The sequence below is a fragment of the Maylandia zebra genome, linkage group LG8, assembly GCF_041146795.1.
Source record: "Maylandia zebra isolate NMK-2024a linkage group LG8, Mzebra_GT3a, whole genome shotgun sequence".
Lineage (NCBI taxonomy): Eukaryota > Metazoa > Chordata > Actinopteri > Cichliformes > Cichlidae > Maylandia > Maylandia zebra.
The window spans coordinates 6663743-6735831 of NC_135174.1; the positions used below are offsets into that span (position 1 = coordinate 6663743).

General features: G+C 41.7%; 1 protein-coding gene and 1 long non-coding RNA gene across 2 annotated transcripts; one reads left to right on the forward strand and one right to left on the reverse strand.

The window, feature by feature from the left end:
• Positions 1-32038: 32038 nt before the first annotated feature.
• LOC143419947 (uncharacterized) lies at positions 32039-53408 on the reverse strand. The gene is made up of 3 exons (XR_013099973.1): positions 53290-53408; positions 36771-36949; positions 32039-32243 (listed from the first exon to the last, which is right to left on the reverse strand). It is a non-coding gene; the product is annotated as an uncharacterized LOC143419947 (long non-coding RNA).
• LOC106675534 (zinc finger MYM-type protein 1) lies at positions 50072-53109 on the forward strand. The gene is made up of 3 exons (XM_024803550.2): positions 50072-51970; positions 52395-52509; positions 52717-53109. Exons 1-3 carry the CDS (start codon positions 50442-50444, stop codon positions 53107-53109), a joined length of 2037 nt encoding a protein of 678 aa, XP_024659318.2. The 5' UTR covers positions 50072-50441.
• Positions 53409-72089: the final 18681 nt, after the last annotated feature.

Here is a 72089-nt window from a genome sequence, read left to right on the forward strand (position 1 = left end):
TGTATAATTACATGTATATTATGACCAGTCGCCGGTCAGTCCTCGCCCAAGCATTGCTGCATATTCCACCTCCACGCCTTCTGCCTTTATCCTTTGTGGGCAAACATGCAGAAATCAGAACATGACATTTACACAGCCCTCGGTCTCTAGCCATTATAAATAAAATTATGTCACGGTTAAGTGTGCGATATCTGATTCTGAGTAATGGTAAAAAATCCCCTCCTACGTATGCTAATGCTGTTTTTGCAGCCCCTGTTGGGGGAGACACTGCAGGCATGCCAAGACGTTCAGAGCTTGAGAAAGGGAGTGGGCGAGGTGAGCGGTTGATGCTTTCCCAGTAAAATATTGGCAAATTAGCTGGGATGACACTTAAAATGCATGCAGACAATATATTTTAACGTTACTGTTCTGCTGAAGTTTGGTTCCTCGCTGTATTTTCATCCAAAGGGAACAGTTTCTGTCTACAAGTGCAAGGCTCTAACACCACTAGATAGATGAAACATCCAGTTCAGTATCTGGGTCTCTCTGGATGAAAATCAGTGATTCAAAGACCCTGCCAGGGTTTACTGATAGTGTCGGTTTGGTCATGTGCATCACTACAACAAAGTAAATACAAGTTAAATGGCCTAAAATGTATTTCTGGGGGTCTTATGCTACTTAAGAACTGCTAATGACAACATTTCAATTTCAGTTCAGTTATTAGTTCAAGTTGTTATTATGGTAAGACCCTACATTACAATACCCTACCCTATATTAGCAAGCTCCTTGTCATATTGGGAAGGAAAACTCCCTTTCATCAGGAAGAAACTTCCAGCAGAAACAGGACCTAACCATGAAAACTTGTAAAATGCCTACAGTTCAGATCCACTAGAGCAAGCTTGGCCAACTTCCAGGCCTCGAGGGAGATCTCACCCTGGATCAACACACCTGAATCAAATGATTAGTTCATTACCAGGCCTCTGGAGAACTTCACGACATGTTGAGGAGGTCATTTAGCCATTTGAATCAGCTGTGTTGGATCAAGGACACATTTCAAACCTGCAGGACACCGGCCCTCGAGGCCTGGGTTTGGACACCACCTCTCTAAAGTAAAAAGTAGGATAGTAGTAGGATAAGTTGGTGGCTGTATTGAATTTTTTGCATTTGGTGAATAAAGTAGCTTCACCAACCAGCTCCAAAAATTCTCCGTCAGACTCAGTCTGCAACCACTCTCAGACAGATTAATGGAAGTTTGCAAATAACTTCTTTCTAAATGCAGACACAGTCGTTGCCAGTAAGCACAACTCTTCTGTTAGTCACATCTTTGCTACAGGGGACTCAACTCAGCTGGTTGCTAACTGGTTGTATTGTGGTTATAGTCTGGTTGCTGAGCACCTGTCTCCTTTTGCAGAAACTACAGTACATCAATATTTGTTGAGGAATTTCTGGAATTCTGTTTCAAATCTATAATATTCGGACTGGACTGATAGCAGGCTGACTGTCTTATTGTGGTTTGAATGCCGTCTTCACACAGCAAAGTTACTTTGAAGATGGCAACTGACCACAGGTTTTTGCAGCTCTGGTCCCTGCTTTCGAGGTAGATATCTCAGTGGCAACAAGAACGTACATTTACTACACAGGCACAGTACTTTTTGTCATGCTGCACTCTCCAACTAATGTTTTTCCTAATGTGAAAGTAGCATTAGACAGAATATGTGAGTGCCTGAAGTGGTGCCCTAAGTATATGGAATTTCACATCATTCGGCAGCTCTTATAGGGATTTCCTTTAAATTGAGTAAAGGTATGAACAGATAGGCTCACCTAAGAACATTCTGACTTCTTTTTAACTGATAAATGTTACTAACATGGAACTAAGATGAAGGACACACTAAGCAGTGCCATGTAAGCATGCTAATGTTAACACTTAATTAAAAGCAAGACCTCTTGAATACAGTCTTACAGAGTGACTGTGTCCCTTCCTTTCTGTGGGGGAATTCATCCCCTACATCTGAAGCCAGTGGTTTGCTAATGTGCAACAGCAGGAGTACTGTAAAGCATTAGCCACACCAAAATTTAAATGAACTTACTTTTCCACCCCTGAAGCTAACTAGCATCACATTGTGCTCTTTTTCTTACTCTCACCATATCCTTTGCTTTTGTCAGCTTCACATTAAAGTTCATACTTCATTTCTGGGGTCTGTGAGAGATTGTAGGGGACGAGATGAAAGTAAATCAAAACTCTGTATGAAAAATACCCCTGTCTAATAGTGTAAAAGGATCCGAGGGGGAGTTTTTCACTGAGAGCAGGACCGAAGCAAAGGATCACATGAGGACAGAGGCTAGACAGAATGTTGAGGTTGATGATGCAACGGCATCTTGGTTTTTAAACCTTGAAGTCAGACACTTGGCCTCGGCCACTATTAACATTTGAAAGGTACCGCAAGAGATTCAGACAGTCTGTTCTGAACAAATAGGCCTGGAAGATGACATTATTTTGTCTTCTAGCTGCAGTATCAATAAAATAACAGAGTCAACATCCCTCTGGCTTCGGCACTGGCCAGCGGATGGCTCATTGTGGTGTACGCACACATTCATGCAGGCACACGTACGTAGGTGAACACTGCACACACACACACAACAAAAACAGGACAACAGAGAATATGAGTAGTCTTTCAAGACAGAGACAGATGTTCCTGGGTTTCGAGTTTGCTCTGGGAGGTGATGAATTAAAGGGAGTAAATGGGACTATAAATCTAAAATATATCTCATCTTCTATTTTAGGCCAGCAAAACTGAACGGTCTAACCACAGGAGATGAAAATATTTCACTAAATGTGGCACACATCCTGAGCAGGAAAGAGGCAAGACATCCCAAGTCAAGCCAGTTTCAAGAAATCAGTCCAAATATTCAGCTTCAATACTGTCCTCTTATTGCACACAAAGGCCATGACTGAAAAAGCAAAATGTTTATATGTGGTTCCCAACCACTGTGCCGTGGCACATAGGTGTGCCGTGGAAGATTATCTGGTTTCACCTGATTAGTACTTTAAGTGACCGGCGTGAGTAACAAGCAGAACAATTACATTCTCTTCCACTAGAGGACAGTACGACTACCTGCTCTAATTAAATGGGTTGCCAACTGCAGGTAAAACAGAAGAAGAAGAAGAAATACATAATAGTCATGCTGTGAGTGAGATGATGCAGGGCGTAATAGCAATAGATAAATATTTGAAAAGTAGTCAGTCTGACCTGGGTCTTGGAGAAAATTCCCACCCAGATGAAGGCCGTAGGATGAGTAGTGGTCAGGAAAAAGCAAAAAAAGGTACAAAAGGGGGCAAACCAAGCCAATTTCACTATGCCTGGTGTGCGGGGAAAAATCTCAATATGCTTTTTGTGGCATTTCTGTTTGGTGGTGTGCCGTGTGATTTTTCTAATGTGAAATATGTGCCGTGGCACCGAAAGGATGGGAAACACTGTGGTAACATATAACATGGTTATATTTACTAGTCTGCCTTCAAAGGGTCATCTTCATTTTAATTCTTTTTTTCTCAATAAGCTACATGCCCATGAAAGCAATGAACAAATTACAGAGAAAAAGCCAAATTCAAAGATCTCTGAATGTGGACATTTAGTTCTCACTGTTCTCGAGCAACAAATCATTGGGTTTGTTAATACAAGTAGGTGTGCGTCAAAGGTTTCAGAGTGTATATTTAACTTACTTTAGCATAATATAGATAGTGTTCCAGATGCAGGCAAATGCGTCTTAACTATAAACTTAATAAACTCAACTCAATCACTTGATACAACCGAGGCATTCAGAAGAGCATCTCTGATTGCACAACATGTCAAACCTTGCAGATGAGCTACAACAGCAGAAGACCACAACATGTGACACTCCTGTAAGCTAAAAGCAAGAAACTGAGGCTACAGTTCACATGGATGGAGCAAAATATGACAGTAAGAGATTGAAAAAGCATTTTCTGGACTAATGAGTCTCAATATGGGCTGCAAATTTTGGATGGTGGGGTCAGAATTTGGTGTAATCAATTTGAAATTGAAGTAAACTCCAAGCTAACAAAATTTGTCAAACCATGTGAGAATGTTCAGTTCACTTATTGACCAGATGTGTCTGGGGCGGAAGTGAAAAAGAAGTAATTTCAGGAAGAATTTGTAGTGTTGAGAATTTAAGCTCATTTCATGGCCAGTTGCTAGCCTGTGCAGACTTTTGCATGTGTATAGTACTTTGCTGTATCCCAGAATGCAAAGCAAATGTGGCTATGGGAAGTTTTTTAGCTCAGACTTGCAATGTACCCCGGCAGTTTGTTTGAATTGAGGTTGGATCTCATTCACGCCAAAAACCAATTGTTCTGGAGTTCATTTCTAACAGCACTTAGACTACTTCCTCCAAAGGGTCTCGATGCAGTTGTTTTAGTCCACAGGGGATTGCGATTGCTGTGTCCACACTTGCACAAACAAACCCCACTAAGTGGGAAAAAGAACCAGAGTTTGATTTAAATGCACTTATTACCTCAGGTGTGAAAACACCCTGAGGGTCCTGCATGTGGGTCCTTCACCTGTAACCTTTATAAATTCTAGGTTACAGGCAATGTAAGCAATTAGTTGGCAAAGACAATCGAACGTTTAGCAGCCAAAATACTGTTTAGTTTCTTCAGGACTTGGTGGAGACCAGCAAAAAAAGAAAGAAAAATAGAATACTTGACTTTTATTTTTGAGACACGACTCAACAGTCCAACCATTGCACCCTCTCTACTGAATTATCTTCTGTTGGTAGTTTTAATTCGCCAATATTATATCTACAGCTTGTTGAGCTATTGGTTGAGTTCAGTTAGTTTCCCCCAGAATCGAGCTGTGGCAGAGATATTTTTTGAGGACAGCATGTCAGAAAGGTTTACGTCTTTCATAAATGTTCCTACTTTTGTACTTTGGCCTTTTTTTCCCGCACAGAAGAAGCCAACAAGGCAGCAAAAAAACATGATGTCTGTTTTATGTTTTACACCTCATCATGTCAGTAATTCAATGTGAGTTTCACTTAAAAAAAAGTGACACACAGCTTTACTTGAAACTCATTTTTCACCACAAAAAAAGGTTACAATTGCAATGCTGATTCCATAATATTTAAAGGAAGATTTATTAAATGACATAAAATGCTTAATCAATGACAAAGTAGTGAAAACTGACAAAGAGCATACGTGAAATACTCAACAGTGTACCGGTTTTTTATATTCTATTTCCCAGGGTTAAATGTTTTCTCGAGCACAGACCTCATCAGTCATTGATCATTTTCTCTTGTTAAAGTGACTCATTTAACCTCATCCAACAGTATCGTCATCCATGTTGGCGATATGAATGATGTAATGAGTGAATACTGACGTACCGGGAACATATCATTGCCCCCCAAAATCTCAAAATCTAAATGACTCAATTAAAACTGATGTATTTGTTACATGTTTTATGTTCTACTCACAGTTTCTTCATAATAGTCTCAGAATATTTGAACATATTTTACTGGGGCTGACTCTTGTGTCACCCGGCCACTTGGTCACTTCTGATTGGTGTTGGGGCTGACTGTAGCCTTGGCACAGGTATGTCATTATTTCTGATTGGCAGACAGAACTGTGAGCTCAGGCCATTGCAGAGAAACAATTAAACGTTTGAAAAAGCACAGAAGTAGAGAAGAATTTTCTTTGGGTAGGACTTTTGTGCTGTAGACAGTCACAGACGTTTCACCAAGAAAAATAATTGTTTTACTGGTATTTCCTTTCATGATTTTCCATGGCCTTGATAGTGACAAAGTGATTAATGATTAAAGTAGGCATAAAATGACTTCATAACATAGCTCAGTTTTGAGTGAAACTAATAATAAAACAGCGGCATTTTAAAAGGCTGAAATCTGCTTTTTGTCAGTTTTAAGCACCCAAAATGGACAAAGAAGTATAGCTTAGTAACTGTAATATGGAGATCTGAAAAATAACTCTGATTTCATTAATCACAGTGTCTCCATAAAAAAGTGAAACTAAAAATCATGATGCTGCTTGATCAAGATGGCTGTATTTTCCGAATTCAACATGTTACCCTCACTAACAGAGCTTGCATTAGCAGTTAGCAGTTGCTGAGTCAAGCTAATTGCCTCTTACTTTGTTCATATAATGTACAACAACGGGATTATGTACAGTGTAAGATTTTAAAAAAAGTTCTCCTATTATTTTGTTGTCAAACAACAGGCTGCACAAGCAACCGCCTTCCTAACATCGCGCTAGCTGCAGCGATGCTAACTAAACGGAGCTTAAACTTTTCTCAGCTGTTTTCTAAGCATGTGATCCGCAGTCAAGTTCAGGAATGTCATCCCTTTCATGGTGAATGATAAGAAAGAGCGGTGCTTGAGGTGCCTATGTGTGAATGTAGTCTAACTATGGAATGAGTAGGCTAGGCTTTAGCGTTTATTTTGAGATCGGTTACTTTTTGAGGAAATGTGCAATCTTTGATGCTACCTTTGAGTAAACGCAAATAGGCTTTTCAACCTTTAGATTTCACTACTAATTTTCTTTACTAATGAGTCACCCATGGGTGTTCTAGGCCCAACCCTTCTTCCAAGTCTCAGAAGTGCTGCCAGTCACCTAAAATTGTCTCCGTAGGGGGAAAAAAAAAGCAAAGAAAAATCAGGTCTTTAACTTACTGAGCTCTATTTTCTTTCAGGCCAAGCATGTTTTACAATTCTGACATGAGTTTTCTTGTATCCTGCGTCTTTGAAGATGCTGGTTGCTACATAATCAAAAGTAGCAAGCTTGCTTGAAAGGTTGACAGTTAAGTGGGAGGGCAGAGTGTGAAATGGCAGGTTATGAACTTGATTTCAGCACATTGTGGGAAGTTGGTTTGGACATAAAAGTGGAGCAAAAGATGCAGTGGAAAATGAAGCAAAACAAATGTAGGGATTGTTTTTTTTTTTGTTTATGTGCCCTCTGACTCTATAATTCAACATCTACAGGGATTCATACACGCTGAATCTGTAAATCCCCCGTGAGTCTGATACGGTGATGTAAATTAGAGTTCAAAGTGGAAAAAAACAGAAGCACTTGCACCCCTGAAGCACAAGGGCTACATGGCTCGCATTAAATTCACGCAGGATTTGCATTTCCCTAAAGCTGAATCTGAGTTTGGGTTCATACATGTTTGTCGTTAGCGGAAAGACAAACAGTAATGCTAGGGTATCTGCTCGTCCTTAAGGGAGGTGTGTGCGTGTGTGTTCCTGCCTAATGCCCTGGTTAATGAAGACCCAATGTGGTAGAGGAACCATGACGGGACCCTTGGAGTAGAGCGAGTCCCAGCAGAACTCTGTTGGCTGTGATCCAACACTTTTATAAAGCACCGCAGAGACCCGATTACTGAGCACGAACACAGACCCTGTGTTATGGTTCGTAGTCTGAACCTCGTGGAGAGGGAGAAAACAAATGTAGTGACAATAAGTGAAATTAAAAAGTTTTAGCCTTGAGAACTTTGAAAGTTTCAGAGAAAAATACTAAATGGAAACAAATACTAAATGTATTTGCAAAAGTTGTCAAGCTTTCTTGGAAAAATTCTTTAGTTTCAGAACATGATTGGAGAAATTTCCAGATCAACTCTGTAGCAGTCAAAGAAAGCATTACCCAATTATCTCCACGGTGTTTTGATGTCATGTAGAATGAATAAAACTGATTTTAAAAAAGCTGCACCAGGAAATAATGTTGCATTTTGCCATAGATCAAATGATTACATTGTGTCAAACCCATGTAGAACTGTTACTTGTATCTGTAGAGTTTGTTCATTTTAGTATTTTTAGCTCCTTTATCAGCTATTCTGTTAAAGATTTTGTGTTGTGCTAGGGATCATTGTGCTGTTGCATGACCCAGTTTGAGCTTTAGATGTAGAAGAGATGGCTTCACATTTGATTCTAGAATACTTTGTTATATAGAGGAGTATATAGTTGAGTACATTTTTACACAGGATATCTACTGTGGTCTCCTGTTTAGGTATAATTATTGTGTTTTTAGCACCTCACTTGAGATGCTAGTCTGAACCACTGACACATGCTGGTCAGGTATATTTCTACAGATTTGTATAGAGTGCAATAGCAGACCCAAGCAGCAAACAGTATGCCAGGATTGTAGAGTTCATTTCTTGATAACAGATGGTTTTGAGTTGCAAAACAGAAGATCACAAAAGTTGCCGCTTAACTTCCATTTAAAAAATAGGATTTATCAAAAAAATAAACTGAAAGAAAAAATATCATATGTGACTGTATAAACAGTCCACATATACTTTGTAGGTCTGGCTCAGAGGTCTCTAGAGAAGAGTTATCTTTTTATAGCAACATGTTTGTGCTTTGGTCTGGCGGCGTATGAGCTCATCAGCAGATCTGCAGATCAGAGCGCCGTGAGAGAGATGGCCTGGCCGCACAAAGAATGTGCTTAAACGGGGTAAATGAGAAGCCACGACAGGACTGATGTGCATGTGTGTGGCCCTGTCTTCGTTCTGCCGCACACACACTGTCTGAACAGGGGTTCGTGTCTTTACAGAAGCTGAGTATCTGAGAAGCAAAAACAAGTTTATTGGCGTGTAAAGCAAAAACAGTCCCATGAAACAATGACCAGCAGAGCCACGATGGGGATGATTGTCCTCTCGCCACCCCATGAGACTGCCAATGCTACATATAATCAGGTGTGGAAAGGTGACTAATATTCTGGATTTCTGTGTTGTAATCTATCAAAGAAGCTGACGCTCCAGTTTTGGTAAGTGATTTTTTTTTTTACCTGATACTTTGCCCTGATTAGGTCACCACAGCCCATCTCACCCTATCCCAACCATTCTCTTCTGTCAAACCAATGCGTGTACTCTGCTGCTCAACACTGCCTTGTGGCCCCCCAGTACAGTTTAATAGTAACAGTTTTGCAAAGAAATGGTTAAATATGAGTCAACAATCTGAGAATAATCCAGTTAAAGCTTGCCAATTTTGTGTGAGGTTCTTGTATTGTGATGTAGAGAGGCACCTATCTGTGAGTGTATATTTGATGTTTTTGTGAGTTTGTTCAAAACATATGTTTGCAAAATCATTGTCAACCGTTCATTGTCAAGATCAGGTTGTGGAGTTCGGTTGCAAGTCAGACAGAGAAAGTAGTACTATAAATAATCCTTAAAACAACAAAGTGACATAGTACAAAAATGTTATTTCTGTAGATTTCAGGGAGGTGCAATTAGGAAGCTGCTTCAGGAGATGATTGCTGTTTATGCTAAAGTACACGTAAGTTTCTTCTGTTTGCAAAAATCCCAGAAAGATTCACAATTAATGCATAGACTGTGGCTTTTACGATGGTTACTACAGTGTGTGTGTGTGTCTGTGTGTGTGTGTCTGTTTGTCTGTGTGCGTGTCTGTGTGTGTGTGGTGTAGATGTGGTTTAAGAAAGACAGATATATATCCCTGGCAAGCCCACTGCTTCCTCTTAATGCCAAGTCCTTACAAGCACATAAAACAAAAGCTTCCTTGCTTGGCCTCCACACACTGGGTCAGCAGGGGAATATCACAGAGCAGCAGGGCTTTTTAATTATTTCCTTGGGAATAGAAGGGAGGCGGAGATGGAAAGTGGATCGGGGGAGGAAGCATAGTTATTTAGTGAGGATGTATGCGCTCTTCGTGTCTGAATGTAAAAGTAATGAAATACATCAGAAAGGACACAGCAGGAGGGCTCAATGACAAGGCGAAGATGGAAGCCATGTTGGAAAAAGAGATAATGGTGGATCAAGATAGTGTATTTGCACTGTGTCTGTGCAGTTTTTCAGTTGACATGTGTTTGCTATAGAATTATTTCTACCAGCATCGGGTCAGGGATCACATTTAAACAATAAACAGAAAACTGCAGAGTCAGCATTTGAGTGGTAACAACATATGAGAATGACGTATGAATTGGTTGTCAAGTTAGTTTAGTGGGTGGCTGTTCCTCTCTCAGCTGTAACACATGAATCAATAATTTTTATTTAATGTTACACAATCTGACCATGAAACACAGCATAATCTACACAGTTTTAACACTGCAACCTGGTAAGGAACAAGTAGATTAACATTAAATGTTTTCCCCCCAACTAGTTGTAAGTTGTTGTTGCAGGTTGCTGGCAACTGCAGGGAAATTGATCACTAAAGTTCCATTCTTGCAGGCCTAGAGGCAACCACAGTTTGCTGGAGTTTGCTGATAGTCTCTAGCATGAAAGGTATACAGTGCCTCAAACAAATTCAATGAACTTCCAGCAACCAAAGCAACTGCAAAGAGGATTTTGGTGCAGCGCCCTTGCGATTGCTTGCAACAACTCACCAGTTAGTCAACGAATGGGTGTGACTGAGACCTAAAGTTCTTTGTGTGTAGCATGCAGACAAGCCAATTGGTCACATTCTTAGCTGTTGCTGATGCTTCACCCTTCATCTCTTCTGCAGAGACAAAGTAAGAAGTAAGGCTCTAAAACACACCAAAATCATTAATGGTGAGTAGAAGCATATTTGTAAATTTCTAGATGCATGTGTGAGTAGTTGCAGGCTTCGGTAGATTTTCCAGTTCCAGATTACGGTTTTGAGCTTCCCAAATCAATAACTCATAAGTGTAACACTGCAACATGTCTTTCTAGTTATATTAAACTAAAATCAGAGATCCTCCATGCTGAACCACAGTCACTGCCTCTCTGTAGCTCTGCCTATCTACCACCCTTTTCAAGAAGACTTGTGGATTTAAAAACTTACACGTGCTATAAAGTTCATAGTTAGTTTATTTTGCTGAAAAGAGCTGCCCTGTACTGCTAAAGCTGAGGGTCGTGAGGAGTACTGCTAGTAAAGTTGCGGTCTCAAAAGCACTGTCCTAATATTTCTGTATTCATAACTTCATTTTTTATGTGGTTGAAGGTAACTGAAACACAGTAGATGCTAACCTTTTAACCTTGCAATATGTATTCGGATCTGTTTATTGTGAACACAGCTGATTTACTGTTCATGCAAATGAGACGTTTCTAAAATTAAACTGAGAAGGCCCAGCCTGGAAAATACATTTTCAAGCCTGACAGCTTGTGAAATGATGTCTTTCCTTGTTTATTAGTAACTGCCCAAAACTGTAAGTTGTTTACCCACTAGTTAAAGTGTGTTTACACTTGCAAATTTATGCATGTGTATATGTGTGGGTGCATATGAATGTGATTTGTGCCCACTGAGATTGTGTTTCCTCCTCTGAGACTCCCAGGGCTTCAACAGTGCCCCGGTAACGGGCGATAGTGCCGGTTACATCACACGCAGTCAATACATCGAGCTCTGGAGAGGGTGAGGACAGGAAGAACGCGTGAGGTCAGGTGATGTTATTTGCATGAAACAGAACTGGAAGAAATTTAGAGGGAAGGAGAAAAAGCTGTGCAGGTGGAGGGAAACAAAATAAAACTTAGGAAGATGAAAATGTGTGTGTATTCAGATGCACATGTGCGATCGGTTGTAAACCCCTCACTCATGTTTATGCAATCTGGCATTTAGACTGTAACAGATGTAGGGAGATGTAGTCCTGGTTCTTGCAGTATCTATCCTGAATACAGCTTTTTTCTCTTGACTTTCATATTTCTGGTGAAACACGGAAGTCAGACTTATTCGTATCAGTGAATTTTTAAAATAAATGTGCGTACAGCAACGCATCTCTGTGCTACCGCTGTACGCCCATGTACTCGTAATCTCGCATACAAAAACCATTAATTTGTATCCACAATTTAAACCAAGTTCCACAAAAGGTCAAGCAAAAAGAAAAAAAAGAGAGAGAGAGAGGTTTGAAAGCCCCTCAGGGATTTGCACTCAATTGCAGGTTCACGAGTTGTGCGTGACCGATAAGTCCAGAACCACACACAAACACTAAAACACATTAAAACTTTGAGAGATTAGCCATTTTTAGTCCAGCGACAGTCACAGAGGTGCAAGCCTATTTGGGGTCATTTGTCACTGCAGTTGCTCCCCAAAGACACCTCACATTGTTCTCAGACGTGTTGGGGCCCACGTAAAGTTTGAATTAGACCAGACGCCCGACTTAAACCACTGGGGTAAAATTAGGCATGAGGGCCGGCTTTCACTCACAGTCTCTTTTTAGGGGATTAGATGACGTTTAAAGTTATTGGAGGGCTAATATGCCTGATTAAAACGGCTGATTATTGTTCAAAATAGAGGTGCGTTTTATTGGCCTCACCTCAAGGGGCTGGGCTTTGGGGGGGAGGGGTCATCAGTAGGTTTGTAGGGGGAGTTTACAGGCTCACTCAAGGCCCACGGTGGGATTATAATGCCTTATTTAACACTTGATGTGTGTATAGTGAGCAGTGAACTGCTAGTGAACCTTCAGGGGCCTGCACTGGAACAGTGGCTGGCCATTTAGTTACTTTTTGTAGTTTCAGAGTTTCAGTGTGTTTTTTTTTGTGTGTGTAACCTCCAAGGCTGTAAAGGAAAGTTCACTTAGCAATGGTATCAAATGACACCCACGGACACCCACATGAGATGGGGACACTTCCAGACTTCAAGCCAGACTTTACTGAGGTCAGCAGGGGTTCCTTTACAAAGATGATAGCATTGACGTTTTCCTTCCTCTTGCGCAAGTTCCCAAGATATGTTTCTATGTCAGTGTGATTGAAAGCAGCGTTAGCGACTAAAACGAGCCAGAAAGAGAGATGGATCGTGCTCTGTGCTCCTGTTAGCCATCAAAAACAACTGCTGAAGAAAAATACAGCAGCAGCCACAAAGTCTTGTTGGTGGCCCCCAATAAAAAACAGACTAGGAAAACACTTCTGTTTACTAACTGGAGTGGTAGCCGTGGTAACAGAGTTACATCATGTCATCGTTAACAGGTGCCTTCTCTGGTCGGGTGTTCATGGGAAAGTTTTAATTAAATCCTCGCCATCAACCATCTGTACTGCAATAGGGCCGCAATTAGTTGGCGGTTAAAGGCTGTTGTCAATGTTTACGATGTGTCAGAGGGACGGGAGGCAGGCATGGGGTCAAAGTCAGAGGTCAGAGAGGCTGACCAGAGTGGAACCCAATTACCTAGAGGAAGTGATGCTGACTATTGTATTCGCTGCCACTGTTTGTTAACTCCAGCAGGCAGGTCATGTTTTCTGTGCTGCTGGTGACCAGATCCCAACCAGCTAAATGTGGACCAGTCACTCTGTGTGTGTTAGACAAAGTGGGCCATGCTAGCAATGTGGAGAGCTAGCCTTGAATTTACATATATAACATAAAAATAAAGCACAAAAAACTGTGTGTGATACTGGACTGTCATTTAGAAGGTATAGGGCACAAATACGGTGTCATTTCACATTACATTTGCATTTTCTTTATGGTAATTTCTGGCATATTCACCAAAATTTACACTTTGCAGATTTTGGCACAGCTTGTGACCATATGTGATTAGACAGGCTAACCCCTTCTTCTGAGTATAAAAAAGCCTCACCTTCATATACATACAGAAAAAAAAATTGCATGTCCTGCTAAAAATATCAAAATATGTCACACTGTTTATGATGTGGGACAGAGGGACATATATTACCCTGTAGTATCTGTTAGTTATAAGGATATCTCATATCAATCTCATCATTCAGATTTTATTGAAACATGGAAAGACCTCGCACTGGAACGGTTCGCAGCCGAGTGTGAAGCAGCGGGAATGAGGATCAGCACCTCCAAATCTGAGGCCATGGTTCTCAGCCGGAAAAGGGTGGAGTGCCCACTCCGGGTCGGGGATGAGTTCCTGCCCCAAGTGGAGGAGTTCAAGTATCTCGGGGTCTTGTTCTCGAGTGATGGGAGAAGGGAGCCGGAGATCGACAGACAGATTGGGGCTGCAGCTGCAGTAATGCGGACGCTGCACCGGTCCGTCGTGGTGAAGAGGGAGCTGAGTGTAAAAGCGAAGCTCTCAATTTACCGGTCGATCTACGTCCCTACCCTCACCTATGGCCACGAGCTGTGGGTAGTGACCGAAAGAACGAGATCGCGGATACAAGCGGCAGAAATGAGCTTCCTCCGAAGGGTGGCTGGCCTCTCCCTTAGAGATAGGGTGAGAAGTTCGGCCATCCGGGAGGGGCTCAGAGTAGAGCAGCTGCTGCTCCACATCGAAAGGAGCCAGCTGAGGTGGTTCGGGCATCTGACAAGGATGCCCCCTGGGCGCCTCCTGGGTGAGGTGTTCCAGGCATGTCCCACCGGGAGGAGGCCCCGGGGCAGACCCAGGACACGCTGGAGAGATTATATCTCTCGGCTGGCCTGGGAAGGCCTTGGTATTCCCCCGGATAAGCTGGAGGAGGTGGCTGGGGAGAGGGAGGTCTGGGCCTCTTTGCTTAGGCTGCTGCCCCCGCGACCCGGCCCCGGATAAAGCGGATGAAGATGGATGGATGGATGGAAAGACCTTTGGTCACAACACTAACTGTATATAAAAGATGGAAACTGCCACTTTGACTGGATTCGCAGCCATGTTGGTTTTATAGAGACAAACTAAGCGATCGTCCTGCATGTGGGCAAACACGTAGCATGCAAGTCAAAAAGCTAGCAACCTATGCGAGTACAATAAAGAAATCAAATATAACTCAATAACACTGGGGCACAGACTCATAGGAAAATTACTTACACAGGAACACTATTATTTGTCATTTACTGCATTAAAGCACTCCACCATTAACACAATCAGAGCCGTGCTCATTATCTTGAACAAATGCTGTGAAAGCCTAGGGCTCAGCAGGTAGAGCTGCCTATATCGGTCAAAGCAGCCCGTCTAACACATGCAATGGCTTAAAAATGAAAAAAAAAAGAAATGTTAAAATCAATTTGAAAACTGTCTACCAGCCAATGTACGCTAGTATTGGAGATATGTGGTTTTGCTTGCAGCTAGTAACCGTGCTGCACGCTTTAAAAAAAATAAAATCATCCACAGGAAACAATTTAACATGATCTATACCATTTTCATACCATAAAACATGCTTTTAAGTTATGCACATGGGATTCTGGGGTAATTAGGTGACCTCAAGTGGCCAAACAGAGGAATTTAAGCTTTTGCCATAAGCTAGGAAGTAAGTAATCAGTTTTTGGTAATTTTACAACCTGGTCTTTTAATCATTGCTATTCTTATATTATTTTTTAAAGCAGAGAAGCAAATTTCTTAGATTACTTGACCATATTTATCATGCTATAGGTTCCTTCAGGGTTATATTATCAAAGATGGCAGAATTTCATCAGAAGAAACAAGACAGAATATATGAATCTGAATAAGATGAAGGCAAGCAGAAGGCTGAAGATGCAAGGAGCAGAAGTAGTCAAGATAGATTATTATGGTCAATCATCCAAAGCAATGAAAAGTGCACAAGAGAAGTGAAGAATCAGAGAGGAGTGGGTGAAGACATGTCAGGGGTGATTTTTGACAGAAGGAAAGATGAGACCTGGTGTAATGTTTGGACTTGTGCAGAGGAGGGATAGTAGATATAGAAAAATGAAGACAACAGAAAAGGTTGGTGGAGCTGCAGAGGTTTGGTGTGAGATGGTGAGTTTGAGGCAAATGATCCCCTAAAGGGAGTGGTTGAAAGAAGAAGACCTGAGTGCATTCACTTGTGCCCAAAGAGCTAATGTGTGGCTGTACAGTCAGCCTTGTGTCAGTGGGATCACAAACAACTTTAAATGGCAGATGGTCATTACAATCTAAATGAAGAAGGTATTTTTTTCCTGCACAGAAATAATGGGATAAGTGCACAAACTTGCAGCCTGATTCTGAAAATTCTTTTACAGCTCTGTTGCCAACGAACAACCATTCCTGTTACCGAGTTTATTTGTGTGCAGTTTAGCATTAATTGTTCTTAGTCAACTGCTGTCATAGACAAATCTCTTTTTTTCAAACACTGGCAATGGAGTTCAAAGCTCTGGACACTGCAGTGTACATCTTATTTAGAGTGCACTTCTGCTCAAATGTTGCACAAGATAAAAACTTCCTGCATCTAGTAATTCAGGACAGATGCAGAGGAGATGCTTTCAGACACGTAGCCATCACTGCACATTTACTGTTTTTCATACATGGCGGGCCTAGCTGACATATCTCTCTAACCTAGATCCACCTATCTCTTGTATTTGTGGTTTGCGTATTCACACAGAACAAATACTTATCTGAGACTTTGATACATTTTTTGAATGTTGGCTTTAATCAAGACGTATTTGTTTCCCTCACATCATAGCTGTGGCACAGCATCAATATAAGCAAATACAAATGTGGCTTGTATTCATCAAGGGGACAGATATTTGTACCTCCTCTGTATTGGTACGGAGGTGAAATTAGACAGCAGGATCAGCCCAGGATTCTACAGAGAAGCAGCGAGCAGCATGAACGTTCCTCCTCCTCTCTCAGAGGAGGTCCCATTTATCAGGGTCAGAGGAGGAGAGGCGGCATTTATCATGGCCATACTCTGGCTCGGTGATCTGTTTGCGGGGCTGCTGGAGACGCTGTAAACCCCTCCCGCCTGGCTCACATGCAAGCCGGCCAACAGAAGAAATAGAGGAATCCTGTGGCTAATAAAGAATACAAAGATGATAGTCTGTCACCACTTACTGTGTGTGCCCCACTAATCTCTGTTGCATCACTATAATTCATTCCATATTTGATTGCAGTTTGAAAGTTTAGCTGAAACACTTCTTCATGTGAGACCGTTGGTCTGCCTCATGAATTCACGAGATGTTCAGGTCATTGGAATGAACTTTGGGCTTTCTTTTAAAGTTTGCTTTGTCTTGATTAAGAAAGTTCGTTAGCCATTTCTGAAACAAAGCATTGTCCTAAGTTGTTATGGTAGATGGACTGTCTCTTATACACAGCTTAACTTTTAAACAGCATGTCCCATTCAATTACACAATGTTCTTCTAACATTCACACTACTACATTGAACCACCAACTTTCTGATAAGGAGATGATCTGCTCTACTTTTCTAGCTACACTGCCACAGCTGTAGTAGTAGCAGCAACTGAAATGACAACTTCAATTCAGTTCAATTCAGTTTTATTTATATAGCATCAAATCACAACAACAGTCGCCTCAAGGTGCTTTATATTGTAAGGTAGACCCTACAATAACACATACAGAGAAAACCCCAACATTCATCTGACTCCTTATGAGCAAACACTTTGGCGACAGTAGGAAGGAAAAACCCTTTAAACAGGAAGAAACCTCCAGCAGAACCAGGCTCAGGGAGGGGCGGCTATCTGCTGCGACCGGTTGGGTTGAGAGAAGGAAGACAGGATAAAAAAACATGCTGTGGAAGAGGCAAGTCCCGATCACTATCCTGATGATCATCCAGGCAAACATTTTCTCCTGCTTACCCAATTCAGGGTCGCAGGGGGGCTGGAGACTAGCCCAGGTTGGCAGGTTACAGAGTCGCCCGTCTATCACAGGAACCTGATAAGCAGTGGTCAAGCTAGCAATTACATTTATTGGTGATAATGTGTTAATTAACTGCGATAAGTCAAAAAATTCTAATATGTTGCTCTCTATATACACAGAACATTAACCGATTACCAGCAGTTTTACTCAAAAACATGCATGTGCTCAGGAACATTGCTTTTATATAAGAATATAATCAGAATACAACCATTTGGCAAACAGCTGAGTGGAATTAATCAACTAAAAGAAGACACTCACTACTGAATCTGTATTTACCGTGTTCATCTCGTCTCTTGATGTCTTTAGATGACTCACCTGGTTGTAACACATGGCTGCCTCTCCCTGGACCTGCTGGAGGTCTCTTCCTGTAAAAAGGAAGAGACCCTCCTCCCCACCATTGCTAAGTCCTTGCTTGTCTGGTCCTTTTGGTTTCTTTCTATAATACTTTATGCTATTTCTCTTACAATATCGTGTCTTTGTTCTGTTTTCTACCCCTCATGCTCAACCTCTCAGCAGATGGTCGCCCCTCCCTGAGCCTGGTTCTGCTGGAAGTTTCTTCCTGTTAAAAGGGAGTTTCATCTTCCCACTGTCACCAAAGCACTTGCTCATAGGGGGTCAGATGAATGTTGGGGTTTTCTCCGTATTATTTCAGGGTCTTTACCTTAAAATATAAAGCGTCTAGAGGCAACTGCTGTTGTGATTTGGCAGTATATAAATAAATTTAATTGAAGTGAAGTGAATTTAATTAAACAATAGAATAGTTATCTTGAAATGACTGTTGTAATGAAATGGTTCTTTATAAATACATTTGAAAGTAACTTTAACCTTCAATATTGCATATTTATTTTGGTTGCTTTACAAATTTTCTTGCAGTCTGTGACTAATCAGATCTATTTGTCTTTATTCCTCTTTTCCTGCTTTTTTGTGTTGAGTTTTAATTAATTATTAATTTGAGCATGCAAAAGATTTTTTTGCACACAGGACGAGACCCTGATTGCTGTGGAGTTGCATGCATTTGAATAGACATCCTGTTAACAGACAGAAGCAGCTAGAGGTTTGGTGTTTTTAACAGACCCTCTTTAGCAGACTATAAGACTGTTGGGGAATACAGCAGGCTCCAATGCAAAATCAGCAAACCGTAATATGCTGAAAGGCTTTAAAGCACCTCAGCGAGTAGCACACCAGTTTAAACAATCTGGAGAGAATGGAGCATCCACTGGGATCCATCTGGCAACAGGTCCGACCATAACAAGGCTGAGCAGAAGGCATATATTCTCTTCTCTGGAGTTTCTTCTTTTTCTCTCCACCTTTCTTTCATTCGGCAGCTCGGCTTACCTCTTGCTTTCTTTGCTAGAGTCTAGACAGAGGAGCAGAGAAGGAAGAGACGCTGATGCCAAGTCATGGTCTGTCGAAAGCATAGATGACACACGCCCACACACATACACACACATGCGCACTTATAGCTGGTGAGGTCTGGTCAAGCAGTAGAAATAAATAAATGTGGATTATGACAATTAGTGGCCTGGTCCAAACCCCGCTGTTTCCAGGGCTTAGTGGATAGGACCAATTAATCAGAGCTCACTCTGACACACACACACACACACACACACACACACACACACACACACACACACACACACACACACACACACACACACACACACACACAGAGTTAATGAACAGAGTAATATTCAAACATGTGGGAACCATTTCACTCTCCTGCTCTCTATGACAACAAAAAGGAACACAGAAACGTTTGGAAAAAGAAAACACGCCACTGAACCGTCAATGATTAGCAAGCAACGCGTGGTAGTAATAGACCGGGTGTAATATTGATAGGGTTAGCAGCGTCAGTCCCATGTTACAAAGTAGCTATTCATCTCTCAGAATCCTACAGAACTAGACGTTTAGTTAGAAATGTTTGCTTGAATTTTACAATTTATTTTTACTAACCACATAAATATCGAGACTGTGCTACTGTGTATTTTGGTGGAATTTGGTTATGAAGGATGGTTCATAAATATACTATGTATGATCATCTAACTTCTCTGTGACTGTTATTTATGAATCAAGATGAAATTGTATTTTGGAAACCGTTAGTTTGCTTTTCTGTTTCTGGTTTTTGACCCTTGAATATTAAATTTATTCCCCTTCTTAACTCAAAACATGCAAATGTTCCAGGAAAACCCAGACAGCAGACACAACTTGGCTACTTATGGCACTGATGACTTAGTTGTGGTGCAAGCAAATGTGCCATGAGATCGGTCTAATATGGCTAACATCAAGTAAAATATGGGCTAAGTTAAAAAAATCCAAGTTGGTTTATTCAAAGTTAAGAGCCTTGCTTGACACATAACATTTACCCCGTTCAACCCCCCCAAAAAAGGAAATGCGTCTGAAACGAGGCAGTAAGACTCAAAGTGCTTGCACACAGCGGTCTGTATTATTTTAGGGTCTTCACCTTAAAAAGCATCTTTAGCTTGAGACTTTATCTTGTTTTTGTGATTTGGCGCTGTATAAATGAAATTAAGATCGTTTCTCCTTCCAGTCTTTGTATGTAAAGCGAATGTGTTACCCCACATTGCAAGTCCAAAACCAAAAATAAATCTGTCTTAGGAACCGCTAAGAAAACTGGAGCTTTGCTTTCAACAGAATACTCATCATGAGAAATGTCGTTTTTTCCTTGCAGACCCTCATTCGCCACAATCTCTCTATCATTTCTTCTTTGCACACAAATGCTGACTGAGCAGAAGGTGATCTACTGCCCCACATGTAACTGCACAGAGATGACTGGTCAAACTGAGCACGCTATAATTCAGGTTTCACGTGCTTCCTTCCTTTGTTTATTTCCAGTGAAACCTAGAGACAAAACTTTAAAATGATTCATGTTAAAATCATGTTTATTTGGAAATTTGTTGGCTGGTGATGCTGCCAGAACCTGTACAATGGGGATGATCAGAACTAATGTAGTGGAACCTACAGAGCTGCAAAAAAAAAATCACATGTGTAAGCTGGAATTATCCTCGAAATTAGTCCAAAGTCTCTCCAGTTGTCTTCACTGGCACCACTTACTGACTCCACCTCAGCATCCGTTTCGCAGTGCAACTGCACAAAATAAACAGCCACACTGCTGAACTGTCTGTTTTATTGTTTCTAATTTAGCAGAAACTAGAAACCAGGAACGGCCAATAGCCCAAAATTTGACTGCCAAAGCCACGAAGGGTGACGTTGAGCAACACACAATCGGGTTTGATAAATGAAAGACACGAGGAGGATGAAAGACGGGGATTATTATTTGGCTCGTCTGCTTCCATAGCTGATTAGAAGAGAAAGCTAATGAGCCCTGCTTGCTAATTTGCTTTCATTTCTTTTAAACGCTTTAATTCAAATCTGCGCTGACACGCTGAACCTTAAAATTGCACAGAGCACGCTCAGCCCAACTTCATAATCGTTCGCCTTACTAATATGTTAATCCATAATTCAAAAGCCGGGGGGAAATGATTGCTACAGATGCATATTCAAGAAAACACAGAGGCACGCAGACACGCACACATGAATGCACATGATTGATTTGTTCTGCTGCAGATAAAGCCTGCCGGGGTGGGGCGGTGGCCCCTGTGATTGCACATACATGAACACAGGAGTATGTTGGTTATGTAAACACTGGTAGCTGAGGAAACAGAAGGTCAGCTGGTTTGTCTAACCTTTCCTTCCACATGCTAGGAAACTCCCAACTCCTTTTTATGAAGCACGAGTCAGAGAATAGGTTATTCATATGAGCACCTGTGTGTTTGTGGGGTTCGAGATGTGGCCTTGAAATAAACCTCACCCGGAACAACCTTTGTCCTTGTCTGACTTTAGCGTGGCAAATGTGCAGTGGTAATTAAATTAGAGGATTAAGAAAGTGAAGCAGCATCATCAGCTTTCATAAAATGTGAACTGAGTTTTAAAAAGAAAACAGATTACAGCAGGATTTTTCAAATGTTACTGAAATGAAAATCAGTTGTCTTCTTAGAAATATTAGTAACATTCATTCCTGCAGTCAATCCAACCATCTCACTCGAGCTATATATCTCTTCTGCACCACACTGTTTTTGGGGGGACCCCATCATGAATATCACTAATCACTTTTTTTTGAATTGCAGAGGCCATGAGATATCCTCCACTCTTGGACCCATGCGTGCACCAATATGAGTTACAGGTGCACAAATTTGTGCACAGAGTCCGTAGCGTGTTGAAACTGAGTAATGACATCTTGGGATGACAAAAACAGGCAGAGGAGTAATAGAGATCGCACAGGAGGGTGATTGAAAACAGCCTTGCCCGTCCCTCCGTCTCTCTGGTTTGTATCTGCACCCTGGTTGGCCCCCTGCTCGCTGGTCTCAGAGCTGCGCAGGTGGATGTGCCAGAGTCACCAGGCGTATAGTATCACAATAGTTAATACAAGAGTAGAAGAAGTTATGTGTACATATTTGTACAACAAATATGCTAAAACAAATGACACGTCATTGTCAGAACCCCTTAGTATTTTGGGAATTGGATTTTTCCTTTGTCTTAAGAGCAATAAAAGGTGAATGATAACAATGTCATATTTGTTAATTATAAAACGGAAGGCAGTTAGCATAGCATTTCACAAAGAAAGGGAAAAAGTAGCTCTAAAACCGCTGTCCTTTATGCTGCCCTGATGCTTTGGCTAGCTTCTGTCTTTTTGAGCACTTATTCCTCTGATTGCGCCATTCCTAACTTGAAGCTCGCTACTTTTTTAAGTACACATAGCTAATATTGGGTGTGACCGTCTTTTGCCTTCAGAACTCCTTTACTATTCTTATTGGTAAAGATTCAATAATATGCTGGAAACATTCCAGCATTCTCTACCCTACAACATTACACCAACACCAATGGCCTAACTCAGCAGTCCCCAACCTTTTTTGCGCCACGGACCGGTTTATGTCCAACAATATTTTCACGGACTGGCCTTTAAGGTGTCACGGACAAATATAACAAAATAAAACCAGTACCGGTACCAAAAAAAAGAAGATTTATTCATAACACATGGGATATGACCCAGGGAAACAGAGTTAACGATAAAATCGATTAAAAAATAACGCTAAAAACCGATAAAAGCTCTGAAAACCTTGAATTTCCACACCCAAGCCTCAACTTTTGCAGTCCAAATGACTCATGGACCAGGGTTTGGGGACCGCTGGCCTAAACTACTGATAATAGACAGTATGGATCCGTGCTTTCTAATCCTACTCTGCAAGTTTTAAAGCAGAAGCTTGGACTCATTTAAAAGATTCAACATTTTTCCAATCATCTATTGTCCAATTTTTAGAGCTTGTGTGAATTGTAGTTTCAGTTTCCTGTTTTCAGCTGACAGGAAGTGTGAGGTGATCTTCTGCTGCTGTAGCCCATCTGCTTTCAGGTTTGATGTGCATTCAGAGATGCACATTTATGCTCTTCTGCATAATTTAGCCGAAACACGTGGTTATCTGAGATAACTTTCTATTAGAGCAGCCTAGCCATTGTTTTCTGACTGCTGCCATCATCAAGGCATTTTTGCCCAGAGAACAACAGCCAACTCAAAGTTTTCTCTTTTCTGGGCCTTTCGCTGTAAACCCTAGAGATGGCTGTGGGAAAAGTCCAGTAGCGCAGCAGTTTCTGAAATACTCAGGCAAGCCCATCTAGTAGCAGCTGGATAGTGTTGTGGTAGGACTACACACCTTTGGACACACCTACACACCTTTGGCGTGGGAGTCGCAAGTTCGATTCCCACCCATTATCCAGTAAGGGTCTTGAATAGACCCCCCCATGCTAAAACCCAAGCCCTGGAATGGCGCGGCTACGGCCGCAGCTTGGACACTAAACATTTCACTGCATGTTGCACTCTGTATGATCGTGTATGTGACGAATAAAGCTTGCTTCATCTGGCACCAACAACCATGCCACATTCAGAGTTGCATATATTACCTTTCCTCCTCATGCTGATGCTCAGTTTGAACTTCAACAGGTTGTCTTGACCTCATCTACAAACTTAAATGCATTGAGTTGCAGTCATGTGACCAAAAAACCTCAACAACAAAATCACTTTGTTAGGGAAAACAATTAAAATGATGTAGTGACAAACCAGGAGATGGATGAATGGATAGGCTTTTGACTTGCAGAGGGAATCTTTACATACGTTCACCTCAAGTTTTACATGTTTAGGCACTTAAAACTCAGACAGCACAACGATATGTAAACATCAGGAAACTGTGAAACAGTGTTCACTTGTCATTTCTGAAATGTCTTCCTAATTGTAGTGATGTTTTTGAACTTTCACAGGGGAGTGGTTTACACCTGCTTGCAGTCTTTATGCTAAACTAATCTAGTCTATCCCAGCTGCAGAGCAGAACTTACTATATAAGAGAACAGCAGTTCTAGTTATGTAAGAATGAAAGCAATTAATGCAAATGTTCCAGATTGGTTAACTATTCCTGTAAAACAGAGTCACTATGTACCATTGCACAATACAGCTGTAATACAGATCCAACACTTCTGCAAGAACATGAATGCATTTGCTGCTGTTGCACATTTAGAGCTCTGTCATCATGTCATAGAGTGGAGGAATCCAGAATTTTATTGCCTCTACAAAGTGATGCTTGATACAGGGAAAGCTATGAAAGTCCAAGTGTGATAATAAATACAGAAATGTTGAAGAAAATCTGAAAACATAGTGCCAGCCACAGTTCAAATCAAAGCCAGTGGTCAGCATGTATCGGCACGTGTTGCTGGATCTTAAAGCTCGCCCAGTCCTCCTCTTTCATTCAGCCAAACAGCGGATCACTGATATAGAAACCATGTGTGATAAAATGTCCTAACCCACCAGCATGACATCACCACACTCTAGCCCCATCCTGTCTTCTTCCTCCTCCTCCTCTTCCATTCCCCTGCTGTTGTTGTTCTTAACCTGTATTTTCAGGAGTACAAAGAATCAGCCCACATGTTGGTTCTTAGCATCGTCCTGCTGTACAGTTAAACAGTTTCACACCTGGTAACAGGCCAGCCCATCTAAATGCGTCAATGCGAACAGAAATGTCCTCTTTGCACACAAATGCTAAATCGCCTCCAGTTGATTGAGGAAAAAACATTGCTCACCAACTTCCCTAGGAGCGAACTTAAAACTTTTCTGTTCCAAGAACAAGTTGGCTTCGTTGCAGTCTAACACTCCTGCACGGCCAAACCGAGGTAACTGGTAACTGTCATGCTCTGAGGTCCACCACAGCAACACCATGAGCCAGGCATGTTTCTTATGAGCATAGCTGATACTAAATGGGAAATGTGCCATGTTTAGTGCATACTGAATAGCAAGTCCAAAGAAATTATAGATGCTGTATCATAGAAACAGTAGGTTTAAATATGTTGAAAGATGAAGCATGCAAAACAAGGTGTACTCCCTTATTTTGTTAATGGGACCATTTGATCGTTTTACAAGCCAAACTGGAATCATTACAGTTGTGGTGCCCTCCAGAAGAAGGTTATGGAAAAGACACGCTATCCTATTGCAGCCTTAAACAATGCAAAACAGGTTAACAAGATGGTAACTCATACTGAGACGGTAAATTCTTCGTGCTTTAGACTTGTGACAGTCATGGTGATAATGTAAATGAGTAAGGAAAGGTTTAGAGAAAGGTTTGCAACCACCTGGCAACCATAAGGAGAAAAATCTGTATTTCCCAATCGGTTGGTGAGAATCCACCTGACTACAAGCACTACATGCACAAATACAACCCTACTAACTGTTAAATTGAACAGTTTCTTTATATCAAGCATATTTATTGTATACTGACTGCTCTTCACTAGCTACCTGAAGCAAAATTAACCCTATAATGCCCTTTGTATGATATTTGATACGTGAGTTTTTGATACATCTATCTCATCAATATCATCATTACTTGCCATAATTTCAAAATATTATGGACCAAACTCTTTTTTTGTCTAAAATTAACTTTGCTGTCAACAAAAAGTTGCCAAAAACACCCAGTGTATTAAATGTGATACAAAAATATATAAAAAAAAAAAATGTCATACACAACATGATATAGCAAAAAAAAAAGTTGGTTTTGTTATAAGGGTCAATAAACATCTCAGTTGCTATTTTATGATGGGTTGGTTCTTACAGGGTTAAAATCCTTCTCCTCACATGTTGTCCTAAAGAAGCCATAATACCATATTATCCCAATGGAGCATTTTGCTCTCGAACTGTGGGCTTACTTCTGGTTTCCAGGATATTTAAAAGTAGAAATTGGAGGCCCCACCTCCCAGATTGGATTCAAGGGACAGACACCCTCTTTACTTTTAAGATTAGGCTTAAAACTGCCTTTTTTGATAAACCATTTCGTTTGGGCTGATCAGGTCACCCTGAATCCTGTCTTAGTTACGCTGCAGTAGGTGTAGGCTGTTGGGGACTTCCTATGATGCACTGAGTGTTTCTTCTTCACTCACTTTTTTTCATTCACTGTTTGTTTATACTCCACTCTATATTTCATCTTTAGTTATTATTCATCTCTGGCTCTCTTCCACAGTGTGTCTTTTGTCCTGTCTCCCTCCCCTCAACCCCAACTAGTCGAGGCAGATGGCTGCCCCTCCCTGAGCCTGACTCTGTCGGCAGTTTCTTCCCGGTAAACGGAAGTGTTTCCTTTTTCCCTTCATTTCCTTAGAAAAAAGAGTTGTCAGGTAATAGTAGCTCTAGCTAGCAGGATTAGCAAGGCACATCTGTCTTTAACCTCTTAGGACCTGGTGTCCACATATGGGGACATCACATTTTGGGTTGTCTAGACCACAAACCTAAATTTTGCGCTTTCAAATGAGCCATATTGCTCAAAGGGGCACAATTGTTGTTTCTCATTTTGTTTTTGTAACCAGGAAAAATGCTGCTGTGTTCAGGCACCAATTTTAGAGTTTTGCACATCATTACTCAATTGTGACTTTATAGTGTTCTCTCAAACACTATAAAGCCAAATAGCAAAGGGAAATTAAAAATGCCTGCCATGAAAGAGTTCGTGTCTTAGGAGGTGTGAAAATAAATGGGATGCAACATTTTGGCTAGTGACTAAACAAAAAAAGGAACAGACTTAAACCAGAAAAGACTTACCAGACAAAATGAATAATAACTTGCCAAGAGACTGCAGATGCTGTGGTGTAACGCATCAAATGGCAACATTTTTGTTAATATTGTACACGGTCTCTCTTTTCAAATCAAATCATTAAAATTAATAATTGAAGTTGAAACTCACACATCAGCTGCTCGGTGAAGACTAGGTGAATAAGGTCTTCATGTAAACTGTTACAAAGAAACCAATTTTGAGAGAGACCACACAAAAATCTACTTGGGCCAAGAAACACAAGAGATGGAAATGAGGCCAGTCTGGGCTTTGTTCTCATCTACAAATTTGAGAATTTCGGCCCATTTTCATGAGATTCCAGTCATCTATTTATAATGTTTTGTTAAATGCTACTATAAGCAAATTCTACACAGAACTGAGAACCCCAATAAGTCTTCCTCAGTCTATGTTACATCACCTGAAAAGCCTTACTAGTTGGTACAGTTTCAATCGCTTTATTGCAAAGTTTGGCAGTGGGCACTCTGTGGCCTCCCCGAAATGTCAGGCAGTCAGCACAATGGTAGTGCTCCACACGGAGGCCGACTTCAGACTTTATTGGAAACTTTTCAAGACCAAGGGTTGAACTAGTAAGCTAAACAGATGTTCTCATAAAGAAAATACAATAGTGAGATGTACAACCGCTGTGTCAGGGAGGAGGTGGAGATAGATTGATGGATAGAGGAAAGGAAGGAAAAAGATCAGAGGGTGGGGGCGTTGTACGCAGCGTGCCAGAGATGTGGATCGATGGGCAGATTGGTGATGGGAACAGCCCATTCTGAAAATGCTCTGCAGATTATCACAGACGAGGAGAAGAACAGGAGCAGAGCCAGGAGATAACAGTCAGCGCAGACATTGTCCAACACACCTACACTTTTCTCTGCCCCTTCTCCTCTGGCGTTCTCTTTGGGATCTTTATTTCCCAAGGCTCTCCTCTCCTACCAACACACACACACACACACACACACACACACACACACACGCACGCACGCACACACACACACACACACACACACACACACACACACACACACACACACACACACACACACACACATACATACACACACACACACACACACACACACACACACACACACACACACACACAAACACACACTCTCAGAGCTGCAGTCACTGTTGAACTTTCTCCCCCAGGTCAAGCGGTAAAAGAGGACAAAGTGGTATCTATGTTCTGCAGTTCATATTTGTGTTGGAGGCGCCACGCGGCCTGAGCTCCATGTTAGCTCGAGGTAATTACACCTATATACCACCAATATCCCCTCCCATTACGGCACACTAATGGGCCTTACTGCTTATACACACACACACATACAATCACAGTCACACGCAGCACTTTGTCCAGGCAGGAGAGGCCGGTGACAACATCAGTTAGCTTCGATATGTCACATCAACGTTTCTCATGTTTTTCTGTGGTCGCGCTCAAATCCTTCCCTAGATTTACTCAAGTGTGTGTGTGTGTGTGTGTGGCATGTGAAACAGTTAAATGGGAGAATTCTGGTTATCAGAATGGTCATAAAAGTCGATTATTATGTATTTCTAAAATAATTTTACCTGCAAGGCAAGAGAAAACATTTGGGAAGGGATATTAAAGCCACTCATAGAATTTTCCCTTTGATTTCACACAAAAGAAACTGAAAAGAGGAAAATTAAAGGAAAAGTGAAATCTGATTTATCCTAACTTTTAGGGTTAAAAAATATATATTATTGCAAATGCATTTATTTTCAAAAGAGCCAAAAATGTAAAAACAAACACCCCCCCCCCCCCCCCCCCCACATACACACACACACACACACACACACACACACACACGCACACACAAACAGGATGTGTTGTTGTTAATCTGTTATTAGTGGTGAAATATCGATTCCTTCGATACCAGTAATTTATGTTCTAGAATTGATTCTCATATTAAAATATTTTAGTAATCTGGGGTAAATTTGTAGTTTATCATTAACAGGAACAGAGTGGAAAGAAGCTATATCATTTGGATTGTCTAGCTTGGAAGGAACTGCTTCCTCTTCCGCCTTTCATAGTCATGTGCGAAATACGGCTGTATAAATGTGTCGCAGTGCTGCAGGTGGTAGTGTGTTGAAATAGTGCACAACTTCAGTTTTTTTTATTTCTATATGATAATTCTGCATTTTTAAGCAATAAGAACAAGTAGTCTGATGTCCTGTAATCATTATGAAGCTATAATTTGAAATACAGATTACATTTTGTTCAAAATATCGGTATCGGATCAGTATCGTCGATACCACCCCGAATTTTACTTGATATCGTATCGGAATTGAAGTCAATGATATCGCACATCACTATCTGCTATCTTACAGTCTTGAGGGTTTTTTCTGTCTTATTAATTCCAAAAAGTGAAAAATACCAACATGGAGTAAGCTCCTCAGGCCTCCTGCTTAACACTCTGCGTTTTTTGTGTTTGAGCACAATTTTTGCACCAAAAGAAGGATAACATCAGAAACATTAAGGAGTTTTTTTCTATAACTCTAACCCTGTTCATATTACTATAAAATATAACACAAACACAAACTATACATCTCTATAAATAGGATTTTTTTTTTTACAGGGAGAACAGTAGCGCAGCAGAAGTAACTGAGAATGTATGAGTCATACATTTAGGTAACAGAGCAATAAATTTTTCTTTTAATGTATTCGTCGCTGGGGAAAACCAACTAGAACAAAGCGTGCAAGTGAATCTTGTGTCATTTGTATTTGCCAGCATCTGATTCTTGGATTCCTCCAAATATAAACTCATTTGATGACTTTATGAACTTTCTGCTCTGTGCTTTACGACTGGGAAAGGTCTGATAAGGCAGTAAATAAAGGATGATATATGCAGCCAGATTCCATGCCTGCACCGCTGCGTCTCCTCCAGAGGTGAGGATCAAAGCCAGGTATGTGCCGAGGTTTGCCGGCGCCTGTCCCCAAACGCACACATTCTGATATTTGTATATCCCAGTCTCTAGGAACCAGGCTGATTTGTCCTGTTTAAGCCATTGCAATATTTCATAACTAGATGATAGTCCCTCAGCAAATACTGTCTGTGCAACTGCTCCAATAATATTTGAGATTCTCAAAACACGGTTAAAGTTAATACAGCATATCTGAGAAGCTGATGGTGGCCAACGCAGCCTAGGCTCTTTCTTTTTTACTCTGTGTCAAATTGAGACATGTTCCTCATCATGTCTTCAAATTCTTACACATCCTCACCTCCTCTGTTTAATGAGGAGGTGAGGATGAAGATCATACTCGCAGACACGCAATTGGAAGTGGAGCTCTCAGGCTGTTAGACGTGAAAACAGGTTGGAGACAGCAGGGTCAGATTTTACATGCTGTCTAATAGCAAATCCAGCTGACTGCGTAACTGAGCCACTCCACATAAACCATAAAAATGCACCACACACACACGTTATGAACCCGTGCACATGCACGCACAGTGCTGACTGTTAATATGTATAGCTGACGGCACAGCAACTAACATGTAGAAAATGCCATGTAGATACAGTGCACGCAGACTTAATGGGGTGATTGGGGAGTGGGAATGTGACGGCGTTTCAACACTTCTTGCTTGGCAACCTTGTGATATGCAGGAATATTGAAAGAGTGCACTCATGTACACAAACAGGCACTGATGGTGTCTGTAACCAAACATTAGGGTGTAAATGGGGACTGGTCTGCAGCCAGCTCTGCACACTAAATATAACAAAGCGGTGGTCCATGTACTGAAAGATCTGAGCCAGGACGACCTTAACGCTAACATGAGCGAGCACGAGAGCAGCCCGGCAAACACAATTGGATCCTTGACTGCAGACTCATGTAAATAAATCTCATACATTAGCAACAAACTTGCTGGGGTTTTTAACTCTCTTCTGTTTAGTTCTGCGCATTTTGCTGGGAGCTCTGGTTAAAGTCAAGGAGGAGATGGCAAGATTGCAGCAATAGCAATAAAAATGGGAAAACCAAAGGGAAAATATTTGTTTCTGCACATGCAAGAGTCGCTCAGAGCCTAAACAAGAGGCGTTAGCACAAGGCAAGAAGCCAGCAATCACAGTAACAAAGGAGAATATCCACTGAGGTCTTGTATCAATTGCTCATTCAGAAGGTGTCATTAGCTTAATTTCCCTTACATTTATTAGCATTCATTGAGAACCTTTCACTCTTTTTTTTCACTCTAAAATTATATGATTTTACTAAATCATGGCAAATCTGATTATAATGCTATATTGGTGTCATATATAAGATATAGATATGACCTTATTACTGTACAGCATATGAGTGATCTCCTTTGGAACTAGTAGCCCACAAATCCGTGTTGCTCCTTTAACAATTTCCCTTTGTTACATGATTACTTTAAAATTCTGGTAGTGACACATTATCATACGATGGTGAATGTACAATGTGCATTATTGTTTTAGGCACTAGTCGAAGATTTACTGTAAAGTAAGCAAAGTTTAGAGCGACAGCCTTTTCCCTTCTAAGTGTAGCAATTCCTGTAGGTATATTTGTGCAGGTTGTTCCAAGCATGTCAGTGTTTTCCACACGCCTTCTGCTGCTTTACGTAATCCCAGACAGACTCTTTGACGTTGACATCGTGGCTCTGTGGGGACCTGCCATCTGTTGCAGACCTCTTTCTTTGTCGCTGAAGATATACCCCGATGGTATAGGGTAATGGTTAAAAATCTGTCCATATTGTTTAAACAAACCCAGTTCCTGTGTTGTTGCGAGCCTTTTGGTTTTGTCATCGCAGGGGAATAATGGATTTTTAGGCAGCAGATCTTTAACTAAAAAATACTTCCTTTCTGGACTGCGGATGAGGTATTGTGGTCCCAGTGGTTTCTGACACTTCTGAGCTGATGGCGCTGCTGGACATCTGATTTTAGCAGCTCAAAGCTCAATATGTCTTTGATCTGCTGCATGAGATTCTGGTTCTCAGCCATGGACATTTCTTTGTGCTAATGTAACACAGCATGGGGACCTTACTGTTCTAGCCCTCACCCTTGTGAGCTTTTAATAAGTATAAAACTGTCTCTTCTTCAGCAACCTCAAATTTTAGTACATTTCAGTTGATGAGCTGGGTTTAGCTCACTGTGCAGTATGTTGTCCGGCACCAGATTGGTATAAGTGTTCATGCAGTGGATTATACAACTTCTATACATCTGTGTGGTTTTGTGTATGTATCACTGGAATATTTCACGTTTTTTTCACTGCTTGAAAACCTAATAATACACTAATAATATACAGATACCCCTGATCAGGCCCTATAAGGAAGGAAATGGTGGTGAGAGTATTGTGTTTCTCTTAGCACAACAAAGAACATAGTGAAGCTGATGAGACTTGAGCTTGATCAAACTAAACAGCATGGACACAAACATTTTGAGACTCCTCCTGCAGAAGGTTGTGGTCCACATCAAACATACCTTCCCTGCACAAGAACAGTTTCCATCTGTCTTTATTACAGTTTCATTAAAATGAGTCACTTAAGTCGGTTCAGGCATCTGACTAGGATAAAACCTATGTGCTCCATAGCACACCCTACATGGGGGGAGGATGCCCTCTCAGGACACACTGGAAAGATTGTATCTCCTAGCTGGTTTTGCCTCGGAAGAGCTGGAGGGACAGGGGAAGAGGGGCATCTCTACTTAGACTGCTGCCTCTGCAACTCAGACATAAATATACGTCAGATAAATGGATGCATGGCAAGAATGCAATCATAACACCTATCTCTATGGGTTAGATAATGGCACATTTTTCTGACCCTCTGCACATATGTTAAGACTGAATACTGTGGACATTTTTACACTCTGTAAAACAGATATCTATATATGTTATACACATATTGACATATTCTGTTTGTTTGCAGTACTTGCAGTATTATATAATTTTTGCATACGTTATGGAGCATCATTAAGCACCAAAATACCAAGACAAATCTCCTGTATGTCTTAACCTGTTTAGCAGTAATGCTGATCTGGATTCTGATGTGATCTTAGATGTCGTTCCTATTTTAGACTCTCAGATGTGTTCATCTGAAAGCGTATCCAGCATTTCGGAAACTCTCTCAGGATCTCTTCCCCCCTTTCTCCCTAGCATCCCACGCAACTCATAACCAAAATGAGAAGCAGATGTTATATATCTGTGTAGTGTCTCATGTATTTACGCATGGTTGTGTCTGAGTGTTAGCAAGAAACACGCAGACAGGTCTGAGGGCCATAATCTTGTCCCCAAAATGATTTGCCTGATGTTTTTTTTATGAATCGAATCTGCCGCCAGGAAGACTTACTGGCTAGCTCTGCCACCTCACAGTCACTAAGTCCTGGGTTCTATTTTGGATCTGCTGGCTTTTCTTTGTGGATTTCAGTGTTGCTGGAACACACAACCAAGCCGGAGGTACTGCTGGTATAAGGTCATGCAACATCCAAAAATAATAATACTTAATAGGCTAGGACTTTAGTGAGAAAATAAAACAGAGCAGCACTTTTTTCCCCTTTTTTTCTGTTCATGTCCTCCTTTTTTTATCCTAGCTTCTTTGTCTTATTAATGCCTTCCTACTAGTGTTTTGGGAGAATCCCCTTTAGCCATTACACAAGAGATTTATTCTTTTAATCTCTCAACTGAGGTAGCTTGTGTTACATGAGGAAGTTAATAAATTAAACTCTGCATGGTGATAAAGTTCACCTACTTTTATTAATCTCATTGTAAAAATGTGGTGCCTGAATACAATAATGTTCATCATCGATGTGTTTTCATTTACCATTATTATGTACTGTTTTATTTTTCAAAGCTGCCTGATACAGGTTACATTATTCATTACACAGACATTAAAATCATTATTAAAATAATAAATTTGGGGCACTTTGAACTCTTCCAGTAAATTGATTGGTTTTGTAATGCCTTCTCAGGTGACAGCAGCAAGACCGAATATCTCTGATGGATATCAAAGCGGATTTTTGATGCCCTGAGGCCTCTGGGGGAGCTGTGCTGAACTAGCATACAGCATTTAGCAACATAGCTTTTTGCAAAAGTATGTGTGCCAGGGGAAGGTACTGGCCCTCCATAGAGCAATCAGAATTTTCTAGAATATTTCCTCTTCTTGTTGTACTCCTGGCTTCCAATACTCTTTATTTACTCTTTATTTTATTGCAGGTGGTTCCTGCCAAGAATTTTAATGTTTAGCAGACAAAAACTCTCAGATGTGATTCAAACTCTCAGCTGTATCCAGTGGCTACTTCATCAGCTATGCAGCCACTTCTACCCTTTCTGTTCCACAAGTGGGTCACTGATCACCTGCAGCCTGTTCTTCACTTCTTTCCACCGTCACCCTCTTAGTTCCAAAGCCCTTAAACCCTAAAGGGCTGTGACAGTGTTTCTTCAGATCATCCATTTAACTTCCCCTTTGATTTCCGCTTTCCTGCTCCTGGAATTTGATAGCCATCAAACCTTCATCTCGGGATTTCTTTTGTCTCTGCCTGCCTCCTCTCCATCTCTACTACTTCTCTACTTCAGGCTAGATATAAATCCTTCTCCATGTCTCCACCTGTATGCCTTTGATTAAAATTCAAGGCTGACTTGTGTGAAAGTTGAAGACAAGTCAACAAACAGTAATTAAGCATGAGAACCTTTTCTCTCCAGATGTTTATCAGGTTCAACAAGGTCACTGTAGCGTCTTCTATTTGTCTGTGTGGCCTATAAGCAAACTGCATGGGGTCAAGCACATCCTCAGTCTGACTTTATATCGCTGTCTACAGAGTTTTGGAATAACTAGATGCAGGAATAGGGAGTAAAGAATGCTTTGATGCATTAGGTACATGCTGTGGCTGTAAATATTTATTAAAATGATAATGGATGGTAATGAAATACAGGAGTCAGCTGCTGAGCACAAGATTTGAGTACACAACCACAAATACTGTCGGGATTCTGAGCCTTGTTTAGTCTTATAGGCCTTTTCTACATCCTTCTACTCAAAGTTAAAGTGCTGATTACGTTCATTCAAGTAACTAGCTAGTTCCATAGTTGCTCAGAAAGCAGCTGTTACCCTGCTATTGCTGCTGCTGTAGACGGTGGGCGGAGCCTGAAATTTGAAAATGTTCCATTTACGAGTTTACCTGCTTCATCTACATCCACATATTTATTAACAGCATGAGGTCTATTGAATATCTAATCTTTGTTGATTTAAGCCATAGAATTGCATTATCCTTTATCCATTTTAGCATATCTGTAGTTTAAAGAGATCAGTAATTGTAGACATTAATTGTGGATATCAATACAATCACCACATGAAGACCTCTGCCAAAATCAGTAAACCCAAAATTTGAACCCCAATTTGACCAAAAAAGCAAAAATGTTATTAAATAAATAAAAGAGATATTATGTGTTACTCTAATGTCGAAAATTTTATAGTAAAGATTAAATCCTAATATGTTTGACTTTATTGTCTAACAAGCTGTATAAGACGTGAAACCCGGCTAAGGTACAAAATATTACTTTTCCATTTTTTTATGTTTCCTAAATCTTCTAGTTTAACATGCAAAAAATGATCTCATTTAAATGTTCTATAAATTACCCCATTTGTAACATGAAGATGTCAAACTGTGTCGATAATCTGAATAATTCTGGTCTAGTGACAACACAAATATATAAAACATTCACAAAAAAATTATCAGTGCTCCAATTAGTTGACATGTGCAATCCACAGTGTTATCACCACAAACTAAAGATGGAAAAATTATAACTAAGGGGACATATTTCACTAAATAACTGGCCATCTCTCATGCCCAGGCACGTTTGGCTGCACTGAGTGGAAGTCTGTGCCATCGGTTGCTGTTTTTGTTTAGCTTTTCCCATTTAGGGACCTGTTTAAACTATTTTTAGACTTTTGGTTCCATGTAATCTATCCAAATCTCACTTTCAAGGTAACAAGTATTGTAAATATTGTACGTATGATGTATGGCTGTGTTTGTGGACCACAGAAGTTCATTAGTCACACTTTCTTCATTTTAGCTCTGATTCGTTGGGCTCTGTCACCTCTTGAGAAAGATATCAAGCTCTTTGGTGGTAAGTTTTATAGCCTGTTTGCCAGCGAGTCACTAATTTGATCTGCTGTTTGGTAGGCTGTAATTAAGGGAGGTTACAGTGGGTTTATTGGTGTTTTTCTCTCACAACAGACGCCTGCTGTGGCTATAAACAAAGTTGATAAGCGCGAGTAACAGAGCACTAGAACACTGAACATGCGGGTGTCCGACCAAGGAAATTAACTACAATTAACTACAAACCTCCAGTAAATGCACTATAAACCTAAGAATAAACTGCAATGGTGAGTGAAAATTTTCATGGGGTTTACTGCTGTGACCCATTTTAGCTTTAATACAGCCATTTGACCTTTTCTGGCATAAAAATACTTTTAAAATACTTTAAAGTCATTTTAACCTCTAAAATTGTGACCATTCCTTCAGAAGTCTAAGTTATGCCACATTTACTATCTTTCTTCATTCAAGTGAAAGCAGTTGAACTGTTGACAGAAGGGGTTTGTGTTCACCCTAGACATGGAAAATAGAAGTCAGCGTTAACAAGTAGTAAACACCCAGATCGGATGCTTGACCGAGTAGTCTTACTGAAACCGGAGCGCTGCATAATGATAGGTAATCACTATGCTAACATGGTGCATTTGTGACTCAGCCACTGCAAGATGGCGATGAAACCCAGACCCAGGTGGAGATGACATGTCAAATATATACAAATGCATGTATAACCATCCCATATGTCCACCATAATGGACGGAACAAACGCGTAGGGTTTGTTTGACCTTCAACCTATCCTGTGATCCAACGCTACGCTTTCAGTAATGGGCCTCCTCTTCCAGTAAACTTGCTTCTTTTCCTTCCCGTAATGGCTACTTTGTGTGTACACGGTCTTCAAACCACATAACGACACATGATGGAAACGGATGAGAAAAAAAAGAACGGAGATGGAGTGACTAGTCGTGTATTACATGGAAAAAAGAAAAAAAATGACGTGTAACACTTTGTCCAGCTCCTAAAACACAATGGTTAGAAATGGTAACATGCTGAACTGATTATCACTAAATGTCAGTCTGCCATAACGGGAAACTGTGCCATATTCCTGCCTCCACTTTGTATTTATGCTGTGAGAGCAAGTGGAACTCCTCAGTGTTTCACTGGCTTACCTGAAAACTGTCAAAAAAACAAGCCCAAATCCCATCATTTTCCAATCCAGTGCTGTAAAAATTCTTGTGATCAGGCTGTGGTGTGACCTCTGTGGCTGGGTCATTAGCAAGCAGCGTGGCTATTGGCTGCCTGTCGCGGCAGCAGAGGGTTATGGCTCCTGCTAAATCTCCAGGGAGGGCTGTAACAGTGCAGAACAACAATAGGGCCAGTGCTGTGTTTAGTCTGCGTCTGTGGGGGCTTATGGCAGATTCTGCACTTTGAAACAAGACCCCGACTTGCTACCAAAGACTTTAAGACTCCCTCGCAGTTAGCTTATTACATCTTAGTTGACTTTTCATCTGTTTCCAAGGAACACACAAACACGCTCATATCATCACACCCAGACTCAAACCTGAAGCATGAGCTGATATTCGCTGTTTTATAGTCCCTCCTGGCATCTCAAAATTGTTAAATCTCATGGTTTAATGTTTTAATAAGTAATACCCGCCCTGGCCTTATCAATATTTTCTTTGATTGGACCTTTCACTTGACTTTGAAAAAAATACAACACCCCTCATGCAGCAGCCTACACAGCTGAAAAATGAATCCAGCAAGGAAGGGCCCATACTGCCTCCCCATAGACTCCCACGATTAAATGTTTACAACCCTGTACAAAAATTTTTAAAATCTGTAGCTGACTTTCTTAGTCAGGTTTTTTACATTTGAGTTATTTTTAATCTATATAAATTTTAAATATTGACATTTAAAATTCGAAATACTACTTGTCATAGAGTGAAGCAGGGCTGGGTATTCTGATTCGATTCAATTAGGACTCAGTCAGAAATATTATATATCTGATCATTTACCACTACATATCCACATTTTATATCTATGTATAAAAACAAAGCTGACACTTGTGAGACTTCATCACAGCAGATGCCTTTGTGTCAAAGTAACTGAGGGTAAAACACAGAAAAACATGAAGGAGATTTTCTTGGCCTGGCTATTTATAGCATATGAGAAAACCACGAATCAACATATGAACATTACCTGATGCTGCTGAGGTGAAGCAGAGCAAAGTTACAGAGGTTTTATTAGAGACACAGCTGAGCGTTTTGCATCATTTGTAAACGTTTACATTTCTTTGGTTTTGAACAGCAAAAATGAGATTTTCTTGGAGGAGGTCATTTTTTACAGCACTGTAAACAACGGTAGACTGGTGCGTAATAAGCTAGCGAATTAAGCAGAAAACAGATTTTTCATGGTAAATTGGTCTCAAAGTACACTGAGAGAGAAAGAGCTGTGCAGGAAGTTTGATTTTATTGTGGTGGAAGCAAAACAGCAAAGGTAAGAGGGAATTCATGACGAGGTTTATCAAACGTGAAGTACAGTTTTGATCTTCTTCAGTGAACTTTGGTCGGAGAGTGACAAAACCTGCAGCATCAGAATCTGTGAGATTTGGGCTATCAGCACCGACGGCTTGTCTGCGTACGTACCGTTGGGGGAGAAAGCCGACATCTCACTGATTATGAAGTGTCGGGTCCACGCTTTGTGTTTACGTCTTTGTACAGAATTCATTTACCTGCTCTGCTCTCATTTACTGTTTTAGCTGTTTGGTGGTTGTTGAAATAGTTTTGTGAGCTTTAACCTGAGATTCTGTTCTTTCTAGAAAAATATATATTTAAAACTCGATTCAGGATTTAATGAATCGATATCGCTTTACTCAAGCTAAAATCGACGTGAATCATTTCATCTTATCCAATGTTTGGATGCTAATTTGATTAAGTACACATTGTTTCAGGTCTGTCTACAGGGAGTGCAGAATTATTAGGCAAGTTGTATTTTTGAGGAATAATTTTATTATTGAACAACAACCATGTTCTCAATGAACCCAAAAAACTCATTAATATCAAAGCTGAATGTTTTTGGAAGTAGTTTTTAGATTTAGCTATTTTAGGGGGATATCTGTGTGTGCAGGTGACTATTACTGTGCATAATTATTAGGCAACTTAACAAAACAAATATATACCCATTTCAATTATTTATTTTTACCAGTGAAACCAATATATGGTAAATGGTAAATGGCATGTATTTATATAGCGCTTTATTAGTCCCTAAGGACCCCAAAGCGCTTTACATATCCAGTCATCCACCCATTCACACACACAGTCACACACTGGTGATGGTAAGCTACATTGTAGCCACAGCCACCCTGGGGCGCACTGACAGAGGCGATATAACATCTCCACATTCACAAATATACATTTCTGACATTCAAAAACAAAACAAAAACAAATCAGCGACCAATATAGCCACCTTTCTTTGCAAGGACACTCAAAAGCCTGCCATCCATGGATTCTGTCAGTGTTTTGATCTGTTCACCATCAACATTGCGTGCAGCAGCAACCACAGCCTCCCAGACACTGTTCAGAGAGGCGTACTGTTTTCCCTCCTTGTAAATCTCACATTTGATGATGGACCACAGGTTCTCAATGGGGTTCAGATCAGGTGAACAAGGAGGCCATGTCATTAGTTTTTCTTCTTTTATACCCTTTCTTGCCAGCCACGCTGTGGAGTACTTGGACGCGTGTGATGGAGCATTGTCCTGCATGAAAATCATGTTTTTCTTGAAGGATGCAGACTTCTTCCTGTACCACTGCTTGAAGAAGGTGTCTTCCAGAAACTGGCAGTAGGACTGGGAGTTGAGCTTGACTCCATCCTCAACCCGAAAAGGCCCCACAAGCTCATCTTTGATGATACCAGCCCAAACCAGTACTCCACCTCCACCTTGCTGGCGTCTGAGTCGGACTGGAGCTCTCTGCCCTTTACCAATCCAGCCACGGGCCCATCCATCTGGCCCATCAAGACTCACTCTCATTTCATCAGTCCATAAAACCTTAGAAAAACCAGTCTTGAGATATTTCTTGGCCCAGTCTTGACGTTTCAGCTTGTGTGTCTTGTTCAGTGGTGGTCGTCTTTCAGCCTTTCTTACCTTGGCCATGTCTCTGAGTATTGCACACCTTGTGCTTTTGGGCACTCCAGTGATGTTGCAGCTCTGAAATATGGCCAAACTGGTGGCAAGTGGCATCTTGGCAGCTGCACGCTTGACTTTTCTCAGTTCATGGGCAGTTATTTTGCACCTTGGTTTTTCCACACGCTTCTTGCGACCCTGTTGACTATTTTGAATGAAACGCTTGATTGTTCGATGATCACGCTTCAGAAGCTTTGCAATTTTGAGACTGCTGCATCCCTCTGCAAGATATCTCACTATTTTTGACTTTTCTGAGCCTGTCAAGTCCTTCTTTTGACCCATTTTGCCAAAGGAAAGGACGTTGCCTAATAATTATGCACACCTGATATAGGGCGTTGATGTCATTAGACCACACCCCTTCTCATTACAGAGATGCACATCACCTAATATGCTTAATTGGTAGTAGGCTTTCGAGCCTATACAGCTTGGAGTAAGACAACATGCATGAAGAGGATGATGTGGACAAAATACTCATTTGCCTAATAATTCTGCACTCCCTGTATTTATTTATGCATTTGCTATTTAGCAATAAAAAAAAACCTTTCATACCACACAGCAGATTACAAAGCTAGCCAGCTAGTACTAACTCCTTAGCACCGTCCTCTCATCCAAATATAAGTGTGATATTTTCATCTTTGTATTGGATGCTTTGTTGCTAGTACGTTGGCACGGTGGTTAGCACTGTTGCCTCACAGCACAAAGGTCCTGAGTTCAACTCTGCCACCAGGGTGGGGTCTTTCTGTGTGGAGTTTGCATGTTCTGCCTGTGTGCGTGGGTTCTCCCTGGGTACTCCAGCTTTCTCCCACAGAGCAAAGACATGCAGTTAGTGGGGATAGGTTAATTGGCAACACTGAATTGTCCATAGGTGTGAATGACAGCCCAAATGGTTGTCTGTGTGTTAGCCCTGTGACAGACTGGCAACCTGTCCAGGGTGTGCTCTGCCTCTTGCCCTAAAACAGCTGGGATAGGCTCCAGCGACCCTGAAGTGGATGGATGAATACTTGTTATTTATTTATATTTATTATTTCACAAAGAATTTGCATACAACTATTTCAAGCTAACATAGAGCAAATAATATAGCCAAAATAGCAGCCAAATAAAGTAAAACACATTTTAGTAAAACAGTACAGTCATTCTGAGAGCTGCAAATTGCATTTTAATAAGTCACATCTAACTTGGTGTATTCTTTTATAATTAAAATATGACAAAGATGTTGGCTAGCACTGGCTAGATAAGAATGCGTCTTTAACCTCTTATAATGAGGATGCACATTTGTTCTGTTTCTCGAACCTGATATTGTGTTTGATATTCTGATATTGTTAGTTTAACCTAATCAGATTAGGACATAAATTTAAACAAAGACAGATTTATAAACTGCGGCTGAGGCAACATTCATCCTCTTTACATAACATTTGATTTTTAGGAATCATTATCAAAAATTGCATCGCTTTTTTGACCCATTATTACTATACCGACCTTTACTACACGTTGGCACAGTTGTGCTGGCTAGTTCTGAACAACTGGATTTGTAACATTTGCTTCTCAGACATCTTTTAGCTTTTCTGTGTTTTTTCTCTCCGCAGCTGAGAAGAAATTTTGTCTAAATAAATGTCAATCTTTGACCAGTATTATTTGTTTTTTAAAATCCATTATATACTGAAGAAGAATCTGCCCTGTCCACCTCTCTGGGGTTACAGGCGACAGCCCTGGTGGGCTCTCATGTGGCTCACTCCATCTTGCTGCCATAACAATTGGAGGGCGTGTTGAGGTCCAAAACACACAAAAGGTCAGGTGCTGAGCATTTACAGCACTTGTGTCTCACAGCTCAGCCCCAGGGGCTTGCTGGGTAAAAGCCAGACCGCTTCTTTTTTTTTTTTTTTTTTTGTATTTTTATTTTTGGAAGCCAAGGTTCAGTACTCGGCATATTATTTTAAGGCTGAAAGAGTCGAGGCTTCTGTCTGGCTTGTGGTAGAAACCCATAATAATGCTTACCTTTAACCACACTGTTGTACCAAAGCATGCACTGCTGGTGGTATTTTATTTCATCACAGTGATACAGTACAGGAGTGAGATTTTAAATGTGCTATAATGGTGGCAAGCCAGATTTTAAAACAACATAGTATAGTATATTTCTTCCAAAATTACCACCTGAATCAAAAACATGTGAGTTTTGCATTATCAGTTAAAAACCTTCATATTCAAGTTACGTGAAATAAATGTTGCATGAAAACACTGGGTAGCTTTGTGCAGGATAAACAGGTTCACTAGCATTAATGTGGTGAATTCACAGTGGAGCAGTGTGTTGGACTGATACACAGTGTCTGTGGTGCTTATGGTCAGTGTTGGGTTACATCAAGTGTAGCAGAGATGAATTTATGTTTAAGCTGATGATGCTCAGATTAATTCACTGAATTCCAAATTTATCCTGTGTGGTGTAAAAACTGTGTGAACAGTATAGTGTCAGTGTAGGAGATGCACATCAGCCAGGATAGCTTGTGAAACAGTTTACATGTTGTTGAATTTATTTGTGTAAATCTGCAGCAGATCAGCTGATCACAGCATGTTAGTTATGATTCTTTTCCCTGTGCTGAGTCACTACACAGGCGTTAGGGTTCCCTGATCTGCTGAATCCCACTGTAACCCTTTACTGTACTAGTTGTACTGTTTATGTGCGGAAGTAAAGTCACCCTCTACAATGTAGGCAACAGAAAATAGTTAAATTTTAAAATTCAACTTCAAGCTAAGGACATCCATTAGAATTTTAATTTAAATTTGAATAATTTTGTATAACCTATTATGTGCTTATATTATTTTTATTATCATTATTAGTATCTAAATTATTATTCCACCTGCACAAACGCCGTCTGGCACGGCCCCGTCCACTGGACCAGATCTGGAGCACCCTTCCGGGTAAGATCGGTTAAGGGGCTGGTCAGCTGCGCAAACCCTGGCACGAACCGGCGATAGTAACCCGCCAGCCCCAGAAACCGTCTCACCTCCTTTTTAGTCTTGGGGCGCGGGCAGGATGCGATCGCTGCCGTCTTTTCCACCTGTGGACGCACCTGCCCGCCCCCCAAGTGGTACCCCAGATACTGCACCTCCCTCCGTCCAACCTCACACTTCTTCGGGTTGGCCGTGAGCCCCGCCTGCCTCAGGGACCCCAGGACCGCGGCCACCCGCTGCACGTGCTCCGCCCAGGTGTCGCTGTGGATGATCACGTCATCCAAGTAGGCAGCAGCATACGCAGCGTGCGGGCGCAGCACCCGGTCCATGAGGCGCTGGAAGGTGGCAGGGGCCCCGAACAAGCGTAACGAATTGGTACAACCCGTACGGAGTGGAGAAGGCCGTTTTCTCCCTGGACTCGGCAGACAAGGGAATCTGCCAATAGCCCTTGGTCAAATCCATCGTCGTGAAAAAGCGGGCCGTGCCCAGCCGGTCCAGGAGCTCGTCGACCCGGGGCATGGGAGAGGCATCAAAGCGTGATACTTCGTTCACCCTGCGATAGTCGACACAGAACCGGATCGACTCATCCTTCTTCACTACGAGAACGATGGGGCTACACCAGGCGCTGTGCGACTCTTCTATTACTCTTCTATTTCAGCATTTCCGCCAACTCTCTCTGAACGATCTGCCGTTTATGCTCAGGGAGCCTGTAGGGCCGTGAACGCTCTGTCACGCCAGGCTGCGTTACAAAATGATGCTCAATGAGAGACGTCCGGCCGGGCAGGGGGGAGAACACGTCCACAAAACGCTGTTGTAACGCGACAACGTCCGCTCTCTGGGCCTGTGTGAGATGGTCATCACAAGGGAGGGAGGCGGGGATGATGGAATTTGGCACCTCCGGCCCCAACTCATCTCTCTCCTTAACCAGGCTTGCCAGAGAAGCGGTTTCAACCTCTCTCCACACTTTAAGGAGATTGAGGTGATAAATCTGCGTGGCCCCTCCCCTGTCCGACCGAGCGACCTCATAGTCAACGTCCCCGACTCGCCGTGTGACCACAAAGGGTCCTTGCCACTTGGCGAGCAACTTCGATCTGGAAGAAGGGAGTAATACAAGCACTTTGTCTCCCGGTGAAAATTGCCTAAGTCTAGCCCCTCTGTCATACAGGCGTTGCTGACGCTGCTAAGCCTGGAGCAAATTCTCCCGTGACAACCTCCCCAAAGTGTGGAGTTTTGCACTCAGGTCTAACACGTACTGAATCTCGTTCTTGGCGGGGCTCGGACCGTCCTCCCAGCTTTCTTTGATCAGGTCGAGCACCCCACGTGGCCTCCTGCCGAACAGCAGTTCAAAGGGAGAAAATCCCGTAGAGGCCTGGGGCACCTCCCGCACTGCGAATAACAGAGGGTCTAGCCAGTGATCCCAATTGCGTTCATCCTCGTTAATGAACTTACGAATCATGGACTTTAAGGTCTTATTCAGCCGCTCCACCAGCCCGTCCGTCTGAGGGTGCTAGACGCTGGTCCGAATAGATTTAATGCTCAGTAATTCGTACAGTTCCCGCAGTGTACGAGACATAAACGACGTGCCCTGGTCAGTCAGTATCTCTTTCGGGATTCCGACTCGGGAGATGACCTGAAACAGTGCCTGCGCCACACTCTTTGCAGAGATGGTGCGCAGCGGGACTGCTTCCGGGTACCGCGTTGCATAATCCACCAGGACTAACACAAAGCGGTAGCCGCGTGCACTCCGGTGAAACGGCCCGATGAGGTCCATGCCAATGCGCTCGAACGGGACCTCTATGAGTGGAAGCGGACGCAAAGGCGCTTTTGGTATGGCCGGCAGATTAACAAGTTGGCAGTCCGGGCAGGACGCGCACCAGCGGCGCACATCCGCTCGGATGCCCGGCCAATAAAATCGGGCCGTTATTCGCTCCAGAGTTTTTTCGTATCCCATATGCCCTGCCATGGGGTTATAATGAGCCGCCTGGAAAATCGTTTCCCGGCGGCCCTGCGGCACCAACAGCTGGGTGTGCATCACCTCCGTGCGAGCGTCACGACTCACTCGGTATAACCTATCTTTCGACAAAATGAAGCGTGGGTAGGTCCGCACGGCTTCGGGGCGCACCACGTGACCACCAATCTCAATCACTTGGTCAAAGGCTGAGCGTAGGGTATCGTCACGAGACTGCTCCAGTGGGAAATCACCCGTGGGGGGAACTTCCGGAGCCGGCGGGACTACCTGTGAAGGACCCGCCGTCTCCCCCTCCCCTGAGTCAGTGTCGGACGACCCCGCGTCACCACTGAGTGCCGCGCAGACACTACATGCTACTAGCGGTCGTGACCGCACCCCCGCATACTGTCCCAACAGATGATGAAACCCCGGCCAATTCGTACCCAGAATTAGGGGATGCGACAGGCGCGGGCTAACCGCAGCCGTTATTCTATGCGTTTTACCCTTATACTTCAATAACAGTGGCACTATGGGATACCTGTGAACATCACCATGCACACACCTCACCTCAGAATGGGTGGTGCACAAGGGTCTGCGTGCAGCCCGTGTCCACCAAAGCATGGCGTATACCCCCTCGAGTCCTTACCGGAATGCTGTATGTCCCTCCCGGACCGGGAGAGGGCGCTGGAGCACCGGCAACGCGGAACACCTGCCCCACCTCCATCAGAGGACAGTCCCTCCTCAGGTGTCCCGGCTGTCCGCACTTCCAGCACTCCTGCCCCGGCGTCTGTGCTGCTCTCCGTGGCTCAGGGGCAGCGCTGCTTAGGTCCGGTCCCTGGGAAGGCACAAACGCAGCAAAAGGATTAGTGGGGCTCAACGCCAGCGTCCGCTCTGCCTGCCCTGGCACAGGCATCCAGCGCCTCGGTGCCGGCACCGGGGCTTGTCTGTTCGGCCTCCGGCCGCTGTCCCCGGGCTCCCCCGCTCTAGCGGCAAGGTGGTCCTCCGCTAACGTCACCGCCACCTCCAGACTCGCGGGACGGTGGCACCTGACCCATCTCGCCGTCTCTGCAGGCAGCCCCTCCACGAACTGCTCCAGCACCACTTTGCCCACCAGCAGCGTCTCGCCTTCTGACGATCCCGGCTCCAGCCAGCGTACGGCCGCGTCATGCAGCTTCCGGGCCCAAGCAAACGGCCGATCCGCCACGGCCAGCCGACAGGCCCGGAATCGTCGGCGACGATCTTCAGCGGTGAGCCCCAACCTGTCCACCACCGCCCGGCTCACGTCCTGGAAGCTGCCCCTCGAAGCCGGCGGCAGACCCAGGGCCGCCGTCCGAGCCTCCCCTGACAACAGAGGAAGCAAACGCGGAGCCCACTCCGCCTGCGGCCACTGGCAGGCCTCCGCCGTGGCACGAAAAGTCTCCAGAAAAACCTGGGGGTCGTCCCCGTCCCCCATCCGGGGCACCGCCACCGACAGCGGTGGGGGCTTCGGCGGGGCAGCGGCGCCAACCAGTCGCTCCAGAACCAGAGTCTGCCGGTCCGTCTGCTCCTGCAGCGCAGCCAGGTGAGCCCGCTGGGCCGCTGCCTGGTCGTGGCTCATCTTTGCCATCTCCGCCAGCATCTGCGCCAAATACTGCAAAGGCTGGGCGGGCGGCGCAGCCTGCGGGTCGGACATCCCCACACCGGCAGGCTCCTGGGTTTGTTTGGGAAGGTAAATTAGAAATATTTAGTGAAGTGTATTTTATTTGTGTTTAGTTCTTTTTTAACTTGTAGTTCTAAATTGGAAGATTATTGTGATATTGAAATATAAAGTAAAATTATATTTTATTATTTTTTTCATCGCTCAAAATAAGTGTCAGAGCCGGTGTACCCGCCGAAACTCTGTGCATTTATCGAGACTTTCAACCCCAGGTAGGCCAATTATGGATCTTCGGATCCACATTATGTTAGCAGCTGTTCTCCACCATGAACTATGTTAAAAACAAACACCGCTCACGCCTCACAGATGACAGCTTATTTGAAGACGCTGTACGCAGAGGTTCAGGAGCAGAAGTTCCATTGTAAACATACCAGGGCAGACCCGTTGCTTTTTAGCATCTCTTTATTGACCACTGTTCACACACGGTTGCTGTACGCATACAGCCGGCTGTAGCTTTTCAGCTCACAGCCCGACACATACCAACACAACAGCATAGAGAGCACAGACGTTAAGGTGGCGAGGCGTGATTGCGGGTGCCGCTCAGGTGCGTCCGCCTCCCCTGCAGCGGCGCTGCAGACCACGCCCCACCACACACATTAACCAGGTAAAATACATATTTAGGCAGAATTTTGCATTTTTTAGCAGCATAGTGCTTTTTTACAATTACTTTTTAAAAGTCAGGTCAAGGATCCAAAAGCCCAAAGGCGAAATAAGGGTGGCGGCTCACAACAGTTTTTGTTTGCTACATGGATCATTTTATGTCTGTGGAGGTTCTCAGTCATCCAGGTCATCGTAGTCAAAGGAGCTTGCAAAGAAAAGCGTCTGGACTTCTTTAAGAGTTCAAAATGTGTTAATTGCATGAATAAAATTTATTTTTCTCTGTAGCACTTCATGGATTTCGTAAAGAACACATTTTAGTTGCTCTGTGGATTCTTTTAAAAAGCAGTTAAAAATGTTTCTGTTCAAACAAGCCTTTTGTTGATCTACGTATTTTATATTCTTTACATTATTTACATTTGATCTTTTACATTGTGTATAATGTCTATTGATTGTATTGTTTATTTTAATATTTGTGTACAGCGCTTTGTGACTGCCTTACTGTGAAAAGCGCTTAATAAAAAAACTTTACTTACTTACTTCAGTTGTTCACACAAAGCATAAAGGTAAAAAAAATATACAGTGTTATCTTCATTTAAGTAGTATTTAAAAGTATTTGCGGCTCCCAGTGTTTTCTTTTGCGTGGAAACCGGGTCCAAGTGGCTCTTTGGGTGTTAAAAGTTGCAGACCCCTGGACTAGAGCAATGACATCAGTGTTGTGTTTGACAGTGTGGCAAAATGGAATGGAAAACCTAACAAGGGTGTTGCGCATATTATCTAACTGTTTTAAAAAAAATAACAGTCATGTATCAGTTCATTCCACTGACAAACCACTACTGACATGTTATTTCCTGTAATCTTGTGATCTTGGCTCTGACCTTGAGCATAGTTTGAGTAAAGATCTGTTTTGTGCTCAGTGTGTCTAACTATGATTCAATTCTGATCAATACTGTAGAATGAATAGTAATTCTGGTGAATTGTGAACAGACAGATGGAAGGACAACGTGATGGCGTACGTTCATCGATCATTTGACAAGACAAGCTTACAAAGCAAATGACATGAATATCTGTAACATGTATGACTTCAACTTTGCTTTTTGGTATGAGCTACAAAATGATTCTTTCCATCACAAACCTCTCCAACCTACAAAAGCAGACTTTTTTGGGCCTTTTAACTGGAAAATATTTATTTCATGACCATGGACACAAATCAGTACATACAGTATGACAGCAGACTGATGAAATCTCATGCTCAGGACAACCAAGCAATGTTGGGAAATTCATGTTGAGGACCTTGAAAAGAATTCAAAACACATCAGAATTAACCGGCTTCATAGTTAATAGACCAAATGGTCAAATTTCTGTATCACTGTGTTTGGTTTTAAGTACTGTAAGAGTGAAAGAACATTGTCATCATCATCAGATGAAACGAGGAATAACAACTTAATCATTTTCATCCGCAAAATTATTGTTGGAAAAAAGGCCAAACTCCCTGATGAATACCAGAAAAATAGAGCTTAAATTAACAAAAGGAATTGCATTAGTGTTCTCCATTAAAATCAAAGGTCTTTTCCAAATTCAAATACATTACTAGGTGCAATCCAAAGCTGTTTTACTGTCCTGTGCTCACACTAATGCCTACACATACATACTTTATACATATGCTGGCTCAACAACTTTATCACTACACAGACAAGATTAAAAAAAAACATCTCAGCTAAGAAAGTGCATACAAATGAACACACATACAGTTTCATGATGGCACAGTGGGACATCACAACCAAACCCACAAAAATTTAGCTTGTAATTACGTATGTTACACAACACAAGTTTGCTTTTGGATAAATCCAAGGAGGCGTTTTATACTAAATATCTAGTAGGCTGATAAGACCATAACAGTGGCACCAGCTTTGTTGGCCAGTGGACAAAGAGGTTATTTTCCGTGTTAAATGCACAGACACTCAATGCTATAGACAGTCATGCAAACAGTCCTAAGCGGGCCATGTCCAGCTTTAGCTGAACCCTGATTAGCAGTGTCACTCTGAATCTTAGCATTGGTTTTAGTGCTAAACCAGACCTTAGGCTAATTGGGGAGGCATGAAAATTACTGAAAAATGGGGGCAGGGGATCCTACATAGGACTGAGGGAAGTGGAAGAAACACGGAGGAAAAAAAGATACGACAAAGGAAAGAACAATCACGTAGAGATCAGAAGGTTTATGAAAAGTTAATGAAAGCACGCGTAGGGAATTCCTTCAACACGTCACTCTGCTGCCAGAAAAAAAAAACTGCTGAAGAAAAACACATTTCTCTGTGATTTTTCCAAAGCGTTGAATATATTTACTGTGTCGTAAAGGTTTTTGGACATTAATCAAACCTGACATTTTGAATTTAATTAGAATTGTGTGAGTTTGTTGCTGTAACAGTAGCAGGGAGCATGGGGAGTGTTTGTCACTACACATGTTCCCACTTTATTGTGAACTCTGCTGACTTGCACTTCAGAGGTGGCAAAGGCATACGCATTCATAACTTAAGTAGAAGTAGGGTTAAAAGTTACTCTGGTAAAAGCTGATTCTACTTCATTACAATATTAATACATCGTCTTACAAACTTTGCCCAAGTTGTAAATGGGGGACTTGGCTGCTGCTGTTTAGGGGTGGGTTTTTATAATCGATTTATCGATTAAAATCGATTCTGGCTTGGATAACGTAAAATCGATTCATTAAAATCCTGAATCGATTTTTTAATATAAATTTATTTTGCCCGAAATGCCAGAATCTCAGGTGAAATCTCACAAAATTTCAACCACCACCAAACAGCTAAGACAGTAAATGAGAGCAGGAACACGGATTCTGCACAAAGACTTAAACACACAGCGCGACCCGCGGACCAGAATCAGTTAGATGTCGCCTTTCTCACGGTCGGGGCTGAAAGCCGACAGCTTGCTGATTCTGATCTGTCGGCGGGTCCGCGCTTTGTGTTCACGCCCTTTATGCGCTGATTCTAAAGCTGTTAGTTTGATGCCTCGAACCAGCAGCAAAAGAAGATCCAAACTATGCTTCACATCAGTGGCGGCTGGCCCATAGGGGGCGCTCGGGCTCCGCCCCCCCAAATGTGGAGGAGTAAAAATATATATTTTTAAAAAATTCATCAATGATAGTTTTACTATGTGTGTGCCCATATACAGCCAGGCGTATTTTAACATTTTCACCAGCTGACTCATTAAAGTTCAACCAACAAACGGTGTTTTTCTTCTTCTGGGGCGCTCGTCAAAGCGCCCTTGATATGCAGCGAAATAGCCTATCATTAAATGGTTGCCAGGGGAAAATAATAAATATTTGACCTATCAGCGTCGCTGAATTAAATGGTTTGGGGGCGCTTAAAATTGCGCCCCTGCAGAAAACGCGCGAAGATTTGCTGTTCTAGAATTTTACCTCAGTCAGTAGCCTAAGTGAGCTATAAGGTCAGAGAGAGACGATGGCAGCGGTATTGTTAACGGTTGAGGCACAGCCTCCCCCAAATTCGGTTAGATCGCTTCTAACCTACCCTTTTGCCAGAAGGACAATGGCAGAAAAACTGCAAGTTAAAGAGTTGGGACCTGACAAGCCCGAAATTCAACTAACCCAGGCAACGAAGGAGAAGTCAAAAGCATACAACAGGACTTTTTGTCGGAGTTGGTTCCAGCGCAAGTCGTGGCTGACAGGCTGTGGAACAGCTAATGCACTTTTTTGTTTCCCGTGCATACTGTTCAAAAGTGACAAGTGTGATTTGACGTGGACACAATCTGGACAAACCGACTTAAAGCACCTCTCCGAACGAATCAAGAAACATGAAAGCTCACGAGTTCATATGGACAACAGTGTAAAGCTAGCTGTGCTAGGGAAAACTAGCATAGCGGCGCAGCTAGATGATGGACATCGGATTGCTTTAAGAAGGCACAACGAAGAGGTAGATAAAAACCGTCATATTTTATCTAAAATCATCGATTGTATTAAGTTTTGTGGTGCTTTTGAGCTAGCAATGCGGGGACATGATGAAAGTGATTCCTCAGACAATCCAGGGATTTTTAGAGGTTTAGTCGACTTGATGGCATCAATTGATCACGACTTGAGGCAACACCTTGAAAATGCTACTGTATTTAAAGGCACCTCGAAAACAGTCCAGAACGAGATCCTGGATTGCATGTTGGCAGTTCTGAGAGAAAGGATCGTGGAAGAAGTAAAGGCAGCGAAGTTTTTAGCCATTCAAGCTGATGAAACCACTGACATTTCTACACACTGTCAGTTAGTCATGGTGCTAAGATACATTGACCAACGAAACCGTATTCAAGAGCGTTTTTTTGAATTCATCAAGCTACCCAATGCTTGTGCAGATGCAATAGCCAGTGCCTTATCGGAGAGGCTGCGCTTCATCCTCCCCCAGGGACAAGAGAGAAAGTTGATCGCCCAGGCCTACGATGGGGCCGCTGTAATGAGGGGTACCACTGGAGGAGTGCAGCGTAAGATACAGGACATTTATGCTAACGCTCACTACGTACATTGTTATGCCCATCAGTTAAACCTGGTAATGCAACAAGCAACCTCCCACATCCCTCAAATCAGTCACTTTTTTTCCGACATAGCAGGATTCGCTTCTTTTTTTACTAAATCGAGCAAGAGGACTGCAGTGCTTGACGAGGTGGTGGCGCACCGACTTCCAAGTGCATCGGCAACCCGTTGGAACTTCAACAGTCGTGCTGTGAATACAGTGTATGAACATAAAGACGATCTGGTGAGGTGTTTTCAGACCATCCGTAACAGTGAAGGATTTGATGCCCCTACAAAGAGAGATGCCGGTGGTTTCGTGAGAATGCTGGAAGACGAAGCTTTCTGTTTTTTCCTGGCCTTGTTTCACAAGATAATGCCACATGTAGACATGCTGTATAACCACCTACAGAAGAGAAACATCGATTCTGTCACCATCGCAGGGATCACCCAGACATTCATCAGCCGCATGCAGGCTATCAGGTAGGCATAAAAGCATAAATATGTAACCTAGAATAAATGTTAATTATCTATGCATAGATTCTATCAAATTCTCTGCATATATTCTGTGTTCTGTGACTTAAATGTTTAATGGAATTCAGATAATTTTGATTTATATCAGCCTTTGAAGTAATTTTATGAAAAATATTTGATTAAGTATATTTGATGAAGTATATTCCCAGTAATGATTTGATGTAGCCTATACCATAGGCTATTTCCTGAAATTATGGCCAGGGCCTTTATTTACTTGCACTGGTTTTCCCCCAGCCATTAAACCAGGTCCGGTTATTAATTAAATCCGGTAATTCCCGGTAATTAGAACACAACCTTTGTTTGGTTTGTGTTTGGTTAATATATCCCTATTCAGTTTTCAGAAGCCATTAATGAAACTTATGTATTGGATCAGGGAGGCACTTCCTAATCTGGTTGTGGATGAGGAGTACAGGGGACCTGTTCAAGACCCACCCACAAAGAGACGGAGAACATTGGGGGAAGACAGGCAACACCATTTGGCACTGGAGGTAAGCACTAGCTGCTTGGTCTGATTTAAATCGGATCATCAGATAAAATCTAATGACGATGCTGTCAGATGTCATTTGATATAGTGGTCATGACTGTTTTGTTTTGTTATGGACAGATTTTTTTTTTCAGAATAATGATTAACATGAGACATGTGCCAAAGTCTTACCACTGAATCTAACTCTTACCAATTATATATTATTGGATAGGTGTGCGACACCATTATGAGCCATGCCAAGGAGAGGTTTTCTTTCACCAAGCACCTTGTCAGCGCCACTCTGTTGCAAGGAGACTTGTTCCAACAACACAGCAAAAATTTTCCAGATGCAGCACTACAAACCACAGTGGAAGCCTATCCCTCATTGGACAAAGCCAGACTTAAAACAGAACTGTCCCTGATCTACGACAACGAGGAGTTTCAGAGTTGTAGTGGTGCGCTGGCGCTCTATCAGGTTCTGATGGAAAACAACCTTCAAGACACATTCACCGAAACTGTAAGTCTTCTTAACATCCTCATCACCACACCAATGACAACATCAGAATCGGAGAGGTGTTTCTCTACTTTAAAGAGACCTTGTGAATCGGAATTGAATCGATTCTAGAAATCAGTGACGATACCCAGCCCTACTGCTGTTGATAGATGTGATTTGGTAGTGAAATTTGGCACTGATGGGTGTGGTGTGAAGCAGTACTCAGTAGAAGGATTGCCAAAAAAATTTATGCTCAGCTATTAATTGATGTAAAATAAATATTGGATACTAACAGTGTCATCTAAGTCTCACCAAGCTGAGCATCTTCACACAGTCCCACTGCAGACAAACAGGAACATAGCTCCTCACTTCGCTAACAGCTAAAGTTAGCTAAAGTTAAAGTCCTTAAAAGACTCACATTTCCTCCTAACATGTCAGAGGTCAGTAAAGTTGCTGTTTCAACACCATTGAAGTGTTAAAGAGTTTACATAAATGTTAACCTGGCCATCTCAATCAGTAAGCTAAAGTGCTAAAGCTAGCTGTTGTGTCTCTTTATGCTAACCATGTTCTGGTAGCATGTAACTTTTTAAAATGCAGACCCATTTTTTGACTGAAACCAAGTATTTTAAAAGATATTTCATTATACACAAAAAACACAAATTAATTAATATTAATACCTAACGTGGTTGGGCTATGAAAGACCATTTTTAGATTAGCTCAAGCTAATCAATAATGTAGAAATGTGGTAGGAGGATTACCAGTTCTGTTAAAAACAAAAACAGAGGAAGCAGGAAAGCATTTCACGTGTTAGTATCCTGAGCTGTCTGACAACAGGCCAAGCATATCACTTATAAAGTTAAACATTTCTGTTTTTATGACTTCTCAGAACATGTGAATCACTTTCTGTTATTTGACAGTGCACTCAGCAGTGGCAGCATATGAAGCACAACCAGGGGAAAATGGACAAACAGACCAAAAAGGCCCTGGCACAGTCTCGTAAAACTGAGTTGACCTTTGTGTGATTCCTTTGACAACATTCAAAGAAATAAGATATATTAACGATGCTGCGTAAAGAACAACAGGGGGGACAAAAAGAAGAGAGTGAGCGTGGAGGGGAAAGATCAGCAAGTAGAAAGCTCCACTAAATATCAGGAGAGGAAACGTGTGACGCCGGTCTAGAAGGTGACACCTCTGGACCAATCTAAGTTTCCACTACACACACACACACACAAATATACACATTACTGATGTTTGTGTTGCTATGTGTTTGTTGAGCAGGTTGAGAGGTGTGTGTCTGTGTTGCGTGAAAGGAGGGGCAGATTTCTAGAAAAGAAATGGTCACTATGTCTGTGGTGTCGGGTGGGTATGTAGGTGGTGCCATGGGTGTGTATGGGGTGGAGTGACTGTGTATGTTAGGGTGTGTGTGTGTGTTTGCGTGGGTGTGGTAGGTGAAGTGTGTGTTTAAGTCCCTGGTAGCACGTAGCAGCCGCCTGTGCATAAATAGTAGCATTTCAATGGTAGGTAAAGTGACGGTGATGTCATGGGTATTTTTCCAGTATGTGCTCTATGTTTGTCTGTGTGGGTAGTCGTGTGTGTGTGTGTGTGTGTGAGAGAGAGAGTGTGTTTGTCCTGTATGAATCTGCACTGTCACTTTAGCACTTTTGTTTTTCCCTGTTTCTGTGCAGGGATTATTACCCAGTCTCAGCCTTTTTGTTTGGAACCTTTCTTATATTAACAAGCTTCAGGGATTAAATACATATTTAACCAGAAAGGAGAGTGTCACTGATCCAGCTCTAACATTGGAATTGTGAACATGGCACACGTACCATCGAATTACACTAAAATCCACAAATGTTTTTGACATAGCAGATTACTTTGCTATATTCCCTCTGCCAGCCAAATCAGTCAAAGCGCGTGGTTCAACCAAAATGTTTGTTGACCGTTATATAGATTTATCTATGAAAATTCGTTTTTCTTTTCTGTTCTATTCTATTTTATGGTGTAAAAGTTCATAGCATATCATTTTAAATCAGCCTACAACTTGTCTGATTTGCAGTTCTTGTACCATACAAGTACAGGGACAGTTTGGTTCATATTGCTGGCAATCAGTCAGTGTCCAATGGGAATTGGAAACTCCCTCACAGATTTTCTTTATCATTTTTACAGACAAAATTTGGGTGTAGAAGTGTAGAACTTCAAGTATTTTCAGGATTTCTACACATGTGAGTGGAGGAGAGAGCAGGAGATTGACAGACAGATTGGTGTTGTGTTTGCCGCTTGTTTGTTGTGACAGCTGACGATGAATTGGCGTAGCCATGGTCCAACCTGACCTACAGCCACAACCTATGGGTGGTGGTGAATTTGCATCCATAGATGCAAATGGAATCTGCTTGTTCAGAAGGATGTCTGGGCTCCCTCCTGGAAATCAAGGGGGTCAGAATCTTGGTCATCTTGAGTCAAATTCGGCTGCTGCTCTTCGATATGAAAGAAAGTCAGCTGAGGAAGTTTGAGATTCTGATTAGCATGATTATGCCCCAGCTGGTGAGATAAAATTTCTTGGCCTGGCTTGAGAACTCCAAAGTGTTCGCCCAGTAGAGCTGGAAAAAGAAGCTGAGAAGAGGGATCTCCCATATCCTGGAAAATGGGTGAATGACATGCACCACCTCACATATCACTCATGAAAAACTATAAATTATGTTATAAATAAAGACCATTTTTACAACACATCCCTGACTTAAAGAAACAGTAACCACTGTTTATTATGAATGAGCACATTCAGTTCATGAATATGAATTTATTTACTTGCATAACTATTGGGACACTTAATTGTGTTGATTACTCAAACTTAAATAACTCTTCCTGGCAAAGAAGTTACTATTTTCCTCATGTTTCTGTAAAATGTCAGAAAGTCCCGATGCACTAAATACTGTCCTAAAATTCAACATAATAATGGCATGAAAAGTTTGCATTACAGCTTTTTATTTGGTCTTGTTGAGTTCCAGGAAGAATGATGTTAATGTGCGATTCTTTAAGCTGCCACTGTTGGTGCAGGCCTCCCTTGTTGTGCTGGCATAGCACCTCCAGTCAGCTGCCTGTAAAGCTGTCAATAGGGATCGCAGACCCAGGAGGTACACAGCACCGAGCCCTGTTAAAAAGCCGCAGATCACCCTGCTGGTTTTGTTCCTGAAAACCACGGTGAGTACATATTTTAGAACGGCTTAGAAGATGATGGAATTAAAGCAGAGGGTGGAGGAAGAGGACTTAAGGATGACATCTTGCATGTAATGCTGCTAATCCCCTCATTTTATTTCCCAAAAAATCAGCAAAAAAACCCCTAGAGATCCCGTTAGTTGTTTACCACAGAGTGCTCGAGAGAAATTCCACAACATGAGGTCATTACCTTTGGTTTCTATCGTGCACTCTGGCAGGTCATATTTCTCTCAGCATATAATTGTGTCTGCCTGTAGCTAATTATTTGTGTAAACCTGAGCAGGCTACTGCTGGTGGGTTTTATAGGATATATTAGTTATTTTAAATGACGTTGAGCGCAGCAGGAAAACGGTAACGGGTAGTTAAAAAAAGGCTGACACTTTGCATGTGTGTTTGTGATGGTTTTGGGGTATGTTTCAGGGCAATGCCACACAAGTATTGGGACTCACAAATGTAAGCTTTAAAAAATGGATGAAACAGACAGACTTACCTGGCTAATTCCTAATAATAGTAATAATAATAATAAAAGTTTATTCCAGTAGCTCATAACCTGGGCTCCAGGGCTTAGGGTGTTTTTAAATATTATTTTTAGGCATTTATATTGGTGATGGAGATAAAAGAGAGGGGTATGTCATGGAGCCAAGGACATTTACAGCACACACATGACACTTTTACTACTTTTACATAATTTGGGGCTTTATTCCTGCCATTAATCCAATTTTATTCCAATTTTTTCAAAACTTTTCTACTCTTACCGAGTACTTTTACACTGAATGCCACATTCACCCGTTTACATGCACATTCATATAGTGCACCCACATGTGATGCCTCAGGGACAGTTTGGAGTTCGGTATTTTGGGTTCACTGGACTGGAGGAGCTGAGGATCGAACTCCAAGGTCCAAATTAGCAGACCAATTAGTGGAAAGTAAAATGTCCTCTTCATATTTAAAATACTTACATGCATCCACCTGACCCATATAGTCTTTCACTCCCTTGTTCATATACTGTAAAAAAGCTGCTTTTAGCTCTATTTTTTGTCTAACTTTTGTCTGTTGCAAACTTCTACCCAGCTGTTTCTTTTCAGGGTGTTCAGTATTTTTATTTCAAGGAATTTTTAACTGTAGTTTGGACAATTTAAGGAAAGTTTGCCGCTTTCAGCTTATATACATATTGAAACATACTGAACCATGGTGGGAACAAGCTATAATAAAATCTTTACCTTCATCACTCAGCGTAGCCTAAATATAGAGGTTCCACTCTGCAAAGTGTTATGATTGTGCCCACCAAGAACTTATTTAACTTTGTATCTCTTTCAATTAAGATAACTTTTTTTTATTTTTATACCATTAATCATTTTGTCATAGTTCCTTCTCCATATGGCCAATCCTCATTTTGAACAGAACCGTGTTTATATACTTAACATGTAAAAGCAAGTACACATGTAGGAGATCATTAGAAGGAGCCTGTGAGAAGCAGAGGGGTTGTTGCTTTTCATGTTGTGGTTTGGTACAGAACATTGGTGAAGTCAGATAGACAGTCTGCAGAGCCACGCGGCACAGCGCTCCAGAGCAGCTTTACTCTGCCAGCCAGACTCGGCCTGTGGCTCAGTCCTGGCATCGGCCTCCAGCGGGACCGTCGATAGACTCGCGGCGGTTTCCTTTCATGTTGCTTTCACAGGCTTAGCTCCTACTTGACAGTAAGACATTAGCAGTCACAACCACAGCACCAGAACCTGGTATCTACACTCCTTTTACATTACCCCATGTCATTACACAGCTAGCTAAAAGGTTGGTCACATGGTGAGATTTCCATTACTTGTGAATTCTTTGCCAAGGTGATCGTACCAGGTGTTCACACACTGTAAACACACACATGGACAAGAAATCAGCGGGTAAGTACAGGAAGTACATTTCAAACATATTTAAATCAGTGTTTGCTGTTCAAAATTTGATACATTATTTTAGCTGTTTCAGTTTCATATTAATGACCTATCAGATAGTTTATTACTTTTAGCTGCTCAGCTGATGACTTCTGTAATTCACAGAGATGTTGCTTACCTGTCTCTGACCCCAACGAGCCAATCAGGTGGCAGCGTAGATATATGCTCGCCAGCCACTTTGTTAGGTACACCTGTTCAGCTGCTTGTTAGTGTGAATATCTAATCTACTGATCCCATGACAGCAATTCAACACATTTATGCAAACAGACGTCACTGAGACAACGTGCTGCAGTTCAAACTGAGCATCAGAATGTGTCGGAAAGAAGATTTAAGTGACTTTGAATGTGCCAGGGTTGTTTGTAGCAGAGAGTATTTCAGAAACTGTTGATCTACTGGGATTTTCCTGCACAGCCTTCTCCAGGTTTACAGAAAATGGTCTGAGAAAGAAAATATCCAGTGAGCAGCAGTTCTCTGGGCAAAAATCCCTTGTTGATGCCAGAGTGTTTCCAGCTGACAGAAACAGAAGACCACACCAGGTGTCACTCCCGTCAGCTAAAAAAAGGAAACAGGCTCATCAAAATTTGGTCTGATGAGTCTCAACTTTTCAAAAAGGACAGAATTTGTAATAAAGAAAATAAGAGCATGACTCCATTCAGCGTTGTTACCAGAGGTTCGGGTTGATGGTGGTAGTGTAATGGTGTGGGGGATGTTTTCTTGGCACACTTTCGGGTTCTTAGCTGACAGCCTCCCTGATTATTGTTGCTGGACATGTCCATCCCTTTAAGACCATAATGCATCTATTTCCTTCGGTCTCCACAGCCCTCACATCTGTCATTCAGGTGTTACTCCCTTCCTGCGCCAAGTTTCTGTGCCTTACTTGTTTCTAAGCGTATCAGGATCTGCGTCCCTGCAGATTTGAGGTGACTGTGGTTGTGATTTGGCATTTTATAAATAAAATTTTATTAAATTTATTTCATATCTGCTTTTTATTGTAGTGAACATGTAGGTACTATGCTGTTTTTAAAAAAAAAAAAAAATCTCTTTCTATTCATTTGAATTTAATTCAGTTCAATTTTATTTATACAGCACCAAATCACAACAACAGTCGCCTCAAGGTGCTTTATATTGTAAGGTAGACCCTACAATAATACATACCGAGAAAAAACCCAACAATCATATGACCCCCTATGAGCAAGCACTTTGGCGATTCTACTTTTAAATACTCTAGGAACAACAAGTAAGCCTGCAGTGTGAGAGCGAAGTGCTCATTCTTAATCTTTCTATGGGTTACCATGTGCATAATTTCAGTTAGAGTTGTTGTTGTTAGAGTGCTCTGGTGGGACGTGCCCCCTGAACTGAACCCTTAAACTCTGCATGTGTAAAAAAAGCTTTTAAAAGCTTGCTTTGGGGCAAAGTCTCCAAACTTCTAAATCTTTCTTTAAAATCCATTTTGACAGCTGATTCTATAGATACAGTCTGTATAACTCGGTGACCATTAAACTAAAAGCTGAATCTCTTCCCATTCATTTACGTTGGATGGAGTGGAGTCTTGACAAAATAACTGTCAAAACGCCAAAATGCCTGCCAGGTGGCAAATCTTTGCCATTCCCCCTAAAACCCAGTTTGCATTGGCACTTGCAATTGTTTATTCATTAACTAACTTTTTAGTTGCTTATTTTTTTGGACTTGCTCTGAATAACACTGTTCAGATTTTACAGCTGACTTAGTATATGTTTATATTTTCCAATCAATATAATATCTAGTTTTTCAAATGGGTGGAGCTGCACAAATTGGTGTTTGAATGGGAGTCACACTACAGTAGTTTTCCAGTTAAAACACTCTCAGATTGCCAGATTGGCTTGGTTTCACCCTTCAGCTCTTGTGTTTCCTGTGGCCTGATTTTAAATATGCCATCTTCATGTATTCCACATGACTGCTTGTAGGTAGCCTGGTGTTATTATGTGTTTACTGGCGAATCCTCTCATGGCCGTAGGTGGGTAATTTGAGTGCAGTGTGCATGCAGGTGAATATGAACACAAAGCCTCACGTAAACTACTTGAATTCATTACGCCACTAACTGTGCAAGAGGCAAGCTGTTCCTTGGCAGCGAGCCACCCCAGTTTAAAAGGCAGCGAGATGGAAGTGAAGATGGATGGAGGGAAGCTTGCAGCCAAGTCTGCACTGCCTGCAGGAGAGATAATCAGAGCTCCTGCTCCTCTCCTAACGAGTACTTTCAGTGTGGGCAGTGCTAGGCCAACGTTAACAGCCTCAAACACCTCATCAGAGGCTGGAAGTAAGAGTCAGATAAGGCAACAAACAGAGTCTGAGTGAGTGTGTGCGTATCAAACATTTGTTGAAAGGAAAAATCAAGAGTGTCAACTGTGTGTGACAGTTTAGCCTGAGTACCAGACGAATCTGCGAGCTCATGTTTCATTTGTTCTGGCAGAGTGCATCTGAAATGTGCTGCAACAGATTTCAACCCAGTGCTACCTGTTTAGGGCCAATCAGCCATGTGTCTGGTATGTGGCAGGTTTGATCCAATGACTAGAGAGAAGTGTTATCATCAAAGTTCTTACTTGGAACACACTTGAAAAAAAAAATGCTTTTGTATCAGTATTAACATTTGGACTCTAACACTCACTGACACACAGTTTCAAATTATGCAATCTCTTACTTTTTTGTCATTCAGTGCTGCATCACTTGGTTGTGCACATGTGGAAACCTCAGGAGCTAAACCATGAAGCCAACGTATAGCTAGCAGAAACAGTATGTAAGTCAATCCTGATAGCCTCCCATGTTAAAATGTCCAGATTTACAGCTTTAAAAATACTGATACAAAATGCAGTTTTGTGGCCCTGAAAGGTCAAATGCACTGCAATTACATTTTATTTATATATCACAAATTATAATTGTCACTTCAAGAAGTGTAGGGTATTGTAGGGTAAAAACTCGTCAATAACACAGAGAAGACCTCAACAATCAGACGACCCCTTATGAACAACACTTGGTGACAGTGGGAAGGAAAAACTCCCTTTTAACAAGAACATAATGTAAACCAGGCTCAGGGAGGGGTGGCCATCTGTCATGACCGGTTGGGGGTGAGGGGAGGAAGACAAGACAAAAAACACACTATTGCAGCATACCTCAGGGAGGATTCAGCGCCACCTGATCCAGCCCTAACTATACACCTTACGAAAAAGTACTAAAAGCACCAAGAAGTATTGCATGAGTTGGAGAAAAAACATGCTACGGTGTGATACGAATTAAGTGATTAAAAAAAAATTATCTGCATCTTCTGGTTTCTATACTTATGCAGCTCTTCAGTCACTGTTGCCTCAGAAACTCTTTTGTTGTGTTTTGTATGTTTTTGACTGCTGAGGGCCACCGTAGTTTTGGCCTCTGTGCATAACTTCCATGACATAGCAATTGAGTGAGTGGGTCTGGATATTTTGATTGACACGTCTGCTGGGTGTCTTCCACTACTCGAGTCATTAAACTGGATGTCTTTATTGAATTCATGCTGCTGGTGCTTTCTTGAGCACTTTTGGCTGAGCTAATATTGTGGCTTGTCGTGTGGTACAGTCCATCCAGGAAGTTTGTGCTTCAGTTTTGGTGAAATCCTAGTGTTTTATTAATCAGTTCCTTAGCACTTATTAGCCCATATATGTGTGTGTGTGCACTGCACCTGCACGCTTTGAATGCATTTTGTCAATCAAGCCAGATATTGTTAGCTGATAAATTAGCGCCCCACCCCCCATCCAATGAAGCTTCAAAATACTGCTTTTATCTCTTATCCTGCCTCTTGTCTGTGCTTACTATTAACATCCCATGCTAATCCGAAATGAAATGAGTGCTTTCAGACTAATTCAACAGTTTATACAGTGAGGGGGAAAAAAGTGAATTGTAAACAAGCTCATTCATTCTCTTTATGTTCTTGCACTTAAATGTGGCCAAAAGCGCACATGCACACACATACAAACACACACACGTGCAGCGGCAGAGCAATAACACTGTCAACATCGGCAGTGAGAAGGGCAGGATCGCAGCCCTGCCACTGTCTGTCTGCCACCTTGTCATATAAATCTGCAACACAACTCCCTGGCACACGCCGGGGTGTGGATGGATGAACCCTCAGTGTGTGCACAGATGGTGGGAGAGCATGTGCATGCAAAAACCTGTTCATAATCGAGACCATATAAAACCGTGTCTGTCAAGAACATGTAATTGATTGTGTGTGTGTGTGTGTGTGTGTGCGTGTGTGTGTGTGTGTGTGTGTGTGTGTGTGTGTGTGTCGACAGTGACAGTATTATTGGACTGTTCGGGATGCAGAGGGATGTTGAAGCTGTAGGCAATGAAAGATGAGGGGTAATCTTAAGTGAAAGGTCTTTGCTCTGCTCATGTAGCAGCATGTCTATGAACACACTTAAATGTGTGTGTGTGTGTGTGTGTGTGTGTCAGATTCATTTTTTTTAGTCAGCGGCAATGTGACATGAAATGAATCAGTCTGTTAGACATTTTGTCTGACTGATTGCAGTCCGTTGGACAGTGAATGTTTGGCAACAGATTGCCATCAAACGAGGGTCTCACGTACTCAACATCTGTGCAACAAGCTTTTTGCCTTAACTACTTGCAGTTGGTTAATGAATGCAAATTTTTTAATGCAATCACCATTATAATTTCCTAGTTGCAAGCAGTTTGTTGTCCTAATTAAGGTCAACATTTTGACGTCAAGTGGTGTAGAAATGTCTTCATGAGCTGTTTCTATGTGCTTCTGGTAATGAATGATTCTACTTTGGACACACTGAACAGTGAACAGAAATATGAAAAAAGTCCAATATTCAAGACCGGAAAAAGTTTTGGTTAGAAATCAAACTCATACCTTTTTTACTAGAAGGTAGCTGTAGGACTGAATTTAGGCAAATGGAACAGATGCATTATTGTGCAGCTTTAAAGTCCTGTTGCCAGTTCTGTTGCTTTTACTCACTGAAGAGCTGATTAAAGCTTTTAACATTATTAAAATCCATCTTGGGTTTCAAAGGACAGAAAAGTAGTAAACGGTGTCATAATCAATTAATGTAATGACAATCACCGTTTCCATTCAAGCACACTAAAACAAGTAGAAAACAACTGTTATAAAGTGATTAGTTACACTGACCGTGATGTTACAAGTTGTAAAATGTGTATGCCTGCGTGTGTGTGTGTGCGAGTGTGCGCACTCGCCTTCATTTTCTGCTGCCGCTGCCTCGTGTCCTGGCGAGGCAGAGCTGCTGCCGGGCACTTTGACTGAATCATGTTCATTACCTCTGCTACTGGAGCCCTAATGTGGCTTTATGGGGAGCGTGCAGCGTCCCACAGGACAAATTAGGCCGCAGATCGCTACATTTGAGGAATAAAAGTGGCTATTCAAAAAGCAGATTGTTCCAATTTTGTCATTAGTTTTACTGCTGGGCTGACAGACGATAGATGTCTGAGGTGGCTATATGATATTTGTTTGAAAGGTTTTGTTCTTAAAAGCTACAAGGCCAAATTGGGAAGTAAAATAAAAATAATAATCATAAATGTTTTGATCTTGCAATTATCCTTCTTATTTTTGCTGTAATATTTATGTGCTCATCTTGTATTGTACAAGATATAGAAGATAACCAAAGCCAGAAATGAAAAAATTAAGTGCATATATATATATATATATATATATATATATATATATATATATATAAGATAAGATAAGATAAGATAAGATAGAACTTTATTAATCCCTCGGGTGGGTTCCTCTGGGAAATTCGACTTCCAAAAAGCACAGCAACGACCGAAGTTACAGTTACATACATACATATATATATATATATATATATATATATATATATATATATATATATATATATGTATATTTAAACAGTAGTTGCTACTACAGATACACATTATCTCAGGATTAGATTCAACTCTTATGAAAATACACAGCAAGAAGGAGCAGCAGGCCTCCACCAATGAACACTAATTATCTGTGTCATTCTTGTGTCGTTGTGTGTGCAGTTTGCAACCCTTGTGAAAATGTTATGTTAGCGAGGCAAAGGATTAGGTGTCAGCATGGGGGTCTACAACTAGCGGGGGGCATGAGAGGCTGCTGTGCATGGCTAAAGCATGTACTGAATGAATCCTAAGTAAGTGTGTTGGCTTGAATTTATATAGCAAGAATCTATGTTCCGTGTACATCGTACATTGGCTTTATTTGTATGTACTAAAAGCTACTGTAGCAGTTTCTCTGTTTTGGAGTGGAACAAACAGATATAATTATGTGACAAAAAATTGAGGGTTTGCAATTGTTGCAATTGCAAATGTTTTTCACACTTTTGTTGGTCATGTAGTGTAGTAGTATCAGTAGTTTAAGTACAGTATAAATGCATTGTTCAGGTAAACAAGCTATGTTACGTTGTACAAATGTGAAAACATAAGTTGCTTAATGTCGACAGGTCTTCAAGGCAGGCAGGCTTGTGGTACTTGTTTAATGGAAAATAATGTATCACAATATTAATGTTTGCGGTTCAGAACATTTTTTTAAATTCAACATAAATTTGTTTTAATAAAAAATCAAGGTATGGTCTGTTTTTGGCTTATTTGGTTAATTAAAGGGACTTATTATATTTTTCCTTCTTGTTTATCATACATATATTGGTTTACTATATACAATAGTTGATGTTCATATTAAATTTTGACAAGTTTCAAGTTAACAGCTCAGCTCAGGCTTCAGACTGTCCTGACAGCTTATCCTCTACTTGGCTCTGTATGAGGTCGTATCTGAGAGTCGATGTCCTTAATATGATCGTCTCAGGCTCACAGTGAGGGAAATGAGTACAGAAACTCCACCCACCTGCTGTTAAATCCTCCTGTTTACAAAGTGGTGCAAGTTAGAAAAGCTGGCTTACAGGGATGAGGAAGTAGCTAAAACTGTTTGTTTGTCTCTGGGTAACATCAGTTGCAAAAGGACCTCTGTGACTGGGTATGACGCAGTGATTGCCAGCAACCTACTGAATCTCCTGGGCGAAACACATTTTCCCCTCACAATCAACGGTTGCCGAGCGTTTTCTAGGCCAGCATGACTGAGTCTTAACACAGAGGATGAACTAAGCAGCATAGAAGTAATGATTACTTAGAACTGTAATGCCAAGTTACTCTAGTAGAAATCAAGAATAAAAATATGAGCCTGGAAATGAGTATACCAGTAAAATCAAAGCATTATAGGAATAGATTATGAATGCAAGGTTAATGTCATAAAGCTGGTCTCCTCATGGATTTGATTTAAATGATTTTGCAATCTCTAAACCTGCCTAACACAACCAGATACAATACATGGAGTCAAAGGACAGATACTTTTTACTGGTATTACTTTGTTACTTTGTTGGAAACCTTGGTCTCAGCCATACTCAGGTCATCTGCAATGATTCTCTGGCCAGGTTTCGTAGCCGCTCTGCCGTAGTCCACATGGTGGAGATGTGCTGTCAGAAATCTCTTTGCACGACTCTCTGACTGCCTAAAGCCCTGGAGGAAAAGCTGTGCTAACCAGCCAGACTATCAGACTCCAAGAGCACTGAGACCCCCAACCCTCATCATTTCCCTCCTTCCACATGAGTCAAAGAGCCCTTCTTTTACATGCCAGCTGACTGCAGGAGGAAGGAGAGGACAGCAAGGGGAAGAGAGCGTGGCCTGTCGAGGGCAGAGGGCTGGCTAAAACCCACGCTGAGTTTTAAGCATCTAACCTCTGATTACACCAGTGTGTATATTCTCTAAAAGACCATTCAACAAATGTGCAATACATGTAATACTGCTATAATACATATTATATAAGTCTACTGCTTCGCAATAGCAAGCTGCAGCTGTTATGGCACATGGACATCAGAGCTATCGGTGTTGCTCTGATATCTATAACCCAACCTGCGTTATGATCTGCTGGAGAAACTGCAGAAACTCTGTGTGAGGAAGAAGAAGTAGCGCTAGAATAAAAGCAAACCCCAGCTGGTCGGCTCTTCCGTCCTTCCTGCTCAATGGTTGCTTGACAAAGGTGCAGCTGTAATCATAGTGTTTACTTTTTCATTCATTAACTGCATGTCCTCAAACATGATTGGCAATCGGTGTGAATCGTAGATCGTGCGAGTGCTACTTCTGCTCCCTTACATGTTAGACTGAGTTAAGACTGGATGCGTCACTGATTCCCTGCCTTATCTTGAGTTACAAAGTGGTAGCTGCTTGCAGACATCTCTTTGAGTCTTTCTCAGAATATTTCACGCTTTCCATTCATCCAGACTCTGTTGCCACTTTTCTGTCAACTCTCTCCACTATCCTTTCTAATAAAGGCAAAATCCCTAAAATAAATTCTTAAAAGAGAAGTAGGGAAAAAGGTCATGATCTGAAGGATATCGCATTACCTGTCAAAACATGGTGCAGGCAATGTTATGGCACGGGCTACCTGCAGAACCGATGATGTGATTGCAGAAGTGGCAGGATGAATACTAAGCATACAGAGCTGTACTTTCTGCTCCAAATCTGTAAAACAGAGCAGACAGCACTTCACAGTGTAAACTGATAATGACCTAAAATAATAAGCGTTTCTCAAGTCAAAGATATGGGATAATCTTCAATGGACAATTTAGTCATCTGATCTCAAACCAATAGATCAAACTTTCCAGTTACTGAAGACAAAACTGAAGTCAGAGAATCCCGCAAACAAACAACAGCTGAAGGTGGCTGTAATAAAGACTGCTCAGTAAATGCCTAACATCTCTCGAAAATTCAAAAAAAAGTTTTGTTCTGAAGCCTCTGAATTCAAAAATTTTACACTTCAGTCATATGTTGATTTTTTACTTTAAATCCCACTGTGGTGCTGCGTGGAGGCTGTCTTTGCCTTTTTCTTTTAAACACAAAAACAGCTGTGAATGTTTTAAACTTTGTGTTTAGCTTCACAAATCTAAGCAAATTTGAACCTAACTCAGCACTCCTCACAGCGACAAATGACTTTCCTTAACCTGTTGATTTTTGTGTGATTACTCAATATTTCAAACGTAGTAAATCCAAACTGGTTCTTTTTGCGGATAATGGCTTCATCATTTGATGGCTTCCAGCTCACACTGGAGTACTTTGCAGCTGAGTGTGAAGCAGTGGGAAATTAGCAGCTCCAAGTCTGAGGCCATGGTTCTGAGCCAGAAAAGAGTTGAGTGTCCACTCCAGGTCAGGGACGAGTTGGTGCCCCAAGTGGAGGAGTTTAAGTATCTTAGGGTCTTGATAATGAGCACAGTGAGAGGGGAGCGAGAGACTGACAGATGGACTGGAGTCACGTCTGCAATGATGCGGATGCAGAATTGGCGCATCGGGGTGAAGATAGAGCTGAGCATGAAAGTCGATTCACCAGTCGATCTACGTCCCTATCCTCACCTAATAGGGTAGTGACTGAAAGGCTGAGGTTGCGGATACAAGCGACATGTCCTACCGGAGGAAGCCCAGAAGTACAAACAGCACATGGTGGAGAGATTATATCTCTTAGCTGGCCTGGGAACACCTCAGTGTTTCCCTGGAGGAGCTGAAGTAGGAGGCTGGGGGACAATTGATGAATGGATGATATTAGAGCAGATTTCCTTCTGAATAAAAAAATGAAATTCTTACAAGCAATTACTGCCACCAAAATGAATACAAGCTTCACAGGCAGTAGGGTATATTTCCACAAAAAATATGTTAATTTAATCAGTTAAATGAGGTGAATTATTTGAGCAAGTAAAGCTGCTGCACTGAAATATTTCTAACCACCAATTTCAGCAACAGACCTAAGTAAGACACACATACCTACACACACACACACACATATACCAGTCCTCCATTTCTCCAAATCACATAACACCTGAACCTCACACACAAACAAACACGGGTGTCCAAAGTGTTAAAGACGAGACCCACCTGCTAATCTCTCAGACAATCTGCCTACTGTAACCGACTTGATATGCAGGGATAACACACACACACTCTCTCTCTCTCTCACACACACACACATAATTAATGAACACACGTATTACTAGTGCACACACTTGCCACGGGCGCTTTCCACACACGCGGTTTACCCCAGTGTTTCATCCCTCATGGGGTGGAACATGTTCTTTCAGCACAGTGCACCCTCACAGTCCTCACTGAGCTAGCAGCGCTATTACTAATAAGGCAGAAAAATAAATATGGAAAGTCAAATTATACTCTGAGTCATATTGCATTGCGTGTTAAGTTGACACACAATAATAAGTCATTCACGTGTGCTACCGACGGTTTTGATTAATGAAACAGGATGAAAATACTTATTTAATTTAGGCTTTTGGATCCACTCTGAAGGTGACATACAATTTAAAAAAAAATAATATAAAATAAGTAAATCCGTGAAGAAAAAACATTTATTTTTGACGAAGAGGTATGTGGAGTCAGATGAGAGAGCGCTGTGTTTAGAGGAAGGGGATGTTGGAAGGTTGACGAGTGAAACACCAGAACAGGATGCATCGGGGATGTGTCAACGCTGAGCCTGATGGAATAGCTGGCACCCATGCCACAGGGCATACACACACACAGATACAAACACACGCACACAGATTTTGCTGTAGACGGGCAGGCGTCCATCACTCGCATCGCTCCTCTCCTACCTCTCCTAACGCTGGCAAATTAGCAGGAATTTGTTGGGGAGGGCTGATTGTTTTCTCTTTAAACGGGGCTTGTTTTCGCTGGGGAAGTCTCTCTCTTGCATGAATATTGTGTGAATTGAGGTGAATGGAGGCCTTCATGAGCTGCGAGGTGGCTGTGGTCTCTCCTGCCACGCTGCCAGCCACGCGTCCTCTACCACAACTCTCGTGCTGATTGGCCCACCTGGAGGTAGGACTGTGCTTGGGCTTCAGCAAGTTTCAAACTGCAGATGCTTACAGAACGACTTCATTCAAGTGAGTGCAAATTGTGTGGATAATTAAATGAATCTTATGTATGTAATGAAATCACAGTTGCCTCAAGATGCTTTAAAATATAAGGTTATAATATAATAATACAGAGAAGACCCCGGCAATCAGTTGAGAAAGCACTTGGCGAAAGTGGGAAAGAGAAACTCCTTTTATCAGGAAGAAATCTCAGACAGAACCAGGCTCAGGGAGGGGCGCCCATCTGCCACGACCGGTTGGAGCTTAGGTGAGGAAGACTGGTTCTTTTCCATGGCATGTCTTTTATCCTGAGTATAATAACAATTAATGATTAAACATGATTTTTTCAAAAGACACACAGAAAAAACTACAAATACCAAATAAGAAAGACAAAGTACAAGAGAAACCTGTTTGGAGTTGCAACTTTGTCAAATTTGGACCTCAGTTCCTGAAATTTAATTAACTTTAAGTAAGGGAACGACCTTTCGGGGGTATGTCTGTTTAGCTTTTCAGTCATCCAGGTCATGGTAGTCTAAAGTGTTTAAGTTGAAGGCAGTTGGACTTGTTTTGAGACCTTGAAGATGTTTCACCTGTCATCCAAAAGGCTTCTTCAGTTCTAAAACCTGACGGGAAGTCCAAGGTATTTAACTTCTAATGGCGTTACCAACGCGGGGGTGGTCCCGACAACGCCAGAATATGTCAAAATATATTTGTGAGTCACCAGGACATGTCAGAACATATTTGTGAGTTGTGAGGGTCACATGGCTCCAGGTGTGAACAGCACTTAAATTTCCCGTGAAAGGATCTTAAGACTGCTTTAGGTGGCTGATACTTAATGTCATAGCTGAAAGGTTGATTCTGCCCAGAACGTCATTCAGATCTTGGTTCCATCAGTGGAAATTCATGAATTTGCAGGTACAGGAGCTTATTCCTTCAAATGGTTATTGACTGAAATGTTTCCATTGGCCAGCATTAAGTACAATTTGGATGAATCCAGCCACTATGTCAAAAAGCACCTAGATCCAGTTTGCTATGATTCACTCAGCTGGACAATGGATGTATTAACAGAGCCAAATCTGGCATGGTGAGTCAGCCCTGCTCCCTATTCGTCCCAACAATTTGTCCTTCCAACTGCAAGAGGAAAAACATAATGTACCAGAATGTAATGTAATTAAAACATTGATCTACATGGGTGACATCAAGTCAATTTAAAGTCAAAAAAATGAGCTCCTGATTATTAGTAAAGAGTTGGTACCACTTCTGTTTATGCCCACAATGACTACAAATGAGCCACTGTGCCTTTGAGGTGCACAGGAGATTCTGTACCTTGTCCTTCGATCTTTATTTTTTATTCCCTAATTTAACTGAATTTTAATTGATGCATGCTGTAAGCTAAATGATACTGGACTCTATATCCAGTGTAAATATTTCACATACACTAAAGTGGCTTTAACAGTTAGGTTGATAATGTAACCCTAACAAAGAAAAACTGCAAGAGGTACATTCAGGCATTAAAGTGGGCCGAAATGATCCAGAAAAGCATTTCACTGTGTTCAGCTAATGATGAATTAAATCTTGCAGGCAGTTTATTATAAGATCACTTTTCATTGGCTGCAGGCTGGCATCTTTCCAGCTGATGCTGGTGAGGTGCTGGTTGCATTTGTGATGCAAACGTCAATAAAGTTGTGTTTGGTGTAATTTCAAATGTAGTGTTTGAAACGCTTCAACAAAAATCAACAAAAACTGTTAAAAAAAGGAGCAGTTTTGCATTGAGTTTACTAGATAAATGCAGAGCTTCTGTATTTTCTAGGGACAAAAAGTTAATGTGTGATACTGAGCGAAAAATGAAAGATTGTTTTTAAAGGTAAGACTGCTTAGAAAATAATCTTTCATTTTATAAACTAGAAATTTAAATCTTACATCTAGGGTCATAATTGAAGTTAGATTTTTTTTCCTTTCAATCATAGTGTATCTATACGTGTGTGTGTGGCTCAGGTTGTCAGTTAACGTGCACACTAAAAAAATGTTAGCTCATTTAATAACATGCATATTTTCATTGTAATTTTGTTGCATAAATACAACAAAATTAGGTCAATTTACTGCAATCTAGTTAAAGGAAATTTACTTGATTGGCAGACAGTCGTGGGGCAGCACGGTGGCAATGATACTGTGCACGGTTAAACACTGTTGCCTCACAGCAAAAAGGTCCTGAGTTCAATTCCACCATCAGGCAGGGTTTTTCTGTGTGGAGTTTGCATGCGGGCTTCCTCCTACAGTCCAAAGACACGCAGTTAGTGAGCAAAGGTTATTGGAAACTCTAAATTCCCCATAGAGAGTGCAAATGGTTGTCTCTGTCTGTGTGTGAGACTGGCGACCTGTCCACGGTCTACCCTGCCTTTAACTGTAAGACAGTAAACATTCCTCCTGGCTGGCCTGGGAATGCCTTGGTGTTCCCCCAGACAAGAGGAGAGGGAGGTCTGGGCTTCTCTGCTTAGGGTGCTGCCCCTGCGACCTGGCCCCGGATAAGCAAAAGACGATGGATGGTAGACATTGAGTTTATAGCAAGCACATTTTCCTTAAAGGTTATGTAATTGTATAAATGAACCTTTTGATTTTATATATTTTAGTTGCATTTTACTCAAATAATTGGTGGTGAAAAATAATTTTTAGTGCATGCTGGAAACTACAGATACGTTAGGTTAGACTGCTGTGGCATGGAGCAGTTTACAATGATGGATGCTGGATTGATGCAGGGCAGACTGTGGTATCCGTGGTCACTGCCAGTTAGATACCGAATAGAAATTTCTGGAAGGATTTTGCAACAGCAAAGATAGTGGTTGAAGAGTAACTTCCAAAAAGTTTTGAAAACCTTATTTTTTTTTATAATAAACAAATCACAGTCACCTCAAAGTGGTTTATATTGTAAACCAAAGACCTTACAATAATACAGAGAAGACCTCAACAATCAGACAACCCTGTATGAGCAAGCACTTGGGGACAGTGAGAAGAAAAAACTCCCTTTTCAAACAGGCAGAAACCTCCG

What these genes read in the sequence shown, in the direction of transcription:
- LOC106675534 (XM_024803550.2), top strand. Translation starts at nt 50,442, where the DNA reads ATGGCAGCGGTATTGTTAACGGTTGAGGCACAGCCTCCCCCAAATTCG. An exon ending in AGCCGCATGCAGGCTATCAG is followed by an intron (nt 51,971 to 52,394) that starts GTAGGCATAAAA and finishes GTATTGGATCAG; the next exon opens with GGAGGCACTTCCTAATCTGG. An exon ending in AACACCATTTGGCACTGGAG is followed by an intron (nt 52,510 to 52,716) that starts GTAAGCACTAGC and finishes ATTATTGGATAG; the next exon opens with GTGTGCGACACCATTATGAG.